The sequence below is a fragment of the Hibiscus syriacus genome, unplaced genomic scaffold, assembly GCF_006381635.1.
Source record: "Hibiscus syriacus cultivar Baekdansim isolate YM2019G1 unplaced genomic scaffold, ASM638163v2 tig00112443_pilon, whole genome shotgun sequence".
Classification (NCBI taxonomy): domain Eukaryota; kingdom Viridiplantae; phylum Streptophyta; class Magnoliopsida; order Malvales; family Malvaceae; genus Hibiscus; species Hibiscus syriacus.
In genome coordinates this window covers 531,907-603,995 of record NW_024063332.1, presented here as the reverse complement: position 1 = coordinate 603,995, position 72,089 = coordinate 531,907, and the positions used below count along the sequence as shown (strand labels likewise).

At 33.3% G+C, this 72,089-nt stretch overlaps 1 protein-coding gene, 1 long non-coding RNA gene and 2 pseudogenes across 2 annotated transcripts; 3 read left to right on the top strand and 1 right to left on the bottom strand.

Annotated features, from left to right (window-relative positions):
* The first annotated feature begins 789 nt into the window (after positions 1–789).
* LOC120179669 lies at positions 790–1,494 on the top strand (annotated as a pseudogene).
* Positions 1,495–41,859: 40,365 nt separating this feature from the next.
* LOC120179682 (5'-nucleotidase SurE-like) lies at positions 41,860–46,543 on the top strand. The gene is made up of 11 exons (XM_039185215.1): positions 41,860–41,912; positions 42,112–42,432; positions 42,792–42,886; positions 43,185–43,252; positions 43,342–43,385; positions 43,616–43,693; positions 43,790–43,943; positions 45,266–45,421; positions 45,502–45,603; positions 46,142–46,207; positions 46,357–46,543. Exons 2-11 carry the CDS (start codon positions 42,134–42,136, stop codon positions 46,453–46,455), a joined length of 1,161 nt encoding a protein of 386 aa, XP_039041146.1. The 5' UTR covers positions 41,860–41,912; positions 42,112–42,133; the 3' UTR covers positions 46,456–46,543.
* Positions 46,544–48,990: 2,447 nt separating this feature from the next.
* Positions 48,991–59,717, bottom strand: LOC120179632 (annotated as a pseudogene).
* A 6,949-nt stretch (positions 59,718–66,666) lies between these two features.
* On the top strand, positions 66,667–67,628 carry LOC120179687. Its single transcript, XR_005521634.1, has 2 exons — positions 66,667–66,974; positions 67,078–67,628. It is a non-coding gene; the product is annotated as an uncharacterized LOC120179687 (long non-coding RNA).
* Positions 67,629–72,089: the final 4,461 nt, after the last annotated feature.

Below are 72,089 nucleotides of genomic sequence, written 5' to 3'. Positions count from 1 at the left end.
CATAAGTCCTAACTTCTAATATTCTTATTTAAAATTATCCAAAATCTAGTGCTAGGCAACAAAATAGCTGATACACTGGCAAAATACGGATGGTCCCTCCTAAGAGGCATGCATGAATTCAAGCAACCCACGTGGTCACTATATGGTCTTGATCTCTTCGATTACAAAATACTAAAGGTGACAAACGAGTTATTTGGATTAGCTTCGATTCAGGTTATTTCAGTTCGAGTTATTTTGGTTTAGACTTAATTCGGGTTAAGTTCGGATCATTTCGGGTTTCGGTTTTATTCGGGTCTATAATAAGTCGAGTCAATATCAGATCGATTGATTTCAGGTCGGATCAAATCAGTTTATTTCTTCTTGGGTCGAATCAATATATGTTAGAAGTTAGTTGTTAAGTATAGTTGAGGTTCAGTTCAGCTAGGTTCGGGTGGTTGAGTTCTTGAGGTGGTTAGTTTGTTACTTAAGGTTGTTAGTGTAGTTAACAGTAGTTAGCTTAACTACTTAGCATTGTAAGCTGTATATAACAGCAGGTGATGAACTCTTGTATTGTGTGTGTTGAATACAATTTCTAAAATTTACAAGTAGTTGATTTCTCAATATGGTATCATTCGCCAAACGATCCTGACTTTATTTTGTTTTCTTCCGCTGTATGGAAGAGGAGGAGAAAATGCCATCGGCAGCGGCAACGGCTGCTAAACCGGTGTCGTTCACTACCAGCTTGGATCCAGCGAATCCCATTGGGTTATTGGAGAAGGTTTTCGATTTCATTGCGAAAGAGAGTGATTTCCCAGCGAAAATGAACGACTCAGATGTATCCAAGCAGATCCAGCAAATGGTGAGCTTCATCCGCCAAGAAGTGGAGGAGAGAGCTAACGAGATCTTTGTTTCAGCTGAAGAAGAATTTAACATTGAGAAGCTTCAGTTGGTAGAGGCAGAGAAGAAGAAGATCAGGCAAGAGTACGAGAAGAAGGAGAAGCAAGTCAAAGTTTGAAAGAAGATTGAGTATTCGATACAACTTAATGCATCTAGGATCAAGGTCCTTCATGCTCAAGATGATGTGGTTAATGAAATGAAAAAATCGACATCCAAGGAACTTCTGAATGTGAGCCGTGATCACCGTGTGTACAAAAATCTTTTGAAAGATGTCATTGTTCAGAGTTTGGTCAGATTGAAAGAACCTGTTGTCTTACTGCATTGTCGCAAAGATGATGTGCACTTAGTGGTGTTTGTACTGGATTCAGCAAAAGGGCAATATGCTTCTAAAGTTAATGTTGATCCACCGGAGATATTCATCGACGATGTCCATCTTCCCCTGCACCTTCTCACCACAATGCTCATGGTCATTTTTTTCTCTAGAGGTGTTGTCCTGGCATCTCAAGATGGAAAGATTGTTTGTGGGAACACCTTGGATGCACGGTTGGATGTTGCATTCAATAAAAAGCTTCCAGAGATACGCAAGTGGCTCTTTGGTCAGGTTGGTGCTTGAAGGGTAGATGTTGAACAAGATCCAGTTTCTATACTGGTGCCAATGGCAAGGCTATCACCGCTATTTCTGCATAGTAGTATAATTCTTTTATGTGTGTAAATAGAAGTTTAATTTTGTATTCATTTTGTTGCTTTTGTTGTTTCTATCTCAAAGTGTCATGGGACTTGAAAGCTTCACAGCTAAGAGTCCATAATTTTTTTTGTCAAGGAACCTTGTAAAAGAGGGTGAAGAAAGAAGAAATGAAGGTGAATAAGAAGAACGAAAGGAAGCATCAGCACTTTCGATTCAAAGTGAACGGAAGGAAGCATCGACACTTTCGATTCAAGAAGAACGAAAGAAAGCATCGACACTTTCGATTCAAAGTGAACGGAATGAAGCATCAACACTTTCGACTCAATTGTTCATCTTTTTGTCAAGAAGGTTGAGAAAGTAGGGAGAATGTTAGAAGTTAGTTGTTAAGTATAGCTAAGGTTCAGTTCAGCTAGGTTCGGTGGTTGAGTTCTTGAGGTGGTTAGTTTGTTACTTAAGGTTGTTAGTGTAGTTAACAGTAGTTAGCTTAACTACTTAGCATTGTAAGCTGTATATAACAGCAGGTGATGAACTCTTGTATTGTGTGTGTTGAATACAATTTCTAAAATTTACAAGTAGTTGATTTCTCAATAATATCTAATCAGTTATTTTCGGTATATGTCAACTTTGAATCTTCATATCAATTCAAGTTGAGTTCGATATAAGTCAAATCAAGTATATATAAAATTATTAATATGTTTTTTGTAAAAAATATGTCATTTTTAAAAAAATCTTATTCGGGATAGATTATTTTCGGATCGGTTGCTTTTGGTTCGGATTGCTTTCGGTTCGGGTTACTTTCGATTCAAGTTACTTTCGATTCAAGTTGCTTTCGGTTTGGCTAAAATTCGGATCGATTTCAATTCGATTAGATTTTTTCAAATTTCAGGTCAAATTTGATTCATCATATTCCGATTTATTTCGGGTATCGGTTGGGATAATTGAGTCCGAGTGAAATTTGTCAGGTTTACTAAATACTATTAAATACACTAAAAGTAGTAGTATTAATTAGCTTGACTCTTAGTATACCTAGTAATATGTATAGAGTCTTATAATGGGACTCTTGGGTCAGGAATGTAAAAGGGCTTATTTTAAAATACCCCTTTTATCATTTTGGGTTTGGTTTTATTGTGGGTAGGTGTCCTAGTTAAGGTAAGGAATCTTATTTTAGAGGTACTGTAAGGACCATTTTCCTTGTGTTGTTTGTGAAAGCAGGAGGAAATGGCACCGGCCAACCTATTAGGTCTTTTTTTCACCTAAGGGATGTTGAGAAGAAGTATTGTTTTGGTTTTGATTAGGTTTTGCTAGCTAATTTGTGAATTTTGCTTCCTATATTCCTTTTTCTATGTCAATGTTACTATTTAAGATTTTTTTAGTTTGGTTTTTTATATTTATATATATAATTAAATTTAATATATCTAACATGTTAACCAACACCACATGAGGTTTTAGTTACAATTCGTTCGCCGAGCTAACGTGGTTTGCACGTAGCTTTTCTATTTTGGCTACTGGCCACTGCACCAATTGTTTGGCATTTTCGGCCAGCCAAACTTTCCTAGGAATTGCCTGCAAAATTAGGTACCATAATGGAGATTTTATTATAGACTTCGCAGTTATTGAAACTTGGAGACTTTCAGCTTTGACACAAGTTTTTATATTTAGGATAAATTGGTTGGTTGCAGGTACGAGGTTCGAATCATAGATTAACGTATTTACTCGAAAGAAATAAGCTCGGAAGAAAAGTCTGCCATGGATACCATTTTCATCAAATTTCATCATTGTTTTGAACAGATAGATCATTCCATAGTGAAGAGCTTTGGTGCAGGTGGAAAAGTTTGCCAGGGATTCAAATCGCGGTCGTATTTTCGGCCATGTCTTGTTTACCGCGATATTATCGGAAGGCAGTGCTACCGCTATTTTGCGGGCACTATCGCGGTCACGGACTGCTATTTAAAACCCTGATCAAGAGTTTATCCCACATTGGCAATTAACAAGGCTGCCCACTTGTATGCTTTCAACAATGGAACTCAAGCCATAAAGATTGAAGAGTTGAATGCTTGGAGCATGAACACAGCTAATATCAGCTGAAAATACATATATTTCCATAATTTTCATCGAAGGATTGCAGACATTTTGATGGATTAAATTATGGTTGTAATAGAAAGAGATTAAAATAATCTGATGTTATTCCAAACCATTGAATCTGAATTCATTTATCAAAACGCTATTTTTCATATTAAACATTAATAGTTTCAACGTCTGTACAATCAACAATAAAACCAGCCCTTCTATAATTCATAGCTTCAATCTGGGTGCAGATGTTTTGACCTATATAATCAGCTTTAATCGAACCTAAACTCCGTAGATCAAAAAAAGCAAGACAACACCGATGCAATATATAAAGATTTCAGCCATGTAATATGCCGATGCTTGGATCTCGAAAGATGGAGTTGTCTATGTTAGCTGAAGGCTCAAAGTTCAGCTGAAAACATGGCGTGGAATGATCAGAGAGCTTTGTCGTTCTGTACGAATAGCTCCCATGTATGAGCCTGTGAAAACTGAAGTTATGACAATGATTTTGCTGCAAAAACTAAAGAAACATAATTCGAAACCACAAACTTCACCAAAATCCTCAAGGTTCTGTAATTAAATCTTATGAGAATTTAACTGCCCTCATTCTTTCTTTTTCTATTAGTCAACAGAAATATGAAAACTTCACGATGATCACCATATACAAGCAACTTTCTTTGAGACCACATCTTTTGAAGCATACTCGTAGGATTAACTCATGCTTAATCTGAAGTTCCGAGTCTAATTCAGAATCTATCTACTCAAACTCTTCAGACATGTTAATAACATTTGATAATATCCCATCAAGAGAATATAAGTCTTTCTGAATTTCTCAAAAGCTGGCAAACTAGAAAACCAACAATCTAGTTCTTCGACACTAGAAAAAATTGTAGTTACACATAGTTGCAATTTAATTGAGACCAACATCTCACATTCAGCATTGTTAAATACTTATGTCCCACATCAAACTTTCAAAAGAAACGAACACTAAACGGTGCTTGGTGATGCTGTCCTCCGGAACAAAGACTTGATTTTAGAATAAAATCGTGCTAGCCAGAGGAGAAGGTGCAGGGTGACAAAGAGACCAACAATTCCAAGCAACAAGAGTCAGGTAAGAAAGGTAGTTGTTGAAAAGATTTTGATATTTCGATATAACAAATTAAGATAAATGAATTTTAAAATTTTCCAAAAAGATTTTCTAAGTATATTCGATATAATTATTCGAATATCAAAATATTACTCCAAATATTTCAAAAGTCATTTTTAATCCTTACTGAAGTGTAAAATTAAGTTTTAATCTTAAAATTATTTCAAAATAATTTTACAAAGTATTTCGAACCGTTTCAAAGCCAAAAATTCCAGAATATCCAGAGGGAACCGATTCCCCCTGAATGGTTTGGCTCCAAAAAAAACATAATGCTCTGAGGGAACCGATTCCCCTAAGGGGTATCGATTCCCCCTGTTCAACGGTCGAAATATTTGAATTTTACACTTAGGGAATCGATTCCCTATGAGGGGGTATTAATTCCCCCCACGCTCCAAGCAGAAATATTAATTGTTTTCATACTTAAACGGCTTCAATAACTTCATTAATGATCCCCAACGTTCAGAAGTGATTCAAGGAGTATTTAAACAAGCTTAGAAGCCTTTGATCAATAACATTTTATCAAGAATCAAGAGAGAATCAAAGAGAAAACATCAAACCTCAAGTTTGAGCAATTCAATCCATTTTTCATTCAATATTCATCTTTGCTTTCAAGAACACTACTTGTACTCAATTGTATTCATCTTTGAGTGTTCTTTTCTTTGTTCTAGAATTGTGCAAACATCTTTCCTTGTAAGTTTGCAAATTTGTAATCTTCTCTTTGAGAAAGAGTGTTCTCAAGAATTGGGGTATATTCTTGAGGGAGTTGTAAGGTTATCTCTTTGGCCTCAAAAGAAAGAACAAATTAGTGAATTTGTTGGAAAATCCTTAGTGTGGATAGCTAAGGTAGTGGACGTAGACTTTGATTGAGAAAGTCGAACCACTCTAAATCGTTGTGCAATTACTTTTAATTTTCTGCAAAAGCTTCCACAAAAATTTTAATTACCAATTCACCACCCTCTTAGCCGATTCCGTCGATCGATTAACTCAACAATTGGCATCAGAGCCTAACTCATTTGAAGGTTTAATCGCCACTTGAGTCGATTCGGGAAGAGTTACATCGATTATCAAGTCATCAATGGCCTCCACTTCAAACTTCGACTCTGGTCTCGATTCAATGCCTGTCAACAAGCCTCATTTCTTCAATGGTGCTAACTATGCCTATTGGAAGAATATGATGATGTATTTTATTCAAGAAAGTGACATGGGAGCATGGAATGTTGTAGAAGACGGATATATCAAACTTCTCACTCATCCAAGATTGTGGAGCGAATGAGAGACGAAAATGTTCCAGCTCAACTCCAAAGCCATCCATATTATATTTTTATGCTCTTGGACCATATGAATATGGAAGAGTTTCATCTTGTACAACCGCAAAAGAAATATGGGATAAACTACAAGTCACTCATGAAGGCACCGACGAGGTAAAAGAATCTAAAATTAGTCTTCTAACACATAGCTATGAAAATTTCAAGATGAAACCAAATGAAGATATCAAAGCTATGACGGATAGATTCTCAATGATTGTCAATGGTCTCAAATCATATGGAGAGATCATTCCAAATGAAAAGCTTGTGAGGAAGTTAGTTTACTCACTTCCAAAATCATGGCAATCCAAGAAGACTGCAATCATCGAGGCTAAGAACCTAAAGTCCTTAACTCTTGAAGAGCTAATTGGTTCCCTCCTCACTCATGAAATGATGCTTGAAGATGAGGTGGACCTCGATAAGATTAAAGAGACACCAAAAGAGAAGGAGAAGAAGAAAAATATTGGAGTTGCTCTCAAATCCAAAAAAGAAAAGAGTGATTCGGATGAAGATGACGAGGAAATGGCATTGTTTTCCAAACAGTTCAGAAAAATGATGAGACCTTACCGAGGAAGAAAATTCAAACGAAATGAAGGTCTCAAAAATGAACCAAAAGAGAAGGACCCGATCATTTGCTATGAATGAAAAAAGCCGGGGCATGTCAAATATGATTGCCCACAATTGAAGAGAAAGGGTCAATCAAAGAATAAGCACAAGGCTCATATGGCTACATGGAGCGATGAAGAAGGTTCTGATGAAGAGGAACAAGAAGTAGCAAACTTGTGCTTGATGGCATTCGGGGAAGATTCTAAGGTAACCTCTAACTCATCTGATGATGATTTATCTTATGATGAGCTATTAGAGGAATATAATGGGTTGGCTTTGGATTATGAGAAATTGTTTTTAAAATATAAAAATGATGTTTCAAAATTGAAAAATAAAAATAAACTCATATCCAAAACCAACAACGATCTAGAAAGTAAAATCAAATATTTGCAAATCAAACTAGAAGAGTTTGAAAAGAAAATTTTGGATTTGCAAAATTTACTTTCAAAGGTCAATGATGATCATCAAAAGAAAATTGATGATCTTAAAGCTTCTTTTAATAAAGTTGGAACAAAACGTTTTGAAAAAGGAGAAAATTCAAAATCCAACTTTGTTAGAAAAAGTTTTAAAAACTACAATCATAGAGGTCCCCGAAGAACCTCTAATGGAAACATCGTTAGAAGTATATGGGTTCCTAAAGTACTCATTACTACTAAAGATAAAGATATCCTACACAAATGGATACCTAAGGGGACTAGGATTTTGGAAACTAATGACTATGGACCTAAAAGAATTTGGGTACCAAAAATTAGAAATTAACCTATGTTTGTAGGAAAAGGAGCATTGCTACAAGGCACGGGAAAAATTTAAATTCATGGTACCTTGATAGTGGATGCTCGATACACATGACCGGGGACAAAAACCGGTTCATTGAGCTTAACGCCAAAAATAGAGGAGAAGTAACTTTTGGTGATAACTCAAAAGGTCACATTGAAGGTATAGGCACTATAGGTAATACCTTTTCCATACAAATTAAGAATATTGTATATGTGAATGGATTAAAGCATAATCTTTTGAGTATTAGTCAATTATGTGATAAAAGATTCAATGTCATGTTTGAAACCAATGGTTGTAAAGTTATTGACATTGCATCTAATCGAATTATGCTTGTTGGTCATAGAATAGGAAACATATACATGGTGCATTTAGACTCTATTGATATGACTAATTTATGCCTAGTTGCTAAGGATGAGCATGATAGTTGGTTATGGCATAGGAGACTAGGACATGCTAGTATGTGTGTTTTGCATCGGTTAATTCAAGGAGACTTAGTAAGAGGGCTGCCTAAACTGAAATTTGATAATGATAAAATCTGTGATGCTTGTGCTAAAGGAAAACAAAAGCGAGTTTCTTTTAAATCCATTAATGACGTATCAACGAGTAGAGTATTACAATTGATCCATATAGATCTTTTTGGGCCAACTAGGACTACTAGCTTGGGTGGAAAACAATATGCATTTTTCTTGGTAGATGACTATTCTAGATATACTTGGATTCTATTCTTAAGTACTAAACATGAAGCACTAGAAAAATTCATCACGTTTTCAAAAGTAATCCAAAACGAAAAAGGTTACTCTATAACTAGTGTTAGGAGTGATCATGGAACTGAATTTGAAAATCTTGGATTTACTGAGTTTTGTAATTCTAATGGTATTAGCCATAATTTTTCATCACCTAGAACCCCTCAACAAAATGGAGTTGTTGAGCGGAAAAATCGAACATTAGAAGAAATGGCTAGAACCATGCTTTGTGAAAACAATTTGCCAAAATACTTTTGGGCGGAAGCTACAAATACCGCTTGTTATGTTATAAATCGAGTAATGACTAGGCATATTTTAAAGAAAACTCCATATGAACTTTTCAAAAATAAAAAACCTAACATTAGTTATTTTCATCCTTTTGTATGTAAGTGTTTTGTTTTAAACAACGGTAAAGACAATCTTGGCAAATTTGATGCTAAAAGTGATGAAGGAATTTTTCTTGGTTATTCCTTAAATTCTAAAGCTTATCGAGTATTTAATAAAAGAACTTTAGTTGTAGAAGAGTCTATACATGTTGTTTTCGATGATAACCTCCTTATGAGGAAGGATTCTTGTGTGAATGATGATGTAGGTGTTATAAATACAAATGACGTTAGACATGACGTTGGAGAACCATCATCAAAGGAAGAAACTAAAAATGAGGAAACTCATGATCCTCTCGAGAATCCAACCATTAAAGAAAGGGAAGTCTCTTACCCAAGGGAATACAACTATGTCAAGGATGGTGAGATTATAGGTGATCCATCCAAAGGGGTAACAACTTGATCTTCTCTTAGAAATATTTGTAATTATGTTGCATTTATCTCATGCATAGAGCCTAAGAATATTAAAGAAGCATTAAATGATGAACATTGGATTATGGCTATGCAAGAAGAGTTAAATCAATTTGAGAGATGTAAAGTTTGGACACTAGTTGAAAGGCCTAGTAATAAATCTATTATAGGTACTAGATGGGTATTTAGGAATAAGCTTGATGAGAGTGGTAATATAGTGAGAAACAAGGCTAGACTTGTTGCTCAAGGTTATAATCAAGAAGAGGGCATAGACTATATGAAACATACGCTCCCGTAGCTAGGATGGAAGCAATTAGAATGTTATTAGCATTTTCATGTTTTCATGAATTTAAATTATATCAAATGGATATTAAAAGTGCATTTTTAAATGGTTTTATTAAAAAAGAAGTGTATGTGGAACAACCTCCAGGTTTTGAAGATTCAAAATTTCCGGATCATGTTTTTAAATTGACAAAAGCACTTTATGGTTTAAAACAAGCTCCTAGAGCTTGGTATGAAAGATTGTCAAACTTTTTAATTGAAAAAGGTTTTTCAAAAGGGAAGGTTGACACTACATTGTTTTTAAAGCATAAAGGTAAAGATTTATTAGTAGTTCAAATTTATGTTGATGATATAATATTTGGTTCTACTAATGATGTTCTTTGCCAAGAATTTTCTAAGCTAATGCAAAGCGAATTCGAGATGAGCATGATGGGGGAGCTCTCATTTTTCTTGGGACTCCAAATCAAGTAAAGAAAAGATGACATCTTCATTAATCAAGCTAAATACGTCAAAGATATGCTCAAAAAGTTTGGACTGAAAAATGGGAAATCTCATGACACTCCAATGAGCTCTTCTACAAAGCTTGACTTGGATGAAGGAGGTAAATGTATGGATGTTAAATTATATAGGTCAATGATTGGTTCTTTGCTCCATCTAACTGCAAGTAGACCGAATATTATGTTTAGTGTTTGCTTATGTGCTAGATTTTAATCATGTCTTAAGGAATCACATTTACTAGCTGTTAAGAGAATCTTTAGATACCTTAAGGACACTCCTAGTTTAGGACTTTGGTATCCTAGAGACTCTAGCTTTAGCTTGCATGCCTTTTCTGATGTGGATTATGGAGAATGCAAATTAGATAGGAAAAGCACCTCCGGTACTTGCCAATTCCTTGGAAATATGCTGATTTCTTGGTTTTCAAAGAAACAAAATTGTGTTGCATTATCTACCACTGAAGCCGAATACATTTCAGCTGGTAGTTGTTGTGCACAAGTTTTATGGATGAAACAACAACTTTTTTATTATGGAATTGAAGTAGGTACCATTCCTATCAAGTGTAACAATACTAGTGCTATTTGTCTCACTAAAAATCCCATCCAACACTAACTAAGCACATTGAAATAAAACATCACTTCATTAGAGACCATGTCACTAAGGAAAATGTACTTCTAGAATTTGTTGATACTTTGCATCAATTAGCGGATATCTTTACAAAACCTTTAGACAAGGAACATTTTTGGATACTTAGGAGAGAATTATGTTTAACTGACCTATCTTCACTTAGTGTTTAAAATAATTCTAGCACTTTTAAGAATAAATGAAAAATACATATAATAATATTTTTGATTGCATTCATTACTTTTAGTTAGGGGGAGTTTATGATTCTTGGTGAAAATTAATTTTATGTTCAAATAAATTTTAATGATAAATTTGATTGATTGAACATGATTAATTTTCAATATATGAGTTGCCAATACCACTAGAGAAAATTAATTTAGCATTTTGAGTGTTTAAAATCAGATTTTATCAGTTTTGGTGTAAAGGGAATCGATACCCCCCTTGAAGGGGAACCGATTCCCCCCACGGGTTCTGTTTTTAAACACCAAAAAACCTTTTTTCTTTACTCTCAAACCCGCTCTTCTCCTCTTCATTGTTCTCATCTTCTCTCTCCCCAAATCATCACTTTGATTCAAAAACAACGGTTCTTAACGAATTACTTCAAATATCATCTCCTAAACCTGTTGGAATCATCAGATTAGTGCAAAAATCATCACATTCTCACAAAATCCGAAAATATTCAAGGTATTTTTTTAAAACTTCTATTTTATCAAATTTTGAACATAGGACTAGTTTTAATTAGTTCTAGATTGAAATAGTGATCGGACATTGATTGTTTAGTATTTAGAAACTAGATTTTACATCTAATTTCATCAAAATCTCACAATGTTTCATTTATTTTTTTTATTTTCGGATTTTTTTAAAAAAAATGATTCTTTCAAATTGTTTTGTTTTGATTATGTTGTTATTTAAAAAAATCTATACGTATATTGACTTTCAAAATCTTATTTTTCAATAGTTTTTCAAAACTTTGCCCATTAGGATTTGTTTAGAGAACCTTGAAATATTGAGGACTCAATTGAGTTTTAGGATTGATTGCATTGCATACATGTGTTTTATAATTGCAGGTTATTCATTCTATTCTGATTTTCTTAAACCATGTTAAATCCTAAACGTGCTAGGTCTTCATCTAGTCGTTCAAATCAACAACCAAATCCACCTCCAAATCCTCCTCCTATTCCTAATCCTGTTGATCCTAATATGACTATCCAAAACTCATACTTCAATCAACTTGATCCTAGAAATCATTGTTTTTGGTATTATCAGTATTTTGACTCTTACAAAATTAGAGAAGAACATATCTCATCTCTTCAAGCTATGATAGATATCAATTTTAGATATCTTCCTTTTTACAAGAGTGAAAATTTGATAAACTTTGTGACCTTGAACCTATAGTTTACCATCAACTTGTTCGTATCTTCTATTCTAATGCCATTTGTATTAAAAAACCGAGCTCAAACCAAAACCATAGGAGTTCGTTCCTATCTCCTAGGACAATTCTTCCATCTTGACTCGGCTTACATAGCCAATGAATTAGGATTAGATAATGATGGTATATCTAATGAAAAACAGATTTTAGGTTCTCGTTATAAAAGAAGGGATAGTGCGAGTGTCTTAGATCTTCATGATCGTTTTCTTCATCTAATGATTTTCTTGGTGGTTTCGACCATCCGAAGGTCATTACTCCACTCTTAGAGCCTTGGATCTTTGGTGGTTACATTGTTTCCAAAACAATATTAAAATAAACCTACCTCGGATTATTTTTGCTGAAATTGTTGAAACCGTAAATCTTGTTCCTAATAAGAAACTCTGTTCATCTCTAGTTTATGGTTGCATTCTGAGTAATCTATTTTCTAAAGTCGGGCTTAGAGTTGGTCTAGATGTCGTCTTTCCTCTCAAAAATCAAATTAATCTTCTTTCCTTAACGAGAGTGGGATGGATAAAGAATAAAGAAACCGGTGAATGGGTTCGATCCTCTGAGGATACTCCGGGAGCTAGTTCTTCACAAGATCCACCAGAAGCTGACGACGATCCCGAGCTTGAATAATTAATACAAGCTATTGACGAAGCCGACGATGAGCCGGAGCAGCACGAGGAACAAGCTCAGCAAGAAGATCAAGTGCCTCCATATTTTCAATCATTTATGGAGACATTTTATTTCCGTTATGCATCCTTGGATTCTCGCTTCACTTTCATAGAATCTCATTTCTCGATTATGGAAGCTCAACAATTGGAAATTCTCCGGGAGATGCGTGCAAACAAATGAAGCAACCAATGCTCATATTAATGCACTCACTCATGAAATGGCAGCTATGCGAGCTCATTTCCCTCCTCCCGATCCTCCTACGGATGCTTGAACTTTGATCTTTGCTTTGCTTGTTTGGATTGAACTTAGATATTTGCATTATTGTTAAAACATTTTGAATGTTTTTGGATTGTTTTTACTTTGGTTGTTTATGAATGTTTGAACCTATACTTGATTTGAATTTTATGTTTCAATTTTATGTTTATCAATTTTTGAATCATTATATATATATGACCAATTTTCATTGCATATTTATTTATGAATATTGATTATGGAACTAATGGCTAATGTTTCTCTTGATTGTGATCTTAGCAGCTTAAGCTATATATATTTATCATCAATTGGCTAAATGATTTCAAAACCTTGTTTAAAATCTTTTAAAAGTCTTTTTGATTTAACAAAAAGGGAGAGAAATGTTAAAGTGTTTTAAAGGGGAGAAGTGTTAGAGTAAGGGGGAGTAATTTCAAAACTTGATTTCAAAATCTTAAAATTACTAAAATGTTTTGTTATATAAAAAAGGGGGAGATTGTTGAAAACATTTTGATATTTCGATATAACAAATTAAGATAAATGAATTTTAAGATTTTCCAAAAATATTTTCTAAGTATATTTGATATAATTATTCGAATATCAAAATATTACTCCAAATCTTTCAAAAGTCATTTTTAATCCTTACTCAAGTGTAAAATTAAGTTTTAATCTTAAAATTATTTCAAAATAATTTTACAAAGTATTTCAAACCGTTTCAAAGCCAAAAATTCTACAATGTCCAGAGGGAACCGATTCCCCCTGAATGGTTTGGCTCCGAGAAAAACAGAATGCTCGGAGGGAACCGATTCCCCTAAGAGGTATCGATTCCCCCTGTTCAACGGTCGAAATATTTGAATTTTACACTTAGGGAATCGATTCCCTATGAGGGGATACCGATTCCCCCCACGTTCCAAGCAGAAATATTAATTGTTTTCATACTTAAACGAGTCCAATAACTTCATTAATGATCACTAACGTTCAGAAGTGATTCAAGGAGTATTTAAACAAGCTTAGAAGCCTTTGATCAATAACATTTTATCAAGAATCAAGAGAGAATCAAAGAGAAAGCATCAAACCTCAAGTTTGAGCAATTCAATCCATTTTTCATTCAATATTCATCTTTGCTTTCAAGAACACTACTTGTACTCAATTGTATTCATCTTTGAGTGTTCTTTTCTTTGTTCTAGAATTGTGCAAACATCTTTCCTTGTAAGTTTGCAAATTTGTAATCTTCTCTTTGAGAAAGAGTGTTCTCAAGAATTGGGGTATATTCTTGAGGGAGTTGTAAGGTTATCTCTTTGGCCTAAAAAAAAGAACAAATTAGTGAATTTGTTGGAAAATCCTTAGTGTGGATAGCTATGGCAGTGGACGTAGACTTTGATTGAGAAAGTCAAACCACTCTAAATCGATGTGCAATTACTTTCAATTTTCTGCAAAAGCTTCCACAAAAATTTTAATTGCCAATTCACCCCCTCTTGGCCGATTCCGTCGATCGATTAACTCAACAGTAGCATTGTTAACTTTGTAGCTCTATGGTACACATGAGTCAAGGTGACAAAATTCATTGAGTGTAGGAACGTAAGAGTCATAAATGTCATGGCAAGAACCATGACTACTGTCATAAGCCAAGTACATAACTTGTTCCTTGGAGTCTTTTGATAACTAAAAAGACCACACTCATCGACGCAAGAAAAGCAGTCGTCGTAAAAACTATGAAATAAAGATATGCACTAGGAGACACATATTCTGCCATAGCCGTTCTAGGAATGCAATATCCTTCGAATCCTCAAAGCATGTGTCTTCCTTCGTGGTATGCAAAATTTGCTGCCAAACACCACCTGGGGGATTGTAAACAACTTGGAAAGAAATGGTTGCGATTAAAGTGGCGACGAGCATCAGTGAACCCTGCATTTCGTCTATTCAATTGCCTTGGTGTATCGTGTGCTTGTTGCAGGCTTGCCATAACCCGACGAGACATGATTTTTTTGTTGCGTTTGTTTCAGTTTCCCTCCCTCCGGCGTTCGGAATCGGTATTAGTCGTCCCGTTTGAGATGGAACAATTTTTTTATTTGGGTGGTGTTCATCTCTGTTAGCTACTGCTCTCAACAGTACATTTTTCTACTTCAAGGGTTTTGGAATCTCTTGGGGAATGGTCTATCAAGTCCAAGGCAGTGAGCCTCACTCGGTTCATTGCATTTATCTCGGTTCTGATTCTGGGTATAAAAATAAGATATCTCACTATTTGTATGCATGCGCACAAGAAACATAAACATGTTTATCATCATCATAACCACAAATTCATAGTCCCCAAACATTATCAGTAACAAATGCTTATTGAGAAGTATAAAAGAAAAGGTGAATAAATTAATTACCTCCAAATGATTGAGAAATGTGGCAAGATGCAGGATGGTGTTACCAGCATCATTCGGGACAGCAACAAATGCTCTGTCACGTTCATTTGAAGCCTCCACCAGCACCATCAGAGCTTCTAATTGATTGTACCTGAAGCACAAGTGTAAACTTGTATCTTCGTAGTACAATCTTTCTTCTATCGCCTCGGGACAATGCCTGATCATTATATTCAAAACATTGATTCTCCCTTTCATGACCGCCAAATGGAGCATCGTTCTTCATCCCGGTCTCGTACTGATCAATAACTTCGATTCACATCGAGTAATTGTTCGACGAGATCCACATGGCCCTCGATGGCGGCCACGTAAACAAGCAAACGGTGAAAAGCGTCGAATTCACCCGACAACTTGGGTCATGGACGAAGGAGCAATGCTACGAAATAAACGTGACCGCGCATGATTGCAATGTGTAGGGGAGTTTCATGGAAACACGTAAGTGAAACTCTATTAAGAATGAGCTTATCTTATTCGAGAAGAGCTTCCATGGCGACTACATTCCCATTTATTGTTGTTTCGTAGGCTCTTTTTTCCATTTTTTGCTTCAACTCTGTAAATCTGAATCTCATACACATTTCTATCAGAATTATGAGGTGTTCATGAAGGTTTATCCCATGGGTGAGAGACAAGTTATGGTGGAGGTGGATAGCTTGGAGGTTGCTCGGATTATTCAAAAGGATAACAGTAATAGTGGCTCATTCACTCTTCTTGATCATATTCTCCATCTGATTAACCGAGATTGGATTGTTAAGGTGGATCATGTCAACAGAATTACTAACCAGGTTGCCAATAAGATAGACAAGATGGCCATAACTGGAGGGCTCGCAAACAAAGTCTTCTTCACGCCACTGTCGGAGATTAGTGCTCTTCTGCAGAAGGACAATACTAATAATCTTCAATGGGTAGGAAGGAATAGGTAAGCAATGCTTAAAGGTAGGTTTGTAAACTAATCAAACGAATACTTAAAGGAAGCTAGTAATATTGTTTGTAACCAATATCAAGAAAGGAATAAACCTATTTCGGAATTGAATTCAAAAACAAGTATTTTTTAAGTTGAAATTAATACAATGAAGTCTGATTATCAGCATGTGAAACTTGTATATTCATAGTGATTTATTGTTCTTTAGAATTACGTGTTTTTCTCTTCGTTGGTCAAATAAGGTATATATATTCTTTGAACCAAAAAGATGGATTGAATTGGTCCTGCGCAGCCAAATTACCTTTTCTAGAGTAGAAAGCTATGTTCTGGTTGAAACGTTTTTTTTTAACAAGATTTTGAAAACAAACACCATTTTTTAATTATTCTATATTGGTTAATTTTTAATTAAAAAATAATGTGATTTTAAAAAAATTTCGTTTCGAAAAATTTGAGAATCCTTTTGAATAAAAACGTATGGTTCAAGGAGTCGCCACCAATCTTTGATTAAGATGTGATTGGGCACCCAAAAATAAATTTGTCATTTTAATAAAATATTAATTTTAATTAAAAAGACAAACTTGAGGTTTGCGTTACCAAAATTTGAGTTCGGGAGTCGGTTACGTGTGGAGAAGGATTAGCACCCCACAACGCCCTAAATCGGTACATATACGATTAATTAATTGTCTTTGCAATGAAATTTACAAATTTGATTTTAATTTGATTTATGATCCCAACAAAACAATAACATATAAATTTTACAATATTCAAAAGCTCCAAAATAGATTAAATTAAAATTACTCAACCTTTTGAAAGATAAAGAATATTCGATTATTTAAAAATATCGAGAGAATATCTTAAATAGTTATAACAACATTTTTTCGATAAATTTAAATAGTCGAACATTTCTTTTTCTTCCATTACCAAATTTTAAAGTGACGAGTCAATTTCTTAGGTGCCACTAATGGGATACACTTTTATTTTAAAATTGTTAAAAGCGGATCTCGAATAAGTTAAGACAACCCACTTAAAAAGATTTTAAATTAAAAGGATATTACCCTTAATTCAATTATGTAATAATGTCGAGATATGCACGTGAGTATAACATACATATTTTAAAAAGATAAATTACGCCTAAATTTATGCGTAAAAATAACATACCGAAATTCAATATACATACATGTATACATATCATAATGATTCGAACATGCGATTATCGTACACTCTCTTTGTCATACATGCATGCATAAATTAACCTTACACCTAAGAAAATTAATATTCATCGCACTTGTACGTATATGGACATCATGAAGGACTAAAACAAAAAAAAAATAGGAAAAAACAGGCAGGTAAAAGTGTGAAGTAACAAATAAATGAAATAGGCCAATTGAAGAACTATAGTACAAGTTACTAGAATTTTTAATACTGTAACCGAAATATAACTAAATGCACAAATGGGATTAAATTAAAAATTACCAAAATTTCAGGCTAAACGAAATACTAAGTAAACTTTAAAATAATTATGCCTAGGGATGAAAACGAAAAGTACAAAAAAATAAAAAGCTGAAATCAGAAATTCCAAAAATAAAGAATCATGGGAAGAATGAAATGAAACAACAACTAGCGGGATTAGTACTGTAAATGGCCCAATTCGTAAAACACAGGCTGATCAACAATGAATCACTTGCATTTTAATTAATTAGTATATATATTAATTTAAATATAAACTAAACCCTATACCCGCCTCTCTCTATTCCTTTCTCTCAAACATCCCCTCTCACTTTTCTCTATCTCTCATGTACCGCCGAAAAGCCCCCAAGGCAAATACCACCATACAGGCCACTGATTTGGTGGCCATCTCACATCCCGACCAGCTATTAAAGGAATCACAGAGACGACCCAAACGATGACAACGCGAACTCCCTCAACTGCCTAACTCGACTGAAAGCCGAAACGCACAACCCCGGGCTCCTCACTCTGGCGAGAAGCTTCAACGGTTCAGGTAAAAAAATTCCTTTCTTCCCTGCTCCTATTTTATTTCAATTCGACATACATCAACACGGAAATAGATAAAAGGTTACCCCAAAAAACTTTCTTTTATTTTTCTGGTTCCAGATGTCTCTAACAAGCGATGTTTGGAACTCCCTACTTTCCAGTGAAGACTCGAAACAGAACCCAGGTAAACGAATCTCTCTTTTCTTTTAAATGAGTTTTTACAAAGAATGAAACATGTATGCTAAAAATGAAGAAAAATAAATAACCTTTGAACATATGCTCCGTTTTCTCGAATGGGATTGCTTCGTTTCATTTAGTTGCAAAATCTTACAAGCACACATGCACCACATCCGATTACAAAGAATTTATTCTTTTCGTTTTTTCGATGGATTTGCACTCCTTTTCTCCTGTTACAATTTTTCCTTTTTTCTCTCCCTATTTTGCCGATCATGACCCAACTCCCCTGTTCGTGAATACCCCTCGCCCTCACGAATGGTTACATGCATCCATTTATAATGGATCTTTGGTGGGTTTTCCACTGAATAGTTGTAGGGTATAATATCAAATTTCTTGATTTGATTTGGTTGAGATTTTGTTTGCTCGTGGGTGACAGCAACACGTGGGAGCTGCAACCGGATCTGGGTCGGGTTGCAGGCAGATCTGGGTCGAATGTAATTGGGTCTTTGAGTTTGGGTCTGATGACCCTTTGTAAATGGGCTCAGTTGGATTTATTGTAAGGCCTGCAAGAAATAAAAATAAACATTATTAATAATATATATGATACTTATTATGATATCCTGAACAAAACGGGTGTCTCTCGAGTTGAGTGTAAATCTCGATAAAATTATTTTATTCCTGGTAACCTATCCCTACGTCTAGTGTAGATGCTTGAGGAATGCTCAAGGCATATGTTGGTCCACAGTTTTTTCTTCGGAAACTCTACCATGGAAAGTTGAGGATGGAAAATATTAAAAAGGGGAAATAATTAAATACATTAAAATAACTTCGCCTTATTTAGGCAATGTGGGTCCCATAATTATTAGATTAAAGGATTTTTTATATGATATAAACTTATTTGTTTTAATTATTTATTATCCAATTTAACAAATAAAATCACAATTAAAAGGGGTGAAAAGAATCGAACACGGGTCTCCATGAGAAGAGAGAACAGACGCCCAGCAACTGGGCCAACTCCCAGATTTGAGCTCTATCTTACACAATATTAAAAGAGCAAAGGGATTTTGATCCTAGGTTATATAACAGAATTAGGAGAACCAAACCACTACGCAAATCTGAAATTTAGTTACTATTTGAATAATTTTTTGTATGTATTTTAAATAATAGTTTATAAGATTCGAAGAAAATATAATATGATTTAAATTGAATCTTTTTAATTTAATTAATAATTTTTATTAAAAAATAAAATAAATTTAATAATTTATTTCAGTTATTTTTTAATTAGATTGTATAATTCAAATTATATAATTTAAAGTCAATTTTAAATAATGTTCAATTTTAATCATGTTAATGTAATTTAAGTTAAAGTCGATTTGAACTACCCAATCTAATGAAAATTAACTAAAATATAAAAAGTTCATACATTTTATTTTCTAATAAAAACTAAAAATATTAATTAATTTTAAAAAATCGATTCAAATCATAAAAAAGCATATAAATCTTAATTATATTTTTTTCTTTTAAGCTTATATAAACTAGTGTTTAAAATTTATTTAAATTATATTCAATTATACCTTCATTGGTTCTGTTATCCTAACTTTCTTATGTTGCCTAGATTCGATTCCCTTTGTTCTTATACATTTCACTTGCGTGGGTGCCTACTTTTCACCCATTTACCTTTTACACATATAATATAATATATATATTAATATTATTAAACTTAAACCTAGGGCATAAACGAGTCGAGTTCGAGTATTTCTAAACTCGACTCAATTCGAAAACTTTAACATGAAGTTTGACTCAACTCGAAAACTCACGGGATTAAATTTTTCAAATTCGATTCGAACTCGAAATCATGATTTGAATCTCATAAAAGCTCGAAAAGGCTCAAAATAAAAAAAAATCTTAAACTTAACTCGATTGAAGACTCAAAATCAAACTTGAACATGAACCTTAAATACATGAAAATATTATACTGCATTTTTTTAAAAAAACCAACACATAAATGTTAATATTATTCATAATTTTTTTAAATTTAATATATTATATTTTTGAGTTGCTCACGAACTTTTGAATCGCTCACGAGCTTTTTGAATCGAGTATCAAATAGCCGTTAACATTTAACGGAGATGGTGATGTGGTAGTTAAAACAGTTGGCATAATTACATATCTAACCACTGCATATTATTTTAATTTGTTCATAATTTTAATAAATTAAAATAAATTTTAATTATTGAATCAAATGAAGCCTTGTGTCATCATTCAATTGAAGGAATAATTATATTTTAATTTATTTTTAATTCAATATACTTTCAATCAATCATAGGGTGACATGTGTCATCCGAGGTGGAAAGAAAATAAAGCACATCAAATGTAAGCAAAAGGGTTCAAACTTATAATTACACGTCTAATCACTGACACTTATATATTATTTTAATTTGTTCATAATTTTAATAAATTAAAATAAATTTAATCATCGAATCAGATGAAGTCATGTGTCCTCATCCAATTGAAGGAATAATTATATTTTAATTTATTTTTAATTTGATATACTTTCAACCAATCATAGGGTGACATGTGTCACCCTAAGGTGGAAAGAAAATAAAACACATCAAATGTAAGCAAATGGGTTCGAACCTATAATTACACATCTAATCACTGACATTTACATATTATTTTAACTTGGTCATAATTTTAACAAATTTAAATAAATTTTATCATCAAATTAGATGAAATCATGTGTCATCATCGAATTGAAGGAATAATTATATTTTAATTTATTTTTTAATTCAATACACTTTTAACCAATCATATGTCACCCTGTGGTGGAAAAAAAATAAGTACATCAAATATAAGCAAATGGGTTCAAACTTGGAAACCTTTAGACAAGCATAAGTCTGCTCAACCACTGAGCTATCTTGTTTTGTGATCTAAGGTATACAATATAAATAAATATGTATCAATATGTAAATTTTTAATATTTAAATTTAAATTCACATACTAAATTAAATCTACATCTTAACATTTAAAAAATATATTTTATTTTTATCTTAACTTATTAAATATATTTTATTTTTATTTTAGCTTAAAAATATATTTTAATCTTATTTTAGCTTAAAAGTATTTTACTTTTATCTTAACTTATAAAATATATTTTACTTTTATTTTAATTTAAGATATTTTTATAAGTTAAGATAAAAATATATACTTTTTAATGTTAAGATGTGAATTTAGTTTTGTATATGAATTTAAACTAAATATATAAAATATTAAGAATTTACACAGTGATATAATATATATATATATATATATATATATATGAAAGTACAATAGATGAATAGTCATTCGATGAAAAATCAACTAAATATTTTATTTCCTATCAGAATACGCATACTAGATACAATCACTAGGGTTATTAACGAACAATGAGTGAATGTTGAAGGAAACAATTCTCTTTTGTGAGAACCTGGAGTAGCAGTTCATTATATATGATAGAGCTCTTTTTTCTTTTCAATTAGAAATATCAATTTTCAATTCGAAATAGTGATTTCCCCATGTTGTGTAAAATTCGCACTGAAAAAATTGAAAAAATAAATTTTTCTCCCATCAAGACCCTTTTTCGTAAAATATCTACTACTAATACAATACAATATTTCGTAAAATCTCGTCTACTAATACAATAGAATAAGTTTCTATTCCAACACGGAACGAAAAGGACAACATATAGGATGGGTAGAAGTTGTGATATATATATATATATATATATATATATTGTGTAACTTGGACTAAAAATGCATTTTGGCTTAGCGGTTGAGCTCTCCCACCCCGTCCCATGTTTCCAAGTTCAAACCCCTTTGCTTGCTATTGTTGTGCTCTTTATTTTCTTTCCACCATGTGTAATACATGACTGGTGGAAAGTATATTGAATTAAAAATAAATTAAAGTATAATTAATGTCCAAATTGGATGACACATGATTTTATTTGATTCGATGATTAGATTTATTTTAATTTATTAAATTAAGATTAAATTAATATAATATGTAAGTATCAATTATTAGATGTGTATTAAAATTAGGATTAAATTAATATATATGTAAGTATCAATGATTAGATGTGTAATTATACTAAATATTCTAATTGTTTGTCACCATGTCCATTAAATGTTAACGGCTATTGGTCTGATTGAATATAACTAAATAATTAGGTGATTTGATTAACAAAACTGAAAGATCTATGGTAAAAGTAAAAGAGCCAAATAATTGAGTGATCAATGGTAAATTTACCTCAAAAAATTCAACAATTGTCTTTAAAAATTCAAACTAAACCGAATTCGATCTTTTTATATGAAAAATGCTTCAACTCTGTAAAATTAAATCAAATTAAAATTTACCGAATTCAATCTCTTTATATAGAAAAAACTTCAACTCTCTAAAATTAAATCAAATCAAAATTTAATAAATATGAATCCCATATACATTCTAAAGTAAACATTAAAGGAGGACTAATTACAAGGTCGCCAACTGGGGAAGGGGCAGGAAGGAATGGGAAAGCAATCTTAAAGGTAGGTTTATAACAAATGCACCATCGTGTGCACCGACGTCTGACCTGTAGGTCACATGTACCAAGCTCTCATCAGCAGCCTGCAAGAAAAAACAAATGCAATTGGGTTATAAAAAAACCCCAATAGCACATTTGTAAAGGGGGCTCTCGAAAAAATCACATTTGTAGCAGAGGGCTCTCCCGATTCAATTTCAAAGAGGCAATACAACTTCATTTCCAGCATCTATTTTTCTTCAATTTATTTTATTTGCATTCCATTCGAAAACTAACCAAAAATTACAAAGAAACCAAACACCTTCTTTCATCCTCGTATCCATTCGAACCAAGTAAAAACAAGTGTAAAGGAATGAAAATAATCGAAGAGAGAGAGAGGAGGGGTCTCTACCTCTCGGTTGGATGCTTCGTCGGCGTTCGGGAGGTCCGTTGGTCGATCTAACCGTTGATAAGGGAGAGAAGACACCAGCGAACCACATACTAAAAAATCATCTCAATCTAACAGCGTCCGAAGGCGAATCAGAGCCTTGAAAGTCAAAGGGTTTCGACTTATTTAACGGCGGAGGAGGTCGAATCTCTTGAAACGGACATCGGATCCATGCTCCCCATATCGAGACAAAGCTCCCTTGAATGTTTGGTGGCCAACGACCACAGGCGAAGGCGGCCAGTGCGGTGGCTGACGGGTGGCACTCCCAGTTAGAGAGAAGGCAGAGATACGGGAATGAGGAGAGAAAGAGAGAGTTCTATGCAAAATGAAAAAGAAAATCAGCCAATTTATAGGTATTACAAAACGATGCCGTTTTGGCACCTAGCTAAACAACGTCATTTTGCACCCCTCCCCGATGCTGTGCGTTTTGGGGGGCTAATTACGCCCGCAGCCCCCTCGGTTTCCCCCGTGTTCATTTTGGTCACCTTTTTTTTATTATTTCATTTTTTATTCTATTTTTTGTCCTTATTCGGCTATTTTCCTTTTCTAACACTAATTTTTGGTTTAGTTTCTTTCAGGTCCTCTTTTCATAATTCGGAGGTCTCTTACGGAAGCTGCTCTCAACTTGGTATTGGGGGTAGCCTACTATCTTACCTCCCCTTACCCATACATATGGGAAAAAGGGACAACCATTTTTTTTCTAATTATTTAATTTCATGCTAAATTTTTATATTTATTTCAATTTAGTCACATGTTTTATTTATTTAATTAATTATTATTTAACCCCTAAATATCCTATAATTTTGTAATTTAGTTCCTAATTTAGAATTAATTTATTTTAATTATAATTTTATCCCTAAGTTGTTCTATTTTTCAATTTTAGCCCTCTAGGATTATATTTTTCACACTTAGGTCCCTAGACTTTAATTTTTTACATATAGGCCCTAGACTTTAGTTTTTTACACTTAGGTCCCTAGACTTTAGAGTTCTCACATTTTAGTCATTCGACTTTTGATTAGAATTTTAAATTAACATAATCGATTAAGGTAACAATTAGAGCTTGCACCTTAGGTTTAATTTCATCTTAGTCCTTTACTTAGGGGATGATTCGATTTGAGTTCTCGCAAGAAAATGCCCGATTGCTCAAATCAATTATCCAATCCAATAATTGGTTAATAAAATCAGCTATGGTTAATATTAGAGACTCATTTCAAGTTTAGTGCTCTAGGATCCTTAATTTCATAATTTAATACTTTAGATCAGGAGAAACCTTAATGAATTCACCTATTATAATTAGGATTATTTTAACTGGTTGATCGACTGCATTCGTTTTTTTCAGACACAAGGCAATGTTCACTTATTAGGGAGTCAATAGTATATCTCCCGCAAGTATGCTCAAGGGGCGACTACTGGTGATTCCCGAAGTAGGTCGACATCCTTATCGAAAACTTTGTCATGTTTCCAAAATTCCAAGGCAATGTTCGATTATTGGGCATAATAATTGATCTCCCACATTCATGCTAGGGGCGAATATTATTGGCTTAAATAATCAAACATCCTTTTCAACTCTGCATCCATAATGGATTTTTTATTAAATAAAGTTCGAACACAAAATTTCTAAATTTCAAAATAGGGTAATCAACTAGGTACCAATTTCTGGGTGTTGTGGGGGTGCTAACTCTTCCCCATGCATAACTGACTCCCGAGCCTTATTTCTAGATTTTTACAGACCCCAAAACTCGATATTTTGGTAAAATAAAATATTTTATTAAAATCACTCGATTTTTATGGTGTTCTATTCGCACCTTAAATGGTTGGTGATGACTCCTCACATTTCAAAATCTTTTCAAAGAAAAACCTCTAAGTCGTACTAGTTTTTTTCCCACCCAGGCGAAAAACGGTGACTACAATTAAGAAATTTAACTTGTTTGTGTTCATTTATATTTATTTGTTAAAATGATAAACAAACGCATATAAACTAGCATAAAATTAATTGGGCTTATATTTGAGAAGAGTTTTTTTCTTTCCAAATAATTTTAAGATTTATTTTTTGTAAGATTTGTGTACTTTTATTTGGGTTTAAAATTAATTTGGATTTTAAAATAATAAAGGGTTTAATTACAATTTATTACGTCTTAATATTTCAAAGGAGTCTAGAGACTGGATCGAATATAAACAAGTGAACATAAATAAACTAACATAAATTAAAATTAATGAACGAACATAAAATAAATTACCAAACGTTTACGAACATAAATGAACGACGAGTCATTTATTCTTGTTGGTTCATTTAATTAAACGAACATAAAATCTAATTCATTTTTAAGTTCAATAAATAAATGAACATAAATAAATTTCTCGATTCAAAAACAATTCGTTGAACTTCAGTTCTTTACGGGCCTACTTAAAGGAAGCTGTGAGTACTTAATATTTGAGGTGATGCCCGTACGATGTGTGTTGTGTAGTAAACATTTAGCCTAACATTCACATTTAATAATGCCAAAATCAGTGGCAACTAGCTACCATACCATTACACCTATGGGTTAATTTTAATTTAATACGGTTACTCCATATATTTAAATATATATATATATATATGAAATTAATTTTTAATTTTATTATCTTTTACTTATAACATTAAATCGCCTATCTTCTTTAAGTATTTATAACATAGGATGTTTCCCATCCCTCTTGCTCTATAGATGGATAGAAATGGAATATTCAGCACATGTAGCTATAGTGACTTAGTGGCTTAAGTGCAACTCTATTTGTTTTTATTAGAGCTATAATTTTCAATTATTTGATTAACGAATAAATATTGCAGGTACAATCCATTTAATCATGAAATGATTATGAGTTTGAAGGCTAACCTATGAGCTTGTTAGGACCACTAGGCTAAATAGTTGAATTAAAATGCTTCTAATTACCTCTTCTTACCTTCCTCTTAGTTGTTGTGTCTTAAGACGTAAGAAATGAGCAAACCCTAGTATTTTTGGGCCAATCCAGCGGTGGGTTAAGCTCATCCTATCCTCCTATTCTCCAAACGTCTCGGGTTCAAACAATTGTATCTATAGTGTATATACATTATAAATGATTAAGAAAAATTATGAACATATTCTATCTTACGGTCATCTCAGACTATTAAAAACAAAAAGCCTCACAACCTCTACCTCTCCATTGCTTATATGATTCTGACTGAAAATTATTCCACTCGAGTATCACCTTCTGATACCTTAACCTCCAAGCTTCCAAGAGCCCATACAATGCTCCTTAAACCCTAAATTCTAAAGTTTGAAACCATAATTTTCTATTAATAATATAAGATCATAGATCCAAACCCTCCTCTGGTTTTTGTTGTCTTATTCCTGCCTTGGAAATTAAAATTTGGTTTCTCCATTATACAAATATAATATTAATTACTTGATGATAATTAAAGAGCACAGATGAAAAATTGCAATATATGATTTCAAATCTAGTATACCTACTAATTTCTACTTTACACTAATATAATATTAATTACTTGGTGAAGGGAATGTTGTTGCACTTCTAAATATAGGTGGAATTGGAAACATTTGTTTTTGTATAGTTAGGGACTCTATCTTTGTTTAAAGTCTAAATTTAACACAAACAAAACAATTAAGGATTGATTTTGAAATAACAACCAACACAATAATTTTTTTTTATTAGATGATATTGTAACCCCTAGGCCCAGCCTATGAGCTACATTTAGTGGTATCAGAGCAAGGTTTAAATTCTCGGATTGTGTAATACACTACGATTCTAAAAATTATTTCAAATAATTTTGTAAATTATTTTTAGAGATGAAAATTATCCTTCAAAAAAATCATTCCATAAAATTTTTAAAATATTTTCTGAAACTCTCGAGACTCCGATATTATTCTAGATAGTTACTACTTCTCTGTAGTTTTAAAGTGATACTTGATATACATATTCAAAGGATTGATATGAATATATGATATTGTTTAGACACCATGTTTGATTACTTCAGTTATAAGATATGGACTTTAGTGAATGATTGTTAGTTAATTAACGATTGTCATTTAAAACTATGAAATTTTCTAAAGTCGATTTAAACAAATCGAACCGATAATTATAACTCTGATTGATGTGATCTGTAATGTCTTAGGCCAATCATTCCGTTCTCAAAAGTGTGTGTATATATATTTCTGATTTCCTATTAGCACTAATTCTTCCTTCTCGAATAAACTTTATCTGGAATTTTGAAATTTTCTTGATTTTCTCTTAAAAAGAAAATTTAATAATGTCTTTTTTCATCATTATATTCAATTTTATCTGAAAAATGCTGACTAAAATCTCTTGGTATGTTATGAAATCTTCTCTAAGAAGTAACCATAAATATCATATATGCCTTGTAATTCTTACGTTAAATATGGTTTTGTTTGAAATCTCATTTAGTCACATCGTGACTCTCTCTGAAAATCAATGATTTTGACCAGTATAACTGTAACCCTTGAGCCACTAAAGATTTATATAAAGTTTTATATTCTAGAATGGAATATTATTTGATCTGAACTATTTTGATTTCTTCAAAATCCTCTATAAATTAATTCCCATATTTACTACTAGCTTCCTCATTTGGTTATAAATATAATATATTTACCATTCAAATTCAGTATGATTTGGGGAAGTGCCTCAACTCTATCATACCTTTTCCTCGAAAATTGTTAACTATGTATTTGATGTCCGTTATGCTAAAACATAAGTTTTGAATTATTCTGAATAAGACCGAATATAAGAATTTTCCATGTATTGTATATATTCTGAAAACCAAGAGGATATAATATCTAAATTACTCGGGTTCAGACAATCTCAAGGGAAAATAGTCAATTTCGGTGTTACTTTGAAAGTAAGAAAACTGGAATTCTATTTCTTCATAGTCTATTTCAACCCATACATAGTTCATAATGAACTTGAGAATGAGTAACTGTAAACTCTTTCAGTGTATTACCTTTGACTTTATCCACGTAAGATTTAATCAGTGTTCTATCGATCATCTCGACAAGTCCGTTTACTTCGTTCTGGTTCGAACTGGTTACATTCTTGATAACTAACTAGATTGCTTACTTCTGAGATTGTTCATCTTGGTGAGATTTCCTTATCTATAATGACTGACCTAAATCTGATATTTATGTCACGGTTCTAAAATACTCTTCTTAAGGTTCTGTGTCCGCGATTAAAACTTCAGTACAACTCATTAACCTCAATTTGGTGGGTTGTTTGAATGGATTTTACAGATTCTGAAAGATAGGTTGAAAGCTTACATCATAGGGTTCTGGAATAGTTTGGTAGATTGTATATTGTTAGTTGGGCTTGTCTATAAAATAGTTGCTAGACCGGTATTCAGATGACACTGTTCGAGGCCTGGTATAGTCCTAATTGTTATGTTCTGCTCTGCTTATTATAATATCTGTCGGTTGGAGTTACTGTTAGTGATTGGGCATATCACGTTGTCTTTTACGACTCATTATTGAGGTATACTGTAATGACGCACCCTATAGATTATTTCGTATGAGGATCGAGTTTTGGGAAACAAGTAGCTTGTGAGAGCCTTTAGAGGAATTCAGGAGTTTGTGAGGATAATGTTGCCTCATCCTTTCCTGTCAGTTAAAATTTCGAGTTGAAATTTCTTAAGATGGAGAGAGTTGTAATACCCAAAAACTTGGGCCAAATTATAAGCATTTAAAATTCTGCATAGCTTGTTAAATTCCCTAAAAGTTTGGGGACTTGTAGTGTAATTTACCCAAAAATTGTGTTAACTCCCTTTCAACCTTTTCTTTTAGTTTTCTATTTTTTTCATTTGAAAAGAAAAATTATCGCCGTTCACTCTCTCTCTCAACTACCCTTTATTTTGATTTTTATTTGATTCATCGCTAAACCTTTAGTGGTGCTTTAGTGGTGTATGACACCTCTAGCGCATTGCGTTTGTCTCGTTGACCCCGTCGTCTGGTGCCCTTAGATTTTCGTCCACCGTCGTCGTTTGTAACCTGTGAAATTTTGAATATTTAGGTTTTGCTAAAAAACCTATCTCTATCGATCTTTTATGAAACCGACACTTGTAAGTGACTCCCGGGATTTGTCTGGCAGTTTGGACCGGCTGAATGGTTACCCTTGAGTGGACTGGCTGGTCCAATCACCTATATGTTAACCCGGTGACTGTTGATTTTGACCTTTGACTTTGAGCGTTGACTTTTTCCAAACACATCTATCTTTATGTTTTTTTACGTCTTGAGTTCGTTTCTGTAGTCCATTTTACGAAATCCTAGCCCAAAATTCATGTTTTACGTTATTTATTGCTTTAAGTAATAGTTTTTGCTAAGTGAATTAGGAGATTTTGGACTCACTTTCTGATATTGATTTTCTGAAAGTGATCACGATTCTCAGTATCATTCACCAGTTTACCCTGACCGTTCTCACTCAGCTCAGCTCGATTCTGTTTGTTTGTCTCGAGATAGCGAAAGTATTATTTAGTGACTTTACAGTCTTTTTTCATTTAGAATATGGATTCTATGTTCATAGAGTGGTATTGTTTTAGGTTCCCATTCCGCATGACTTAGTACTACTGATCGTCGGAAATGTAAGGCTTAACTGTTACTGGTTATCTTCTTTAGATGTGTCCCTTTGACCCATATAACTCATTTGGCACATATGATATATTGAATTGATGATGTTATATATGCACATTTATATTCTGATTACAATTAGCTGGGTTATTATTGATTTTGATTGGCATTACATCATTGTTATCTGCAAATTGAGATAGTTCTGCCATTCTGCATAGGACTTTGTTTCCCATTCTGATTTTGTATGGGACTTTTTTCCCATCCTGATTCTGCATGAGATTTTTTCCCTGTCCTGATTCTTCATCAATATTTTCCCTTCTCTGTTCTGTACGAGATTTGTTCCGCTCTGTTCTGTACAAGATTTGTTCCCCACTCTGTTATGTATGGGATTCGTTCCTCGATCTATTCTGACTTGGGTTCCTCTTCGAAGGGTAACGTCCTCATTATGTTTATATGCGGTGAAATGTATAGTTGCATATTATTGATATGGTATTCTTATGGTTAAATCTTAATGTTTCTTTATACATATTTGGGTTATATATTTAATGATATCCGATTAATATAGAGGACACATTGAGCTTTGTAGCTCACTCTGTTTCCGTTTTCCCTTTTCAAAAATTCAGGTACAAAACTAGTTTGGCTATCGGATGTGTGGCCTCAATTGTATACAATATGAGTTTAAAACTTATTTTCAACATCTTAAATGTGGCATGATTTTATTTTCGATTTTTAATTAGTAAATATTTTTAAAAGGGGTTTATTAAACTGATTTCGCTCATAAATTGTTTCTATGATCAACGAGGTTATCTTGTTTAGTCGTAGCTCTTAGGCTAGGCCTAGGGGATTACAAATATAAATTTATTCCTAAAAAAATTAAAGACGATAAATCAATTAATTGATCGAATGACTAAGGGTATATTCATATTATTTCACTTTATATGGATTTGAATCCTAATATTTATTGTAATAATATAAATATCTCTCGGATGTTCGTCGGAAAAGATATCATCTATTACCATCTCAAAAAACCGGCACCACTTCGTACAAGTATAAATAACAAATTCATATAAATTATTTAAAACTTAAATAAATTTATATATAAATATTTTATTACTTAATTTATAATTATTTATTACCTATATCAAAAGTGATAAAATTACCAATAAGTTGATCTGGGACGAGACACTAAATGATTCTTAAGTAAGATGAAGAGTTTGAATCATAGAATTTACGAATGAAGTAAATTAATATAATGTTATAATAATGTAAATGTTTATTTATTTTATTTTAAAACTAATTTATTTATTTATTGTCAACAAAAAAATATAAATAAAAATAATTTTGCTCATATTCATGAAAGGTACCCCACCATTGGAAAGAGAAGAGTGCAGCCCCATTACCCCATATCTTTCTCAATGTGTTTGGTCATGCATGTAACTCTCCCCCACGTCCCCAGTTAAAGCTATAAATAATAATTCAATAAAAAAACATTGTCCCATTATTTATTGACAAGCATTATTTATTATTTGCATAAAAAGCTGGTGTTTTATAGATGTAATAAATTAACAATTAATGTAACACGAAGTTTAGGTGTGGTTCGATTAATTCAAAGTACTAAAAGACATCCTTACTTTAATCTTTGTTTTATATATTGAAAAATCCCAAGATTTTACTGTAATTGGTGTGATTAAATTTCTCCATGTACCTTTTAAAGAAATGCATCATGTGGTGGTCTTGCAAATCAATTAAGGTATCATATATATCAAATACAGATGTACTGAAAGGATGTTGAAATACAATTGTATTTTTTTATAAATTTTAAATTGTTATTAAATATAGATATTTTATTTATATTTTATGATTTATTTTTATATTTTAAAATTTTATATTTTGTGTCTTTAAAATTAGATAAATTATAAATTTTATCACTCAATTTTCTTCTCACTTCTATATTGTTTTACTAAAATTTAAACATTTTTAATTTATTCATTAAACTTTTGATTTACTCTTATTTTGGTCATTCAAACATAAAATAATAAATGGAAGGGTGACATGATAGTTATGTGTGCTGCTGTGAACTGTTCTTTATTGACATATAATCCATGTGTCATCCACATTATTACTTTTTTTCCCTTTTTTTTATATCAATTCTTTCTCCAAAGATGAAAGTTTATAATTTTATGTGTCATGCCATTGGTGCAATTACCATTTTTCGACGTCATATCCCAACCATTCTAGATATCAATGAACTTTTATCATTGTCCTATTACTCTGTCAATTTTGACTTTATCTAAATCACTTTAGAAAACCTAATCCTAAATCCTAAACTCACATAATCTCAAACCAATAGGGTCTATAATGTCAATTAGTTTATCAATGTAGAATAAAGATATACAACTCACTTCCTCTTTCTTCACCTTCCATCTATTGAAATTTAGAAGATGTTTTATCATCGAAAAATTAACAGAATTCAAGAGTAAACTAAAAGTTTAGTGAATTGATTTTTTTTTAAATTTTAAGGAAATAATATATAAATTTTAAACTTACTCTTAAATTTTATATTTTTTATTCAATTTGTATTTTTAAAAATAATTAAAAATATAGTAAAATAAATTTAAAATATTTTTAAAATTAAATCTAAACCGGACTGGATCCAACTACAAACAAGCCCACTTCCGAGGATCAATGTAATGGGCAAAATTGGCCCAATAGGTCTTTCGGTTTAATTATTTATCACAATAGGGCAACCTAAAATTTAAGTTGAGATCTACGTCATTTATTATAGTATCGGGTGAACTCGTCACTTCGAGGTGACGAGTTCCATGAAAAATAATTATTTAATGGGCCCAGACGGGTGGATCCCACGTGGGCCATTAAATTATTGATTTTATTGGGACTCGTCACCTCCATGTGACGAGTCTATTAAAAATTATTTTTTTATTTTTTTAAACAAAATTAATTTAGAAAAATTATAGGGGACTTGTCACCTCGAGGTGACGAGTTCCCTTGAATTAAAAAAATAGCGGTTGGAATTCAACGGGCAAATGCAATGATCGTCTTTAACGGTCGCATGGAACTCGTCACATCGACTGACTAAAAATTAAAAAAATAAATAAGAAAAAATTTAAAATTTGTATTAATATAAAATTGTTTACAAAGTAAAAAATTATTTACAATCTAATAAATTTTATTTATGTTTCCTAAGTTATAGTCGATGACGAGGAGTTGTCGAATGATAATATCGTAGGACTCATGGAGTACGTCGTGGTTGTCTGCCATGATCATCATCATTATCGTCTTCATCGGTTGCATCTTGGGTTGATTGCTAAAAAAATTGAGGTGTACTCAATCTAGTCTCAGATGCACCTTCGAAATTCGGGGATGGGTTTATTGTGTTTGATGTCATCATAGTCGTTACTGATTTGACTTGGCTACTTTGTTGAATATATACGATATGATCCCATTCACCCTGACATGTATTTTCATCTACCATAGATGCTTGAGTCGGTTGGATTGCATCCCATTAATGATAGGGAAGCGGTGGCGGATTGGTGAACGTTGTTCTTGTTGAAGAATCAAACCTAGAAAAGATCTAGACTCGATGAAGAACAATAAGGGATGAATGGGGAAGGTGTCGGCAATAGATAAGGTTCTTTAGGGTTTCTTTTTGGTGTTGAAAACAAGATTAAAAATAAGATTAAAAAAAGATAAAAATTTGCAAATAAAATAAGATAACCAATAAATCAAAATATCTCCCTTATGAAGGTGAACGGTAAAGATGATTGATGACGTGGATGGATATGTGGAAAATCGATGGATAATGTCCTATCGAGCCCTCCTAGTCGCAATGAAAAGGCAAACACGATAATATGGCTCTAACCAACCCTCCTAGTCACGATGAAAAGGCAAATTGGAGTGTGAAGATTAATCTCCCTCACAAGAACTTGAAAGAACTCAAGGAGAAGAAGCTTCGAAGGCACAAGGCAATCATCATTTGCAAAAACGAACTCTCGTTGTATTATTAATCAAATAAATCTTGAATTACAAAGTTTAATGAAGCCTTCTTTATATAGGAGCTGAGTTCTAAAGGTCCTAAATAACTAATGAATAAAATAATAATAAACTAAACATATCTTAACTCTAATTCCTAATAAAATAATAATAACTAAAGATAATATTTTTAACACAACTTTAATTCCTAATAAAATAATAAATCTAATCCTAAAAGATAATGCATCATCCTATATTAAGTTATATTACAAATAATCAATAAAAATATTGAAAATTCTTAATATTTACAATATCCCGTATTAATCCCGTATAGGATTTTCTGCATGCACCATCTTCAGTAAAATAGTCATATCTTGAGTTCCCGATATCGGATTGATGCGATTCAAGAACCGTTGGAAATATAAGAGACATACGATTGTATCTCCAGAAGACATCTTGACTAAATAAGATCAGGATCCCATTCAAAAAGTCGTCGTAATTCTGCTTCTGTTCTGATCTTCTTTTCCAATGCTTGGACGAGTGGATCATTTGGAAGAGTTATTACTTCTTCCTTTGATGTGAGCCTTGTGATGCATGTATCATCCTCCCTTTCTTAAAAAAGATTCAACCTCGAATCTGAAACATTAAAGGGAGCAACATTAGAATCGTTTAATGATTCATTCACATTATACTTACTGAATAGATATGCTTTGAATCTTCGAGACTTTGTTCTTCTAATAGGTTCGAGTAGAAATATTAGTCCAAAGAAGCATGTATTATGGACTCTGGTGCATGTATCATTCCCCCACTCCTCAAAAGGATTCATCATCGAATCTGAAAATCCAAAAGAAAGAGATTTAGATGTGTTGAAAGAAAAACTTGTGAAATATTTACCAGGATCAATGTGATGTGTCTTTATGTGTTTTAGTCGAGGTTTCTTCTTTGTAGGAACTAATTTCTTGAAGCTTGAAATCCTCTTTTGCATACAAGTCTTGTAATCTGATGTTTTGGTTGAAATTCAACATGGCGTCGGCCACTGTTGGCTTTATGTATGATTATTTTGGATAATTTCTCCATGGTTTTATTTGTGTGTGGCGAGAATGAGTGTTTAAAAACCATGTCAACTGGTTTGTTAAAGTAATCTCTTAAGTCTCCTAAGTGGGGTTCATGAATTAATGATTCCCAGGAGGAGCTTTGTGGAATGTAGAACCTGTTTAGTTGGCAAGGAAACTCATATACAAGATAAAGCTCATTAAAAACACTTTTAAAAGTATGGGTAGAAATATCAAAAATATCCGAGTTATCGTGATATAAATCTTTGATATGTTCAATTCTCGGAATAGTAGTATGAGTTTGATAGGTAAGAGTATACCTTCGTGGTAGTGTATCGTCTACTGTGTTTTGCTTACCTCGGTATTTACGCACTTAAAGGAGTTGTGTTTAGTATGGATGACAACTTCACGAGCCTTACCTTTGGAATCTCGTAAATCATGACTCTTCATTGATATAGCATAGTGATTAGGGCTTTCAGGTGGTAACCCGTAAGGAGGGTCACCTAGCACTATTCGACAACTCTTGGCGATAGAAGATGGTGTGGGCCAGTCTCGTGTTGCTTTACTTTCTCATCATTTACATAGATTCCCTGTGCATGAACTATAAAGCATGTGGAGTTGTTCAAGTCATGTTTCGTCATTAAGATGACGTTACGACTAAGGCTTTCATGGATGTAGCCTTTTTGTAACAAATGTAACTCTTTGGTTTCTTCGAGATTGTATGTTTAACGAGGTATGATGGAACCTTGAATTAGATTGGTTTGGTGTTGTTTTCCTTTTTCTAGTGGTAATCCGTCAGGTGGATCACCTAATTCTTCTTGAAAATCCTGTAACAAAGATGAAAACACACTAGGCAAATCCTTGTTAATGTTAGAAATCGAAACAATTGATTCTCTAAAGCGAACAAGGATGAAAGGATGTTTGTAAAGAAGGTTCTCTCTCAATTCTTTTGTGCTCACACATAGATTTTGAGTCACTCTTTTCTTCTCACAATTAGGTTCACTCACCTCCCATGGGTCATTATTCTTTTGGCCTTTTGTAACTAGTGACCTCTTTTTCTTTTGCCTCTTTCTCATTTTTTTCTTTTTTTTTGCTTTCCCTACCTCCTCACAAATTATCATTTGATCTTTAGGGGCTGGAAGTGTGTCATTCTTTGCTGGTCGTTCTTTCTCCTTGTCAGGTTTGTCATCTCTTGGTTTTTTCAGAGAAGATGGAGCAGAAGACGATGAAGGATTTGAAGGATTACCTTGGTAAGAGGATGAAGTACCTTGGTAATGTTCTCGGAATCTCCTTTGGATTTGTACTTCGATTGTCATTGCTTTCTTTTAGTGTATCTTCAAGGTTTTCGTACCCATGGAGGTCAAGAAGATCAGTGATGTTTGAGTTCAAGCAGATGACGAATCTTGACACGGTGACCTCTTCTTTTTCGGTTTTCTACCTTTTTTTTTTTGTTTTTTTGTGTTTTTTTTTTAAAAAAAATAGCAAACTAACAAGAAGGATTTGAATCTAAATTAAAATTAAATAAAAAGAGCCTGAAACGATGAATCTTCTCTGGACTAGCTCCGTTGGGGTACCTTGACGGTTTTGTGTGCAAGAACAAGCAAGATTGCTTGCTTCTTTCCAAGAATTGGCCCAACTCTGATACCAATTGATAGGGAAGCGGTGGCGGATTGATGAATGTTGCTCTTATTGAAGAATCAAACCTAGAAAAGATCTAGACTCGATGAAGAACAATAAGGGATGAATGGGGAAGGTGGCGGCAATAGATAGGGTTTTTTAGGGTTTCTTTTTGGTGCTGGAAACAAGATTAAAAAAAGATAAAGAAAAGATAAAGGAATTGCAAATAAAATAAGATAACCAAGAAATCAAAAGATCTCCCTTATGAAGGTGAACGGTAAAGATGATTGATGAAATGGATGGATATGTGGCAAATCGATGGATAATGTCCTATTGAGCCCTCCTAGTCGCAATAAAAAGGCAAACACGATAATATGGCTCTAACCAACCCTCCCAGTTGCGATGAAAAGGCAAATTGGAGTGTGAAGATTAATCTCCCTCACAAGAACTTGAAAGAACTCAAGGAGAAGAAGCTTCGAAGGCACAAGGCAATCAACACTTGCAAAAATGAACTCTCGTTGTATTATTAATCAAAGAAATCTTGAATTACAAAGTTTAATGAAGCCTCCTTTATATAGGGGCTGAGTTCTAAAGGTCCTAAATAACTAATGAATAAAATAATAATAAACTAAACATATCTTAACTCTAATTCCTAATAAAATAATAATAACTAAAGATAATATTTTTAACCCAACCTTAATTCCTAATAAAATAATAAATCTAATCCTAAAAGATAATGGATCATCCTATATTAAGTTATATTACAAATAATCAATAAAAATATTGAAAATTCGTAATATTTACAATATCCCGTATAGGATTTTCTGCATGCACCGTCTTCAGTAAAATAGTCATATCTTGAGTTCCCGATATCGGATTGATGCGATTCAAGAACCGTTGGAAAGATAAGAGACAGACGGTCGTATCTCCAGAAGACATCTTGACTAAATAAGATCAGGATCCCATTCAAAAAGTCATCGTAAATCTGCTTCTGTTCTGATCTTCTTTTCCTATGCTTGGACGAGTGGATCATTTGGAAGAGTTATTACTTCTTCCTTTGATGTGAGTCTTGTGATGCATGTATCATCCTCCCTTTCTTAAAAAAGATTTGACCTCGAATCTAAAACATTAAAGGGAGCAACATTAGAATCGTTTAATGATTCTTTCATATTATACTTACCGAATAGATATGCTTTGAATCTTCGAGACTTTGTTCTTCTAATAGGTTCGAGTAGAAACATTAGTCCAAAGAAGCATGTATTATGGACTCTGGTGCATGTATCAATTAAGGTCCAACCCAAGTCGGCTAAGTCGCGATTGAAGTAAGATATGAGGTATGAATACCGAATTTAGCGTGAGATGCATGATAGTAATCTTCAGTGGTAGATGTTGAAGAGGATGAAGACGCCGATGATTTCTTTTTGGACTTTGACCTGGACCTGGCCTGATGTTGTTCCCATTTTCAACTCTTTTCTACTGTCATGAGATATGGTTTTCCATTTGCTTCATAATTTATGAGATAGAGAGAATGGTCGAAATCAAGGTACAACGACGTAATCTCGTAATACGAGGGAGCGATAGGTGACGTTGATTCCAATGCTCAATGTAGAAAGCGTACCGCGTTGACCAATCTTCCAAATGTTTCCCACACATATCGATTCTATGGTGTGCATCCATTTCAACTATATACATATGAATTGATTGATGCAATGCAAACTGTCGTAACACTCTATTAGCGACGTGCCACTACATAATAGCAAAATGTAGTAACAACGTCATAACACACCATAACTCAAACCCTAAAAAAATCCAACGACGATAACCTGTGGATCTCGTCATCAATATACGGAAGCAATAAAAACTGTAAATATTAAATATCAAAGTTAATATATATAAAGTTAATTTTTTTTTAAAATAATAAAAGAATTTGTATATCGCATATCGACCGGCGATGTCGATCTTCATCCGTACATCTTTTGTTGTGGCACCTGACAACTTCATCTCGGTTATTTTATGGCGTCATCTAAAATATTTAAAAATAAAAAAATTAAAACTAGAGTAAAAATATTAATTAATTTTATCAAATTTAAAATATAATGTTATAAATTTACCTTCCGGCAAGAGAAAACTCGACAGAGGCTATTGTAATCAGCGTAAAAAATGAGAACCGGTACCACACTCACGATTGTAGCAGTATAAAACAACATGCTACGTAGACTTTTCAACCATGCTCGACAATAGATGCCTTACAAATCTCCCGGTATAGAAATGCTAAAATCGTAGAGCCCCAACTGGTTCTGCGACACTTACCGAAGTCACCTAATATTTGTAAATATTATGTTTGTGCCAAATTATCGGATTTACCCGAAAATAATATCCCTCCTATCAGCTGGAGAAGATATGCCCGCAATATAAAAATAACATCACTTTTTTATAGAGTCCCTCGTTATTTCGAATTCGGACTCTAACCACATCATTCTTACCTGATAGCCCTCCATGAAATTGGATGGCGACCACTTTCCTAAAACTTGATACACCAATGCTGAGAAGTCGTACATGTTCTGCTTCACCACCAAGTCTCCATTGATAGGAACACCGAGTTGGTAAGCAAAGTCTTTCAAGGTAATCATTGCTTCACCATTCGAGAAATGGAAAATATCTGTCTCGGGCCGTCAACATTCAATTAGAGCCTCGATCAACGTCGGATACACCTTGTAGCCACATAAAAATATGTTTGGATAAAGATCGAATTGTTGAAGATATATCGACATCCGTTTATGCGGATCTTTCGAAGTCATGCCGCGCTGACAAACACTATCTTCTCCTTCTGGTAAGACTTTAATCGAAGAAACATGGACGTTGTCGAGGCACAACATCTCTGCTCGGGAAGCTTTTTTTTTTTTTTGGATTTTGCATAGAAAATCAATTTTCCTCAATTGTTTTCAAATTTAAGGTTTGATGAGAAATCAAAACCTCAAACCCCTATTTATACTCAAATTCTAACGACTAGGGATTTTTTAGTCGAGGTGATGAGTCCCTTTTTTGTTTTTCTAAATTAATTTTTTAATTTAAAATTTTTTTAATGGACTCGTCATGTTGAGGTGTCGAGTCTTAATAAAACCAATAATTTAATGGCCTAAGTGGGACCCACCCATCTGGGCCCATTAAATAATTATTTTTCATGAAACACGCCAACTCGAGGTGACGATATCACCCGACACTATAGTAAATGACGTAGATCCCAAATTAAATTTTGAGTTGCCTTTTTGGGCCAAATAATTAAACCGAAAGTCCTATTGAGCCGATTTTTCCCAATAGTGGGGCGAGGGTGAAAACCCCGTTTCGTCATTAAAATGAAGGCTTAAACATCAAAAATGTGCCTAAAGTATGCATATTTTTCCAATTTAGTGTCTAACATTTTTTCGGTCCAATTTGGGACAAACGTTTTATTCCGTAACTCATTTTGGGTATACATGTGACATACCATTAATTTCGGTCGTTAAATGCCACGTGACATATTTTTTAGGGTAAAATATACAAATAATCCCAAACTTCTAATAGTCTTTCATTTTGGTCACACTGTTCTTCTTCCCCAAATATTTTTGACAGGTCATCGAAGAATTCAATAGAAATGTCGTGTCTTCATCTTCCTCAACTCAAATCCCAAATCATTATTTACATTTATACTCCATTTCTTTAAAATATGATTTGGTGGAACCAAGTGAATTTTATAACATAGATCCCTTCTTCTTCAACCCAAATCTTTTGACAGGACATCAAAGAATTCAATAGAAATGCTATGTTTTCTTCTTCTTCTTCTTCTTTGCACTTGAATTTGTTCTTGTTTTGGAATCATCAAACATCTCAGAATTCAATGGAGTACTTATTAACTTGTTCAAACCATCCTCTCCTGGTTCAGAATCACAAGCATCGAACACACCATCTTTGTAAAAACTAGATTTTTTTGACCCTAAACCAGTTAATTCCAATCCTTCCATTAAATCCTGCCCTGGTTCAACCTCATTGTACCCCAATTTCATCACTTCACCAGGAATTCCTCCATCGATCTCTGTTTCGCAATATTCAAACCGAGATTCATCATTCGTAGAACTAGAGGCGTATGAATCAAAGTTATCTCCGTAACCAAAATGGCTCTACAAAATTTCTTTATTGTCACAAGACTCCCAAAAACAATTGAATTCGGACAGATTCTTGACACCCTTACACAACATCATCAAACACAAAGCAACTTCTTCAACCTCTTGATCAATTTCGAGTAAACCAGAAGATTCATTTCGACCATTGTTATTGTACCTAAATCTTTGCGATCTCTTTCTCCTCACCGTTAAGCCATTCAAAGGATGCAATCTCATATGAACAGTGAGAGCCTTCAAAGACTTAAACTTTTTGCCACATTATTGACAATTAACATGTTTCATTTCTTTTGCAGAATGATGCCTCATATGACCGAATAGAGCTTTCATTGACTCGAATTGCTTGGTGCAAGCTTTGCACTAGAACTTAAGGGTCGAGCTAATAGTTGCATTATCGTCAACCTTAGAGCCCAAAGATTTCTAAGATTTCTTAGGGTTATCCCTCAAGCCATAACCTTGAAAACCCACTCTCATTAGCCTTTCTTTTACCATACTTATTTTCTATTGAAACGAAACTCAACTCAAAGAGAGGAACCCAGATAAAAAAAAAGCTTCTTTTAGGGAAAAGGGATGAGAAATCCTAGAGCTCACATCAACTAAAGAAGAAAAAGAACGGGGTGACCAAAATGCAAGACTATTAGAAGTTTTAGGATTATTTGTATATTTTACCCTAAAAAATATGCCACGTGGCATTTAACGGTCGAAATTAACGGCCCATCACGGGAAGGCACCAAGCTGAGTTACAGAATGAAACGTTTGTCCCAAATTGGACCGAAAAAAACGTTAGGAACCAAACTGAGAAAGAGGCATACATTGGGCTCCTTTTTGACGTTTAAGCCTAAACTGAAAACACAATCAATTAAGTATTAAAAACAAGGGTAAACTATGTATTTAATATTTAAACTATCAATATTTGTTCATTTTAGTATATAAACTTCTAATTTTTTCAAAATCATACCTAACATTTAGTTTTTGTTTCATTTTAGTAACTAGTCATTAAAATCTTAACGCATTTAATACTTATAAATCATTTTTTGTCCTTTTCAGTACCTAAACTTTTAATTTTTTTCAAAATATAACATTAAATTTTGAATGTGTGTACTAAAATTAAATAAAAACAAAACTTTAGATATAATTTTAAAAAAGTTAAAAGTTTAGATACTAAAACGTATAAAACTGATGGTTTAAATACTAAATGCGTAATTTACCCTAAGAAAAACAACAGTCTCCTTTTAAGCAAAACACTGTTCTTTATTTCCAGTTCCCACAATTCTCAATTATTATAATTAATCATCTCTCTCTGACTTTCAATCCCAAAAGCCATTTGATTTCCTCTTTAAAATCCTTTTCTCTCTCTATTTTCCTCAGTCTCTCCGTTAGACCCGACCCATCTGTCCATCTTGTTTATCCACCCATCTTCCATCTTCTTTTTGAACCAAATCTGTTTGTGTAGTCCTCTCTTTTTAGGGTTTTGATTCAATCATTATTGTTTAATTCGAAACAAAATGACGACCACGAGAAAAAACATGTTACCTCATGGTCTGGTTAACAATCTCCAGGAAGTTCTTCTCAGCAGAAAAGGAGGGAACTCCGACCACGACAAAAACGACGAGCGACAGAAAAAATCTGAGGTTATTGCTGATTCTGCCGAGACATCTACTTCCGCTAGTGATGAAAACGACAGCTCGAAGCCTGTCGTTTTGGTTACCAATGGGGAAGGGATCGATTCCCTTGGCCTTGTTTATCTCGTTCAAGCTTTGGTCGGCTCGGGCTTCTACAATGTCCATGTTTGCGCCCCTCAATTGTGGGTTTTATTTCTTTCATCTGAAAATTCGCAAATTTTACTGATTTCTGGTTTATTTTGGCTTAATTTTTGCATTTTCTGATCTGGGTCCTCACTAAATTTTGATTTTTTTGCTTTATTACTGGAATAGGCAACTATGCAAACTTTATTTCTTTCGTATTAACTCTTTTGTTTTGTGTGCCTCTTCATGTATATTTGGAAATGTCGGTTATATCAAGCTTTACTTGTTCTGTTTTTTTTTTTTTTTTTAAATTTAGTGATCTGGATGTGTAGTCCGAATATATTTAATTTTACCTTTTTTGGGCTATTTAATTTAGTAATTTGCTGTGATTTATTAGTTTTTGAATGGATTGCTTTAGGGATAAATCTGTTTCGGGTCATTCGGTGACAGTCCGAGAAACGATTACTGTTGCTCCATCAGAAATTGAAGGTGCCACTGCTTATGAAGTTTCAGGTGTGATTGGATTTTGTATTTGTGCTAATTTAATTGCCAACCAAATTTTAAGTATCTCAGTTTGCTTTGAATTATGATGTGAAATTGAAACCATATAATTATAGTGATTCAAAATGCAAATATAGTGCGTCAGAACCATTGTTTATATGATGAAATTTGGCTTCAAGGATGAACATAGGACCTTAATTTGTTACCTTTTTTCTCAAATATGTTTTCAATCTTGTGTTTGTGTAGATTTAATGTTAGTTTGAGTTAATTTTGATAATAGTCGGCTTTAATGATGGTTCTTTCCTTCCAGGAACTACTGTAGATTGTGTATCCTTAGCATTGTCTGGGGCGTTGTTCTCATCATCAAAGCCTCTTCTGGTAAGGCTTTCATCTTTTTGTCAATGATTTGAAGTGTTGATTTTGTTTAAAACATCGATTGACTACTAAATTTTCTGTAATATATCCAGGTAATTAGTGGAATTAACCGAGGATCGAGCTGTGGTCATCACATGTAATTCTTTTTTACACGCTTGCACAATATTACTATTTGCTTTGATTTTATCAGGTGGTGCTACTACCCTCTTGATTGATTATTAGAAAATGATGCATTCAAGTTTATCTTTGAATTTTCATCTCCTGATGTCAAATTTATGCATGTCTTATTGTAATTTTATCTTGTTAGTTTGCTATTAATCCTTTTTGGTTCATGTTTGGATGCTAAGTGTACTTATAACATACCAGGTTTTACTCAAGTGTCGTGGCTGGAGCTAGAGAAGCATTAATTTGTGGTGTACCATCTTTGTCGATATCATTGAATTGGTGACTTACAATCTTTGGTTATGGGGATCTGGTTTCTACTATTTTATTTCTCACTTCATAATTGAATGTTCTTTCAACTGCTGGACACTATTGCAGGAAGAGGGAAGAAAGCCAAGAAAGTGATTTTAAGGATGCAGTTTCTGTTTGTTTACCTTTAATAACTGCTGCCATTAGAGACATTGAAAAGGCCGATTTCCCCAAAAGTTGCTTTCTAAATATAGAAATTCCTACGTCGCCTTCAACGAGCAAGGTTTGTATTCCTCAGTTTAGGGCCATAAATAAATGTGATTTTCACAACGATGATATGTATATGGATGCCTATCATGTTTAAAATGGGATATAATACAGATTTTGTTCTATAAGTTATAGTAACACTCTAAGTTGAATGTGGATATCATTGCTTCCTTGACATGTCCTTATAAAATCTTGTTTATATTAAACTTTTGAGGCTAATTGCATTGTGCTAGATCGAAGGCGGGTGTTGAGAGAGTTCCTGTTTCTTGACTGACTGCTGTCCTTCTAAGGTTAGGAGAGATGAGACTTTTAGGGTTAGTATCATAGAAAACAATCCTTTTTTAGAGCTAATGAAGAGCATATTCTGTTATTCCTTAGAAGAATAGATATGTTTCATCTATTCGTATTCATTTGTGTTTATATTTCATATTGGGTTCAAATTTATTGGGGGAAATCTTGGAACTGTTTATATAATGTTCAGTTTGGAAGCTCTCTATCCCTTTAATTTCTTAGATTTTGAGACTCAAGTAACAGAGTGGTTTACTTCCTAAATTATAATGGAGCAGTGAAATAACCGGATTAATTATAAATTTAATCCGATTACTTCATATAATAATTTTTTAAAAATATATGAATTTATAATTAAGATTTTAATATTCAAACATTAAATCGCGTCTTGTTTATTTGGAAGAAGGATTTATAGCATAGGATGTTTCCCCTCCCTCTTAGCTTTTAGACAGTTTAACATTACTTGTACACGAATTTTGCTGGTAGGAACTTGTGCTTAGTTGACTTCACAATACATTCCAGATGGATGGTACTTCACACACGATCAATATTCTGTTTTGCCGTTATTTATGAACTTACAATAATTATATTGCTAATATTTACCCGCTTGTGTTCTAGTGGGATAACTCTATCTGATGACTGCATCAATCAATTCGTTCATCTTTTTCTTTTTCTTAACTTAGTTTTTGCTAATATTTCCTCTAAAAAAAAATTAACTTAGTTTTTGTTCTACGGGCTGATCTAGTTAGGACCTCTTAGTTTGATGCAAACAACTCTTTTTCTTTTTGGAGTTTTGTATTCAGTCTGTTCACATAAGCTGCATGCTCCCTTTCCCTCTTTCACCTTTATGTATCAATATTGTTTTCATCTTTTTGGTGATGTTTGCTGTGCATTAGATGAGGGTCAATATGCCTATCCTCCCGGAGCTTGAGTTTTGGATTTATTGGTATTAGAAAACAATATGTATCACTATATTTGTTTCTCTTTGGTTTGTGATTTTTCTGGTCTCATCCTTCATACCTTCTTTGCCGATTCGTTCACATGTGACAGGGTTTTAAATTGACCAAGCAAAGCATGTGGAGATCTGCACCGAACTGGCTTGCTGTTTCAGCTAACCGGCATCCTGCTTCTGCTGCACATTTCATGTCTAATCAACAAAGCCTAGGACTCCAACTTGCACAGCTTAGCCGCGATGCATCTGCTGCTGTTAGTCTACTCCTCCCTTATTTTAGAGTATATTTTTTACTGTTCACTCACAATAATGAATGCATATATATCTTCTTTAGGGTGCTGCTCGACGAATTACCACACAACGGCAAAATGTGGAGTTAGAATCGGTTGGGGCTGTTAAATCTGGTAATAAAGTGAAAAAGTACTTTCGACTGGAGGTATGTAAAATTCCAACTAAGAAATCTTGAAGTTCTTATCTTCCATACAACTGAATTTATTGCTCTCATAAGCCATAACTGCCAAGCCGAGGATGAGAAATCCTTTAATATCTGATTTCAGTTATATAATTGAACATTTCCGTTAATCATGGTTTGCTTTTTTAGGATTCTCTTAAAAGGAAAAAGTCGTTTATCTCAAACTAGTTTGCATATAAATATCTTAAAGGCTATGCTGTTTATACTACTTTTGCTTGTTCTTTTGTTAATCTTTTTTCCTTATCCGTGAAGGCTTATTTCAATGCTGCTTCATTTTTTTTAAGATACCAGTGTCCCAACACTTGTATAATTTGACCTATATACGGACATGGGTATCAGGATATGAGCCTTGAAATATATTGAATAACTTACAAAAAATTAAACATACCTATTTCAGACACATGCCCGTATTAGCTAGTCATACATAACTTAGCATGAGTAACATAGCTTTTCTTTGTTACAAATTAACCATAGTTGATATGATTATATATGTACTTTACAGTTTATAAATAAAGAACATGAAGATGCGGACGAGGATTTGGATTTCAAGGCCCTTGACAACGGATTCGTAAGTAAAAACCCTATTGTTTTCCTGAAAGTTGAAGGATCGATTTGCATTTATCGACCTATAAAATACAAAATGATTCCTACATGTTCATGAGTGATTGATTCAATCCTTTCATTTTCCTTTCTTTGCTTGAAATCATAAAATTACAGGTCACCGTAACCCCTATACTGCTTTGTCCACAAATTGAGTCGGACATTCAAACCGCCGCATCAGATTGGATCTCCAGTGTGCTTAAGGAGGAGCAATAGAAATCTTTTAATCACTCAAAATTTGTATACAACTGCGGGAGGCATTACATTAAGTCATCAATTGAATCTGTGTTTGATTTTGTATTTTTTTCAAGGGGTTTCCAAATCTCTTGTCTGTCTTGTGTTGTGTTCTTGTTATAACTGTTTGTTAATACAAGGAGATAGCTTGGTCTAAATTATACGACCTTCTACTTTCCACAAATTGTTTTGTTCTTTTTCCATGTAATTTTGTCTTTTATTACATAGGTGGTGTTGAACTCTTCAAAACATAAATGTTTTTTTTTTCAAGGGGTTTCCAAATCTCATGTCTGTCTTGTGTTGTGTTCTTGTTATAGCTGTTTGTTAATACAAGGAGATAGCTCGGTCTAAATCATACGACCTACTTTCCACAAATTGTTGTGTTCTTTTTCCATGTAATTTTGTCTTTTATTTCTTAGGTGGTGTTGAACTCTTCAAAATCATGTTATTTTCCCATAACTACAAGAATATTGTTGTTTCTTCACATAAATGTTGTTCAAACCCTTTATTTGTTTAATGTACTTGTGGTAAGCATCTAGGTTTTCTTCACATAGATGTGTTTGTTTAAATTTTTAGTATTTCTTTGTTTTTCCTTTTTTTAAAAGTGTTTATGTTTGATTTGTTTAGAGTTTAATGAAGATGTTTGTTTATATAATTTTCAACATGGTCGTTAATATGTTCATTCTTTTTGGTACAAAGGTTGAAGCGATCACGTTTATTGAACTACCATCTTAGAAAGGAAATTTGCAATACCCTAAACCGATTCGACACAATTAACCTATTAGGATGTTACACGGGATCACCGGAGCGGCAACCCAAAAATTTCCTTTGAAAACATCTGTGAAATAATGTTCGAACATTTTCAAGTCATAAAACCATACAACAAATTTATAGTGTGGTATTAGGGAGCTCTCAAAATAAATATATAAATCAGTACATACGAGTATTCAAAATAAGTTACGACTTAAGTACAAGAAGGTCTATGAATAATACATGCCGCATAAACAAAGACTCAAGACGTACTGTAAAAGCTCGGCTGTCTGGAATGTTTGCAACACGATCGACTCCTCGAGTGCTCCATCTAAGGACCTGTGAACGGAAACACAATTCCAAATGCTAGTTAACTAGCCCAGTGCAACACTAACAACAAAGTTATACTAAGAGGGTTCATAAATGCTCATGCTATCGTAAAAGCAACTAAAGTGAGTGCATTATCATGCTATACTTGGGTAGACATCATTGTACGGTTAAGGGATCATTGCATCTCGGAGCTTGTGTACCCCTCTAGTCTAGGGGGGATGTTAACCCGAGATTTCTACATCAGATTCAACACCAAACTAACCCACCCTTTGCTAGTATTGAGGCCTTGTGCCATGGTTAGTCTCAAGGGCCTTGTGTCCTACCTAACGGTATCCATATAATTTTAAACTTCGTAACTATCATTACCAGGTAGAGTAACTCGGGTGTCCGTGGCGTCTCTCGAGCGTCAACCAAGGCCAATATTAGTTGGTCCTATTTGAGAGTGTTGCTAGGTGTACTTGATCATAATTAATATTCTCACTTGTAGTATTGTTCATAATTATTACAGAGTCCTGAGGTCCCTTAACTATCCCTTCAAAAACATTTAGACATTTTGTACTAAAATGTCTATGAGTACCGATACTGATAGGCAAGTACTGATACTCTAGTCTTGGGTATCGATACTGTTTGGGAGTATCGATACCAATTTTTGCTTCAATGTTTTGGAAATTACCTTAGTACCGATACCCTTATTGGGAGTATGGATACTATACCTCTGGTATGAGTATCGATACCAAAATAGCCTACTGTAATCTGTTAAGGCTGCTCAGTATCGATACTACCCTGTGAGTATCGATACCAAGCCATCGATATCAATACCCTACGAAGGGGTATCAATACTTCTCCTCCCAAAAACCTCTTTGTTGTTCCAATACCGATACTCATGCCCAAAAATACCTTATTTAGGCACGAATTTGGCCCTCTAAACTACTCTATAAGTCCTATTGAGGTACCCAAGTGATATTTAAGTCTTATGTGAGTTATAAGGTCATAAAGAAGGCTTGTAACATGCTAAACCAACAAAACATGGAATCTTTTGGTCTAAATGAGAGGCTACTCTAGCCTTAGAACCGGCTACTAATCTGGTTGTTCATCTATTGTGCTGTCTGGAAGCATAACTCCCTCCTCTAGTAGATCTTCGTCCCCTCGGGGCTGTTTGGATAGATCTCTTGGTCCTTTCTACGGCCTCACTCTAGGCCTCTGTGCAGTCTTGAATAAAGTGATTCATCGCACCACAACCAATACTTCCCCTGGTCCTGACATGACACGTCCCAATGTGCCTCTTCCCATAAGTCTAGCATGTCGGATATGGTGTCCTTACAGATCCACTGACACTCGCCACAGAAGTTGATGACAAAGGCCTCCGATAACCTCCTGATTTGCCCTACGGTCTGCACTTTGAGTTGATCTCCTAGTCTGACTAGCGGAGGTCCTCCATCATCCTTGAGAGTCTCTGGACCTCTTGGCTTGTGACTGACCGGGTCTAGAAGACTCAGCCACCCTCTTATTCTTCCCTGAGGTAGCAACAAGAGATTTGGCCCTTATCTCGATAACTCTCTCAAGCGTTTCGCCTAGCGACTCAGATCGAAAAAGATCTTGGGTGGGTCTGCAGCTAGGTGAGTGAAGATGTCTAAGTGGAGGACCTTCCTGGACCTTTTGCAGCAGTGATAATCTATCACAACTAGCTCCGGCGTATACCAACTTAACCGGAGGAACTCTTTCTCCTACTCCATCAGTGATCGATCCTCCTACTTTAGATGGAGGAACTTGTCTCTCAAGTCATCCGTGTAGGCCTCCCCAATATACTTCTCTCTAAACTCAGATAAAAAGAGCTCTCACGTCAACTTCTCGGGCTCCAAGTACATCTTGACGGTCTCTAACCAATCTATCGCATCACCTTTCAACTGGGCGGTGACGAAATAAAGGTTACCCTCGAGGGTAAGGTGTAGCTAACAGAGTGTCCTCAAGGTCTCCCCCAACCACTGGTCAGCTTCTATTGGATCATCATCACCAGACTCAAAGAAATCGTTCGTACGATATCTACGTAGTCGCTCGACTGGAGAATCCTGATTAGTCACTGGAGAGGCTGACTGTGTGGACGAAGGGGGTGGAACAGTATATGTCATAGGAATAACCCATACTATATGTCAGAGGGTCGTGGTCAGGTCCCTAAAAAAGGTCACCTAGTACACACTGACGTTCGCATGACTCCCAATCTCAGTATCAGGGACAAACTCATTCCCCGTATCGTCTGATACAGATGCCACACTCTCTACTCTACCCTTATAACTTGGGTATACAATATCATCCATGGATGTGTCCTGAAATTAAGGAAAAATCGATGAGTCATTATCACTATTCCAAACATAGGCGTACTCTTAACTTAAAAGGGCCATGTATACTTATAGACTATTACTGACTCAACCCATAGGTCCTATAACCGATAAAACATGGAAGTTCTGATACCACTAAATATAACACCATAAACCGATTCGACAAATATTTGACCGATTAGGACGTTACATGGGACTAACGGAGCAACAACCCAAAATTTTCCTTTGAAAACATCCATGAAATAATAACGTCCAACCATTTTTCAAGTCATAAAACCATACATCAAATTTATAGTTTGTAGTACTAGGGAACACCCAAAATAAATATATAAATCAATATAGACGAGTATTCAAATAAGTTACAACTTATGTACAATAAGATCTATGAATAATACATGCTCCCTAAATAAAGACTCAAGATGTACTATAAAAGCTCGACTGTTTGGAATGTCTACAACACGATCGACTTTTCGAGTGCTCCACATAAAGACTTGTGAACGAAAATACAATTCCGAACGCTGAGCTAACTAGCACAGTGCCACACTAACAACAAGGCATACTAAGAGTGTTCATAAATGCTCATGCTATCGTAAAAGCAACTGAAGTGAGTATGCATGCATGCTCATGCTATACTAGGGTAGATATCATGATACAACTGAGGGATTACCGTGTCTTGAAGCTCGCGTACCCTTCTAGTTTTCGGGGGATGTTAACTCAAGATTTCTATATCGGATTCAACACTCAACTAATCTACCCCTTGCGAGTGTTGAGGCCTTGTGCCATGGTTAGTCTCAAGGGCCTTGTGCCCTACCTAAGGGTATTCAGACAATTCTAAACTTCGTAACTATCATTATCAAGTAGAGTAACTCGGGTGTCCATGACGTTTCCCGAGCGTCAACCAAGGCCAATATTATTTGGTCTTATTTGAGAGTGTTGCTAGGTGTATTTGATCATAATTAATGTTCTCACTTGTAGTCTTGTTCATAATTATTACAGAGTCCTTGGGTCCCTCAACTATCCATTCAAAAACATTTATACATTTTGTCCAAAAATGTTTGTGAGTATCGATACTGCTAGGTAAGTACCAATACTCTATTCTTTGGTATTGATACCGATTTTTGCTTCGATTTTTTGGAAATGACCTTAGTACAAATACCCTTATGGGGAGTATTATTCTACCTCTGGTATTGATACTCTTTTGAGTATCGGTACCAAAATAGCCTACTGTAATCTATCAAGTCTACTCAGTATCGATACTACCTTGTGAGTATCGATACCAAGCCATCAATATGGATACCCTACGAAGGGGTATCGATACTTTTCATCCCAAAAACCTCTTCGTTCTATAGGGTGGATGAACAATATCGGTATTATTTTTTTAGTATCGATACCCAGGCCTAAAAATGCCTTATTTAGGCACAAATTTGGCCTTCTAAACTACTCTATAAGCCCTATTGAGGTCCCCAAGTGTTATTGAAGTCTTATATGTGTTATAAGAGTCATTAAGAAGACTTGTAACATGCTAAAAAATAAAAACGTGGAATCTACCATGAATGTTCATACAAGCTTCAAAACTCAACCTAGAAAATATAATGCATTTCTAATGACCACTAATGGTATATAAGAGTTGTAAATGTGTTACCTTGGTTTCCTAGCTGTCGGAAACTCCCTCAAGTCACCAAGGTGCAACATTTCTTTCCCTTTAACCATAGAGGCTTCTCCCACCTCTTGAGCTAATCAACATGAATTTAATAAGTTACTAACTTATTCTAGAAGCTCGGATTAAAATTATAAACACTTTCTAATACTTAAATCTACAAGAAACGAGTTGGAAAGCTTGATTAAAAAAATCCCACTAAACCCACTTTTGGTTTCTATGGCTAAACCTTACACTTAGGGGCTCAATTTGAAGCTTGGAAGATAGGGGTTATGATTCTTACCTTGGAATCTCTAAGCTATGTCTAACATCCTAAAAATCGGGATATTGAATAAATTATAAGATTTTAAAACTTCGTGTCTAATTTTGAAAAATTAAAAAATTCAAGGATCTAATTAGAATATCATTGTGTAGGATTGAATAACAAAAAAGGATGGATGGAAGGTCATAATGGTCATTAGATAAGGGAATAATTAAAAATTCATTGTTTGGTGTTATATATATCCACGTGGAAAAAGAAAAGAAATGGTAAAGAAAAAACTGGAGACTTTAGTTCAACTATCTTCTTCTTTTCCTGTGACTCCATTGGTAAGGTGAGTTGGTCTCAAGTTAATGCTTCCTTTCATTTTTAAGTTGGTTTTGATTCTTGAAGTGTTAGGAAAGCTTAATGAAGTTTAAAGAGAAGTAAAATCTAAAAGAAGAAGAAGTTCCGAGTGATTGAATAAAATGGGTTTTTGAGTGAATTTATGAGTAAGAGTTTGTAAATGGATTTTGAAGTCATATTTGACTTGTCATCAGTCAGAATAAGCGGCTTAAGAGGTTAGAGAGGATTAATAACAAAGTTGAATATTTGGTAAGATTTTTAGTTTTAAGTGTTCTAGTTAGATATTGGATGTTAAGATGTATTAAAGTGATATAAGTTTATTTGGATAAGTGATATAAGTTTAGATATCGGGTTAAACGAATAAGTTCTGGGCAAGAGGTATCGGTACTAGATGAACAATACCGATAATTCAAAGCAAAAATAGGTGATTAATGGGTTTGAGTATCGATATTGGATGAACAATATCAATACCATAAGTTAAAAGTTGATAAATCCTTCAAAGAGTATCGATACTGGAGTAGTAACATCTGTACCAGGGGTATCAATACCAATGTTTAAGTATCGATACCATTTTTTTAGAAACGAATTCCAGAATGTAGAAAGGGTATTGATACTGAATGATAGTATCGATACCATAATAAGGAATCATCGGTACAGAACCTTGGGTACCGATACTATTCAAGGTGAAATGGTGAATTAAGTACTTCATTTAGCTTATGTTATTAAGAATTTATTATAGTAATACAAATTCTAATTTATACCAATCGTATTATTATGTAGATATCAAACGAAATCCAATTCCGGACGAATCAAAGATATAAGATTGAGCAAGAGAGAGATAAAAAGTTATAAGTGTTGCTTTGACTAAGTGAGGCCAATATGAGTGCATGCTATTATGAAATATGATCATATGGAAAGAAGACTTGCGATGAGTCTATTTCCAATGTTTGATTGCATGATTTCATGAATACAAGTATATTATTGATATGATTTCTATGTGTACATGAGGACAAGCATATGTTTATATGTTACATGCACTGTTATACATGAGATATGTGTTACATGTTATCCTATGTGTTACATGTTATCCTATGTGTTACATGATCTATGTGGATATATGAGAAAATGATATAAGCTATGTAACCAGGAGCTATGTGAATACATTCTATTTGATAACCTATGTGAACTGGTATAATTGATAAAGCCCAAAAGTATATGATATGAGAGCTAAAGGTGTAATTGGCATGCCAAGAGTTGAGGGTTCTATGCGGTCATTCGGGAGAATTCTACGTGGTCATTCGGGACATTTTTATGCGGTCCTTCGGGATAATATTATGTGGTCCTTCGAGACATTTCTATGTGGTCATTCGGGACATTTCTATGTGGCACTACGGTGCAATTTCTACGCGGTACTTCGGTGCAATTTTTACGAGCTGTGGTGACAACATTTGTGCACATCCTAAATGCACTCACACACTTTAAGTTCTCAAGAGTGTACCATGGGCAATTAAAAGAAATAACATGAATAAACAATGCATGATATTACATGTTCTTATTTAGTGAAGTGTATGATAGTTACTGTACTTATTATGTTCATAAAAGTTAATCATGTGACTACATGTTTTAAATGTTCTATTTATGCATTATATGTCTCACTAAGTCAAAGACTTAGCGTGTGAGTGTTTCACACGTAGGTTAAAAGAAGACAAAAGACCAAAGATAAGTCAAGACAACATATCTTTACCAGGGATCAGATCAGAAGCGATTTAAACAATATGTTCTTTTGTTGTATTAAATATTATTGACATGTAATTAAATGTTTGAATCGTATATGCTCTGATCGTTTTCGTAAACATACACTACTATATTTATGTAAATTAGTGAGTTTTTAATTTCAATATAAGTTGAATTCTGTTTATTTACTTTTGATCGGAGGTTCCACAATTTTATTTCAAATGTATGTTTAAATTTCAATTATCTTTTAAAAAGTAAATGTTTTGAAATGTCAATGTGACACCTCGAATTCGTATTTGGGTCGGATACGGGTTGGGAGTGTTACACTATGCTTCGAAAGCTTCAAAGTTGCAACCTTTCTTAAGCTCTTAGAAAGGAAAGAAAGGATAAAGGAAGAGAAAAAAGACAAAGAGGAAGGGTGAAAAATATAAAAGTTTCAGATGTGATATCATATTGTAATTAAAGGAATTCAACTTTTAATTCAAACTAGGGCTAATTGCTCTTTTGGTCCTTCCACTTTCTTTTTAAGGTTAAAAACATCTTTTTTATCTCATGTTAGGCTTGAACCAAGCCCAAAACCACTAAATTTCGGGCTAAGGCTTCCTATAAGCTAGCTTGTTTAATCAAAGGCCTTAACTGTTTGGACCAAAATTACTAACCTAAAATTTGGGGCGTTACAAAATTTCTCTTCTATCAGATTGAAGAATCGCATCAATTTCGTTAATATGTTTATTTATATATTTGAAAAATGGCAAAATTTTACCACTGATCTATAAGTTCATTAGGCTTCACAAATTGAACTCTAAAGTTCATTATGTATTTAATTTAGTCCCTATCTTCACTAATATTTAAAATATAAAAACAAGAAGAAAATGAGAACAAAAAATGAGCTTATTAATGAGTTGATAAGCGAGCTTTCAAGCAAGCTTCTTTACGAACATAAATGAACGAATATATTTTTGTTCTTGTTTGTTCATTTATTAAATAAACATAAAATTTGTTTATAATCATTTATTTAATTTAATAAATGAATGTTATAGGAACAATTTTTTAAAACTCAATTCATTATACCCTTAAATATAGAGATATGATTAAATGCGTGTCATACATTCATACTAGAGTGTTCAAAAAAGAATTTATTATATTGATGGAATCTTTATTCGAATTTATTTGAATATCTGAATCAAACTAATATTACTTTTGTAAATCGAATATATATATATGGAAGGATCCAATTAATGAGTTAATCTGAGTTATCTATTCTCACTCACTAAATATTACTTTTAGATTTAGACAGATTTAGAATTGTTGGACGAGTGAAAATAGATTTCCCAGATTAACAGTAGGATATGTGAAGATATTCACTTGATAAAAAAATAAGAAGTCAATTGAACCATCTATTTTCACTCATCCAACAGTCCTAAATCTATGTAAAATTAAAAAGTTTTAACATTATATAAGTGGATCCTAACCCCTCTCTCTCTCTATATATATATATAGAGAGAGAGAGGTTAGGATACACTTATATAATATAAAACTTTTTAGTTTTACACAAATATCCCACATGATGATTCTGTTTCTCTATGAATTATTTCGAAAACTAGGGGCAGAAAAAAAGGGTTTAAAGGCCAAAAATGATGGAGCCCTAATAGGTGTCGGTAAAGTTGTAGTTTACTACCTTTGCCAAGCATTCCACCACTGATGACACGAATCATGTTGGCCCTCTTTTAAGATTTCCTATAATAATCTCAACCCTTGTACCTATTTCATTTAATTATATTGGACACCATGTCTTTATTTCTCAACGAAGGAGTGACTAGTGTTTATTTTATGTTACTTTTCGTGCTTAAATTTTATTTGTTTATCCATGTTTACTACTGAATTGGATGTTTTTTACATGTTTTTTGTGCAGGACGATCTGCTGAAAAATGTAATTTTTGTTATGGAATCAAGTCTGGAAAAGTGGACATAAAATTGAGCATGAAATGTTGACTCACTGCCACATCAACAGTTTCTAGAAGTGCCCAGTCAACAGGCTTCTAGAAGATGTGTAGACGACTGAGCATTTCAAGCACATTTCAAATTCAAGATTTAGGAATTATATTTTATTTTAGATTTAATTCAAACAATTATCTTTTGTATTTTTAGGAATTATCTTTGATAATTATCTTTTAATTATCCCTTATCTTTGAGAACTCTCTTAAGATTTCCTATAATAATCTCAACCCTTGTACCTATTTCATTTAATTATATTGGACACCATGTCTTTATTTCTCAACGAAGGAGTGACTAGTGTTTATTTTATGCTACTTTTTGTGCTTAAATTTTATTTGTTTATCCATGTTTACTACTGAATTGGATGTTTTTTATATGTTTTTTGTGCAGGACGATTTGCTGAAAAATGTAATTTTTATTCTGGAACTAAGTCTGGAACAATGGACATAAAATTGAGCATGAAATGTTGACTCACTGTCACATCAACAGTTTCTAGAAGTGCCCAGTCAGCAGGCTTCTAGAAGATGTGCAGACGACTGAGCATTCCAAGAACATTTCAAATTCAAGATTTAGGAATTATCTTTTATTTTAGATTTAATTCAAACAATTATCTTTTGCATTTTTAGGAATTTTCTTTGATAATTATCTTTTAATTATCCCTTATCTTTTGTATTTATTGAATTATCTTTAGCATTTCTAGGGTTTTAGAAGGCTATAAATACCCACTTCGGGTAAGCCATTAGGATTCATTCAGTATCGAACTATCTTGTTCTTCTCTTTTTACTTTTATAAATTTCTTTCTTTTACTTTCCTTGTTATTTTTACTTTCAAGCTTTACTTTTAAAATGCTAAGTATAACTTTTGTCATGCTTATCTAATTTCTCTTTTAAGTCACAGATAAAAGCGATGATTCAATTCTGACAAGAGAATTGAATAGCAATTCAATAACTTCGGAATTTTTCTCTCATTCTCTGCGCTTATTTTTATAAAATCAAAACAAATTTTCAAAACTAAAGATTGACTTCGGTATTGATTATTGTTGCGATTATATATGTGGGAAGAATGATCGACTCGAAGCACATTCGACTTCCTAGGAACACAATTTAACAAGATTGCCTTGTTAAGTGAGAATTGAGATCGAAATGACGATTATTGAAATAACCAATCCGAGTTGGTAGTGACGGATATTGATCATCAAGATTGCTTTGATTGGATTAATTCCCTATGTCGGAATCAAAATTGACTTGGGTATAAGGTATACAACTCTAGTTGCATGGATTGCCCATGCATACCAAATAACCGATTTAAATCCCGAAGGGTAAATCTGTTTCGATGATCCTAAGAATTTGAGTCAAAGCTATTATACAAGGTTGCTTTAAATCAATCAATTTTTTAGGTTTATTTTCTTTAATTTACCTTCTTTATTTGCTTTAATTATTTTTCTTCTTTAATTTCTTTACAATCTTTCTTTCAATTTTATTTTTAATTCTCAAATCAATCAAAAACTCAATTTTATTTCTTTCACTTAAATTCACGCCAAAGGTATGAATCATAAGCAAAGAATTTCATCATTCTCCTTAGTCCATGTGAGATCGACTTTACTTCTCCTATACTATTCTATTTAATTTCTTTTATTTATTTTTATTTTTATTCAAGAAGAAAATAAATTATTTGACGTGAATATGACGCACATCAAGGAGTTTCTAAACTATTTGTATATTACTCATTTGTTAAATTAAAAAAATAATATAAAAATTATATTTGTTTGTTAAATTAACATGATTAAATAAAGATATACGATTTATTTATATTTATGAATATATTCATTTTCAATTCATTTATTATCTTTTTTTTGTTTAATTATTTAAATTTGATCATCTTATAATATACCCATTAATATTTACGTCTGATCATCTTATATCTAAACTAGAAGAATAACTTTCATTTATAATTTTTTTTGTTATTCATAAATATATATTTTTAATAGTCTAGGATCATTACAATATAGTATATATTTGGAAATTTTTCTTAATTATTGACAGCACATACACATTCAAGACACAACTGCTTGAATCCAAGATCTCTAGAGGAAATAACACTCTCTTTAACCACCAAATACATTTGATGAATTCTTCAATAATAGATCTTAATTGTTCGTAAGCATACTCAATATGTTCATTAATGTTTGTGAAATTGTTTATTTACTGCTAACAAACACTAAACGAATGAAAATGAACACATAATTTTTTAATAAACGAACATGATTTAAAATTCTTAATAAATACGAAGTTATCATGAGAATACTTTAAACTAAGTGAATAAATATGAAAATATATTTGTTCGGTTCGTTTAATTTATTTACAATCTTTTATGTTTTATGTTTACAGCTGTTTTTTTGCTTTTATGTTTTTTAGGACCAGGTTGGTTTTGTTTCTGTAGGCCCACATATGTTGGATTGTTACTATGCGTTTGGTTTTTTTTCATGCTAGTTGGCTTTTCGAGTTAAAAAAATTATTTATAATCTTACATGTCCCCTCCACCTACAGATCATGATATAAAGGAAAGCTAACACTATATATATGTGTGAAATTAATAACCTACATATTTATTTATGGAATATCATCAAGATACCATTATCCTCATTGAATATCTGAATCGGTAACATTAGGGTTTCAGTTATCTCTCAAACATTGGATCCTGCACTTTACATATATATATATATATAATATTATGAAATGATTGCTTTTATAGAGAAAATACCTAGAAGATCATACTGTAAGACACGGATGAATCCGCCATGTGCCTAAGGCTCCCAGGTGGATAAAGGAAGATTAGGGTTTGTCAAATACTGCCCACCTGAATCTCGTGTGCATAGTTTGAACCGGGAACACCAGGCATAGGGAAACAAGTCGAGAGCCTCGAGACGAGTGGATCGATATTGTTCTCTAATGAAACAGACGTGTGTGGGATGTTGCAGATCATGTTCCCTTCGAGGATTTCACATAATTTGGGCACGGTCGGAGAAGGAGCCATTAAGGTGTTGTCGTTAACGAACACATCGTCTTGATTTTGATGATCGTGGAGATCGTGTTGGGGTACCGCAAACGGCAATGTACACGAAAGGGTTGAAGGATGGCGGGGACGGAAGCGGTGGCAGGAGCATCGGTGTCAATTGGAAATGATGGTGAAACAAATTCGCGTCCAAGCTACTCGAGTTCGACTTGAAATCGAGACCTTGATGATGAGCAAAGCTTTGCAGCAATGGTGCAGCTGGGGAAGAAAGAAAGAGCTGATCTTGTTGAGCACCAAGAATCAAATTAGGGTTTGAGTTATGAACATCGGAAGCAAAAGAGGCCAAAGCCGGAACATGTTCATGGGAGATAAGCTTTTTCTTGATACTCAAATTCCAAAAGTTCTTCACTTCATTATCAGTTCTTCCCGGTAAATGCTTTGCTATTTGCGCCCATCTGTTAAAAACGATGATCAAAATGATGAAAAAAATAATAATCAAATCTACATAAACGTAATGATTGAAGAACCTGCTTCCCAGAATGCTATGAAGCTCAATGCTGAGAGCAGCTTCCTGTGGAGAGAAACTCCCACGTTTTAAATCAGGTCTTAGATAATTTATCCATCTTAATCTGCAACTCTTTACACATCTTTGCAGGCCTGCATCAATGAAATCAACAAAAGAACAAGATCAAATGCAGTGGTTGGTATTTGTAGTTATACAGTCTGCAAAAATGAACCTGCAAGTTTAGGGACCGAGTTTTTCATCTTCTTCAGGTGACCATAATCCTCTCTTCACCTTCTGCTTGTTACAACATGATTGGAGACCCATTTTTTCTTCCTAAACCATGAAAATGGACCAGAGAGCTACGCCCTAGAAGAAAAATCAAAGCTTTGAACCAAGAGGAATCTCATAAAGAAGAGTACAGCGGAGCAGTACCAATGGTGGCCCGGTTTAGGGTTTGCGGGTAGGAGTGTAAGTAACTCATTCGATTGTAAAAAATTAAATATTTCAATTTAATTTGATGTCAAAAATTTTGATTCGAATCAACTCAAATCTTTTTAAATAAATTTAAGTTATACATATTACATATGAAAAAATATACATGTATATCATATATCATTATAGAAAGTGTTTAAATTAAAACCAATTATTACTATAACATTATAAATATTTATAATTAAATTTAAATAAAAACTTGAATAATTAAATTCAAATCAAAATTTATATATACGACTCAACTCAAAAAAACTTTTAAATAAAATTTAAATTATAAAATAAGAATTATTAATGCCATTAATTTGAAAAGAATTTGCTCGACCAGACTTGATTGAATGTTGGTCCCTATTTCTCGGCAAAAGGCTAAAGTCTGCAGTGTCAACATGTGGATTGTTATAGTGGAATTCCACCTCCCTTGATCAGGGCTAACTAAGTACACGTGGCACGCATGCAGTGCTCTGGGACCCATTGGGGTCCCACTTTGGACTTATCGACTTAATGGTGTGTATCGAAGCTTGTTGAAATATGTATACATTTGGGTGATGAAAAATATTCTTGACTTTTTCTTTTTCAAACCCGTAGTTTGGTTTCACTAATGATAATGAGGCCAGATGATCCGACGGTTGTGATTGCATTAATGATCTGGTCTTTTTGATGTGATATTTTCTGTGAGACAGACCATTGGATCAGTGAAACAGTAAACAAAAAACTGTCCCACCATGGATGCTTAGTTATTCTCTGCTAAATGTGGTTTTTTACTGTTGGAAAAGTGGGTTATCATCTACATATATTCAACTACTTGTTATTATTTATTATTAAAAAAATCACTTGTATGTAAATTCTTATATAAATTTTAATTGAATTTTATGTATATTTTGATCTTGAACTGAGAAAACCATCTTTAAACTAAACTTTTGTAAACAAAAAAAAAAACACTTGTTATTATTACCATTGATGTCCTCTCTTAAGATATATTTATTTGATTATCTTATTAATTTATTTATGATCTTATTGGTGATTATAATCATCTAGATAATCATGCATGAGTTGTGATGAGAACTTTTATTTTTATGTTATTATGCATAGTGTTTATTTTTCATTGTCAACAGTATTGTTTGTTCAGTCAACGAGTATTGGTACAAGATGTTGATATTCAAGAATTTGAGCTTGTAAAGTCAAGTTTGAATCCTACCACCATCACTCTTGGTAGGCAATATGTAAATACTAATGTAAATCCCAATTGAGTCTTAGGTATGATTTGATTATGGACTAAAAGAATTACCCTGACTTAAACTTTTGTTTACAAAAAAAATGATAGTGTTTGTTCGTATTTTCTATTTCTTTAAATTGTTTGATTGAATTTTTAACAAGTCCTATATATGATTAGGTAGGTCGAACACCTAAAAATGTATTTTAAACAATTTTAAGAAAAATCATTTTTAAGATAAAAAAACTGGTATGCGCTTATCAAATATTCATTTTAGGTTCAGGGGTCGATTACGTATGGAGAAGGATAAGCACCCCCACTGCGTCCAAAATTGGTATATGGCCGCTTATATGTTGTATTAATAGTGGAAATTGTAGATTTGATTCGAAATTAAAGTATGATTCATTTTATTAAACATTGAATAATTTGTTTCGAATAAATTACTATGGAACATTTCTTAATTTGAGAAGAAATCATAGGATTTGCACATCCTCCAATGGGAAAGCTATCACATCTACTTCTCCTCTATACAAGTAATGTCCCTCCTCAATGTCATCAAAAATCAATAAACGAATAAAAAAAAAATTATACCTGTAATTACATAAAATAATTTACTATTTAGAGAAGCATATATTGCAAATGTTTAAGTTAGAATTAAAGAAATAAAAAATTAATATTATTTTCCATAAAATATAGTTGATTTACTTTGAGTTCCTGTACCCCCTCAGACTGATGCGGGTAACCCGATCTGATCTGGGTTGTCACATTAGGGCCATTAGAGCGACCCACCATAAAAATAGCGAAAAATTTAAAACTTTTTTTATCAAACATGTAAACTCATAAAATCATTTATCATTATTAAAAAATAAAACAGATTTTCAGACTCATTTATATAAAACAAAATACAATTACATGCCCCCTAATCACATGTACATACTCTGATAACAACGCCGGAAGAACTCCCTTACTGAAGTCGATAGTTGTACTAGTACAATTCTTTTAACCTGCAAAGGTGTGTAACAGAGTGAGCTTTGGAAAACTCAGTAATACAGAACTACCAGATGATGCTAAAGAATGTGCAGATACAGATACATATAAACATATATTTCCTTATTGGTTCAGATATCTACAGATTTTTTAGCTGAGCTGAGGTCCCATTGATATCTCAGGTAGTAACAATAGTATTCAGTTCAGATGGAAATATTTCGGATGTCTAGGTTCATAAGATCAGAATAGATTATTTAGCGTGTTCCCTCAAAACTAGTGAAAATATACAAATCTTTTTAAAAACATATTTTTATTTATCAAAAACCATAGTAATCCCTTCAACCGAACACAACATAATGTGTAGGTTCCCCAGAACCATACAACCCCTGCACAACAGTAAGGCCCTGAGCACAAAGCCGAGGAGCCTTCATATATACTTCCTCCAACAATACCCCCAAATAAAACATTTTTTCGTCAATAAACGGAGATATCAGAAATCAAAACAGTATTCATATCATATATCAGAACAGAATCCAGATCATAAATCACAAAATTCAGATAAGAAATCAGAATAGAATTTAAATCAGAAATCAGATAAAACATTCATGTAATTAGGGAAAACACTAGTGTTTACAGATATTATTAGAGATATGGATAATCTTATTGGGCAGATAAACACATATCTTCAGTTTACCGATAGAATGTCGGAAGTTAGAATCACTGTTGGAAGAGTTTATTAGCTGACAGAACCATCAATTATTCAAAATATGATTTATCAGGATCATATCTTATTCGAACATTTTTCAGAAGCTCAACGTAATCATAAGGGTATTCAGAATCCTTTACATATGAGTTACTTGTGTATTCATATATGCCCAGAGTATTTTGAGTTGATAAGGGAGAACGAAGATTCAGAACCTTTACAATTCATGTCGATTGATTGGATTATCAAACAACTCCAGATGAATAACTCCCAGAACTAATGCTTGTCGACTGGTCAATTCATTGTTCTTCCAGGTATTTATTTTTTAATACAAAAAATTCTTATCCATAGATCATATTTGGAATCATCGATGAATAGATCTTAAGGAAACTAACAGATATTTCAATGCTCTTTATTTCATTTTCACGCTTCCACAATATCATGAAATATTGACGTGCTTGATTTGTAGTTCATGACCCATAAGAACATTACATCAAGTATGTCCATTAATGTTTCCAGACTCATCCAAATCACTTATTTTATCCTCAGTCATTGAGGTTACTTATTTCATCTAACAGTCAAGTCTATCTCGATTACTTCAGAGTTTTCCAGAGTAATTCGAACGTTTTCTGAATTTCGGATACATATTGTACTTCAGTTCAGTTCAGTTTGGTATTCATGGTTGATTTGTCAAACAAATATCAAATTCTTAGTACTGAATGCGATCTAGAGTTGAGCTGAATACTTCCAAAATTAACATCGAGCCAAACTTAAGAAGACGTACACACATTCAAGTAATATCTATGCCATTCAGGTACTGACATATCATTAAGGTTGATCGCCTCACTTAAGTTGTTTTCCATAACTTTTTAAGGGTAGTACAACACCCATATTTACTTGAATTCCTTAATTAATCCAAAACATCTACTTAGTCTAGGCCATAAGGGTATTTTGGTTATTCTGGAGCTAAATTTTATTCCATTAATTTCAAGCTCGAGGATATCCAATCATTCCTGAGTTTGGTGATATTCTTGATCATTTCCATTCCATGGATATTTTGGTCATTTTATAGATCCAATGTATTACAATAATTCATTCCATCCGATCTTATTATTAAAATCAAACTTATCATTATGCCAGTTCCTTCGAACTATTCTGACAAAATATCACCCTCGATAAATTATTATTCATAACCCATAGATTTTTGGGTCAAGTGCCTTATCAGATGTTACAACAGGTTATCATTAATTTTCTATACAAAGACAGGATCTTAATAATGAATTATGTAATTTAAATAGTTAAGTACGAATCCTCAAAGTACTTTCTCGTTCATGGTCAATTCAGACTATTTTTACCTCTCAAGGGCATTTTCGTAATTTTCTAACCATATAATTTCAATATTAAAACTCTTAACAAGGATAATTATAATTTAAAGATTTTAGGGTTAATCATTTTCCCGAATAATCTCTAAACTTTAAATTATTCCTTAACAAAACTTCTAGTATCTTGTATAAGACATCTTGGATTTAGAAATCGGTTATCTAGATTTCCTAAGCAAAACTAGTATTTTCTATACACATCAATAGTTTCATAATATCAATATGTCTTTAAAATTTCTTATCCAACTTCCAAAGTCAATTCCTGTCCTTATTACAACATAAGGGTATTTTCGTAATTTATCATCCAAGTACCTTTAATGAGATAAATTATAATTTATATATTTAGGACTGATTCCTTTATCACTTAATCACATGACTTGTAATTCAATAGAATATTAACTAATTTATCACTTAAACCGTATTCGGTTCGAATCCATCCATAATCAAACAGGCATAATAGACCAATCATATACATTCATGCATTTATCCATTATCAACATGTTTCATAAAGCATAAAAGAGGTAGTAATGTATTACCTCGATTTTCCATTCCATACTGATCGACCATTTAAATTCCATTCAAACATCCATATCTTGAAATCATCTTCCAATAATTCCTCAAATACATAACAATACAAATTTAATCAAAAACGGAGCTTAATTGTGAAAAACGGATCGAATCAAGTGATTAATAAGTCAAAAACAGCTTACCAGGTTTGAATTTGACGAAACAGACTTCAGATTCAGATCTAGGACATCGAAACACATAAAATATGACTTTTCAAAATTTTTGACTTCCCAGTCAAAGTCAACAGGTTTGACTGACAATTTTGAGGCTTTCGGGTCCGAATTTGACAAAACGGACTGCGGAATCGAACTCAAGACATCAAAAAATATAAAATATGACTTTTCAAATTTTTTAACTTTTTGGTCAAAGTCAACGTCAACGTTGATCCGTTCGAAGTCAACGGTTAACAGGTTGACTCGATCAAAGTCAACGAGTTGACCCAGTGAGTGACTCAGTCGAGTTAACTCAGCACAGGTTGACTCAGTCGGCTCGACTCGACAACTCGGCTCAACTGTTCACCAAGGTGCCAAACGAAGCCTACTCTCAGGTGGTGGCGCGTGGGGCGCGTGAACAGTGTTCCAGTGTCCGAAAAATTCCCAAAAAAATTTGAAAATTATTTTAAGGCATTTTAAGAAACTTACCAAGCTCGATTCACATTTTTGAACGGTGGTGAGCTCGATTCCGAAACGTTGGAAACTTTGACTTTCTTACCCCTCCACACGCTGGCGACGAAAGACACGGAGGACATCGGTGGACTCGGAACGATACAAGGAACACGATGGTGCGGAAGTTGTCGAAAACGGATGACCGAAAATGACCTGAATCGACAGAAAGCCAACATAAATTAAGTTAAAACCGATGATACTTTCGATTGAAATTAACGACGAACGACGTCGATTTACAACGAGAGGTTTGAGGAGTTTTGTTCATCGGTCGACAATGAACACGATATTAGTTTCGGTTCGTCAAACGGTGATCATACGGTGAGTAGATCGGAGTGGAAAAGAGGGTCAACGGAGTGGAAATGGGATAATTTTGCAGAAACATACAAGAATGGGGAGTTATAATTCTCTCCAAAATAAAAATGATTAAACTATGAGTTTAGTCACTGAATTTCTTGTACTTCCTAAAATGGTCTGTCAACTTTAAAATTTTACAATTTAATCCTCATTTTCTTCCAAAATACCAATTAAATCCAATACTTTATAATTTCTTAATTTTTAGCCCCTAAATTAGGTGTACCGTTCCCATTTCATTTGAATGGCATCTTGAATCACACTTCTTCTATAAAGTAGTGCTTTCGACGCCCATTCTACGACAAAGGTTTTCGAAAGTGATTTTGAGTATATAAAAAATAGATTATCAATATTGAACAAATAAGTGTTTGTAGATTTAGCGACTACATCATAAACTAATCAAAGTTTGCGATAATATTAAAATATCTATTAAATAAATATGTGCGTACATGTTACATAGTAACATGCTATAATAAACACAAAGATCTTAAAAACCAGAATATTACAGAGATCAAAACAATCAATATGTAAGTTAAAATAAGGTTTAAATCAAACCTAATAGAGATAACAAGATCCAAACATGCAAATAAATTAAACTAAATCTAAACAATGACTAAAATTGCATACAAGGCCAGCCTTAAGTACCTGGAGCATAAATAACCATTTGTACATACAGTAGGGTAAAAGGCTAAAATAGAATGCAATGAAAAAAGATAGACATGATTAAACATTTAACTTAAAACAAAGATAATGACCAAAACATAAACATAACAAAATTCAAAACTTAGAACGAAATATGTAAAAATTACATTTAGTGATCAAATTGCAAATTTATAAACTTGGAAGGATTTGGTGAGCTATTAACCCAAGCGCTCTGACCCCCTTTCCAAATGGTGTCATTTCGTGGATCACATATATGCACGAAACAAGGCCAAAAACCGTCCCTCATCCCTCATTTTCTTCTTTTCTTTTGGCCTAAGAGAGAGATAGCAAAATCTCTCAACCCTCTCGACGCGGCCACCGCCGAAGAAGGCGCCGGTCGACACCGATCACCGTTCATCGGCGAAGAGAAGGAGAAAGAAAACCACCAAATAAAGTATTCTCATATACTGAATAAGGATTCAGGCTCCGATTAGCCCAAAAGTGCCTCAAACGCCGTAAATCTAAGGGGATCTCTTCGGTTTCTTTGACCCCGACAACCCTTGAGATAACCGGCGAGCGTCGAGGTAGGTGAGTTCTCCTCTCCCTCTCAGTTTTCTGTTTTTTTGGCCGAAAATGGTCTCTGTTTTTAGGTTAATGGTTACTTTTTTTTGTTGATGATGTTTGTTATCAGTTCCCTTTTTTTGTTGATATATGGTGATTTGGTTAGTTGACGAGGAGAGGGGAACTATGGTGATAGGGCATGGTGAGTTCAGGATGGCGATATGGGCACGGGTAAGGACTTGGCAGGGATTTGGTGGCAGCAGGGTATGTTGTGGTGGCAGGACGACTGGGGGCCTCAGGGAAACCGACCTGGCATGCGCATGGGAGTTGGAAGGACACGTGACGGCGACGAGCTCGTGACAGCAAGGGAAGCCCTAATTCGGGTTGCATCCATCCGTTAGATGGGGAGTGGCTGCGAAGAGAAGGGTTTAAAAACCCTAATCATTGGTTGATCTATGTCGTTAGATCATCCCCATATCTAACATCTCATGTTTGTACGACGCTAGGCAAAAAACCCTAGCGGGTTTGGGCTCTCAAACAGACTTCACTCCTACTGAGCTAGCTGATCTGACGAGTCTGGGCCCAAACCGAACATGCTGCTCCAATTGCCCTGGTATCCTAGGCTTTGTACATTTGATCTGTAAAATAATAAATAAATAAAATAAAAGTATTTTATTAATGTATTAATTATGCACTTAATCATTTAGCCAAACCGGAACTTAAAATAAATATATATATGTATGTACATATAATAATTATAACCCTTAATTATTAATAATTATAATATTCACCATACTATATTCATTGCAACAAAACCCCAATGTAATATTAATTTTGATTAATAATGTGGTGAAATTAACTATATCCTGCTTAGCTATAATAATGACAATAAAACAAAATAACAGTAGGGGAAAATAAAAATAAAAATATTCTGGATAAAATTCAGTGTCTACAATTATACTTTCATTATTTAGTAACTAGTGAGTTTGTGCTCTTTGATGTTTTTTTTTAAATAATTGGTTAATAAAATTAGTCTACTTTAATTTTATAAGTTTTTTTTCAAATTATAATTTATAGTATTTTCTATTTATTTATTTAATGAAATTAATTGTCTTTATTAATTTAAAAAATAGTTTTTAAAAATATCATATATATATATATATATACACTACTATTTGTCGCACTAGCCTCGAATCCCGTTATGCTAACATTGCCAATTGAACTAGTACAATAATACCTATTAATTATGGTAAAAACAAAAAAAACTATTAAATATGGAGCGAACAGGATAATATATATAAATAGATGAAAATAATACATTACGTGCTAAATATATACTATCATTGATTCATAATTATCATTCCTCTTATAGGAAAATCCTAACCACATCACACAACTTTCTTGGGCAAGGTTTATTCTTTTATCAAGTTGTATTTTTTTTCTTCAATTTTCTTCTCCTAATACAAATTTGCAATCCTTTATACCAACATTTGAGCCACTAGATAATGAAGAGGGTATAATTATACTAAATTTGTTGCCATCTTCCGAATGATTAGCATAATCTAACTTTACGAATTTGGCTACTATTACACTACGCCCACAATCTTAATTACATTTTAGTTCATAATTAGTATTTGTCGGCGTTGATATACAATATGCTGAGATGTCAATAATTTGGCTAATTATAATGAATCATTAGTGAAAGTAACACCTTATCCGACATTAATTAATCAGGATGAGTCTATACATGTTTCACAAGAAGAAACACACATTCCTCGTAATAATGTCATTTTTAAGGTTCAAATATGAGATTTCTTATTAACAGTTTATATCGATCGTATCATTATATAGCGATAAATATTTGCTTATGAAAGAAAAATAGAAGGAATTAAGAATGGAATGCTTGTGATGGAAATGTCGACACCGTTTTTCGTCCGGACGAGGAAAAATCTGTACAACTTAGGAGGTTTTTATTTGAGAAGGTTTTGAAAAGTGAGGAGTCGTCATCAATCATTTTAAGGTGCGATTGGGGCAACATAAAAATCGGGTGATTTTAATAAAACATTTTATTTTTATCAAAATACCAAGTTTGGGGTCTATAAAAACAAAAAATAGGTTCGGGAGTCGGTTACGCATGGAGAAGGATTAGCACCCCCACAACGTCAAAAAATTGGTACCTAATTGATTACCCTATATTAGAATAAAAAATTTTGAGTTCGAAACTTTATCTAATTTAAAAATCATTAGGGATGCAAAGTTGAAAAGTGTATTCATTTATTAAAGCCAATAGCATTCCCCTTAGCATGAATGCAGGAGATCAGCTATTGTGCCCAATAACCGGACATTGCCTCGATATTTTAGAAATCATGATACGTCTTGAAAAGAATGTCGACCTATTTCGGGAATCACTAATAGTCACCCCCTGAGCATACTTGCGGGAGATATACCATTGATACCTTGGTAAATCAACATTGCATTAGTGGTGAAAAATGCAATCAAATAATCAATTATGTCTACCTAATTATGCTAGGTAATTAATTAAGGCTTCCTCTAACATAAAGTGTCAAATTATGAAGCTTATGAGAGCCTATAGGTTTAGACCTAAAAATGGAGGCTCTAATATTAACCCTAATTGATTTTTACCAATTATTTAGTAGAATAATTGAACTGATCTTTCGAGCATATTAAATGCGGATGTCAATATAGATTTTTTCCTAATTTAAAGACTAAGTGTGGCTCTATCTAAAATGGAGGCTCTTATTAAAAATCCTAATTAATTATGATCAACCAATAATTAGAAGTTCAAGGACTATAGTTTGAAAAGACTAAGGTTAAAACTCTAATTATTAAGCTAATTACCTTTTTTTTAATCGAATAATCGAAATGAGCCCTCGAGCATCTAAAAGCGAGAACTAAAATCGAATTATTCCCTAATTCAGAGTCTAGGTGTGGGAGATCTAAATCTAAGGTCTGATTTCAAAATTTAATAAATTAAAAATTTAAATTTAAATAGTATAAACTAAAAGCATCAAAATAAATTAAAAAAGAAATTAAAAAGTATACATAATAAAAAAAATTAAATGCACTAAAATTAACAATACAAATTAATAAAAACTAATGAATAACTAAAAAAAATTGAATTTAATTTAATAAACCAAATTACTATTAAATTAATCATCAAAAATTGATCTAGGGGATAAATTAAAACATGCAGAATAATTCATGGACTAAGTTAAAAATAACCCTACAAGTTCAGAAAAGAGACAAACTAAAATAATTTAAAATTAAGCATGCAATTTCAAAAATAAAGCAGTGACCTAAAGATAAAAATGAGGGTAAACTAAGGGGATCTAAGAGCAATTTTCCATTTTTTATAAGTCCAATATGCACTAATAAACACAAATGCAAAAATTACAGATCAAACTAGTAGGATTAAAATAAAATTAAAACAATCACTGCAGGTGACCAAAATACAAAAACACAAGTAAAGTAGAGGGATTAAAGTGCAATTCTTCCTTTTGTAGCCATAATACACTCAATAAAATTAAAAATGGCGAAATAGCACTATTAGGAAATTAAAATCAAAATAAAATAAACAAGCATGAAATTAGTGACCATAATGTAAATTAACGAATAAAGTAGGGGGATCTCAACATAAATAACCCATAAATTTAAACCAGCATAATTAATTAATGCATAAATGTAAAATTACAACCTAAGTACATGCATTTAAACAGAATAATAAAAAAGGACGAACATGTGACTATTTTGTAAAAACACGGTAAATGTAGGGGGATCTAAGTGCAAATAACCCTAAACTTATACTATAAAAGCCACTTTTCTATTTTTTTTGTTCATTTGTAACCTATCCCCCAAAAAAATCTCCATTTTCTCTCAACTCTCCTCTTTTTCCTAACCGACCATTTCGCTAAACCCTCAGCCTCCGCCTTGACCGCTGCTCCGGCCACCACACACAGTGGTTGGAGCTCCTAAACCTAACCCAAGAGACCCCACTTGCTTCAATCTACTCCCCTAAAACCATATCTAAAGTCTAAATAACCAAATATAACTTCTATAGACCCCAAAAAATCCCTAGATGCTTCGGTTTCCTTAGCTCCGGCCGTCGTGGAGATGAACCGACCCTTCGGTTTCTCCTCTCAGGTAACTAATCAATTTCCTCCCATTTTTCGTAAATATATATGCATATTTTTGTATTCAAAACTGAGAAAAAAAGAAAGCTTTTTTACCTTAAAAATTTGGTTTTGTATTGCTTCGAAAATGAAGGGAGCCATATCCTCTTACATGATGATTCTCTTGGTTCTTATACCCGATTTTACATAGATAAAAAAATTAAAAAAATCAACCTAATCTACTGCCATCACTGTGTGTGATGATTTTAATCCTTTTAATGCCCCAAAATTTTTAGGGTTTTATTGGATTTGATATGATTTACTTTTTGTTGTGTTGCTAAGATGATGATGATGGAACAGTGAAAATGGCCGGCACTATAGATGACGGGCAGCGACTTCGGCTGCGGCAGCTGAAGAGGCATTCTTAGGGTTAGGATTAGATTAGGCTAGTGTTTAATTTAGGCTCAGGTTTGTATTATTTGGGTAATGAGCTCGGTTTTTTTTGTACGGTTTGGGTAGTGTAAATGAGTTTGTAATAAATAAATAAATAATAGTAGTAGCAATATTTATTTGTAATAACAATAATAATAATAATATGTAATATAATAATAATAATAATATACATGAGAGTTGAAAAATGGTGATTACAATTGCTCCTTTTTTCATTGCAGTGGAACTGGAATAGAGCAAAGACATAAAACACAATTTTCAATGTGATCACTGCTTGTCAAACTGCAAACTCTTTGTTGGGGATGTAAATCACCTCCTTCTGTGATGGATAAGAAGTGATTGAACAAGTTATTCTCATTATGAACTTATTCTCTCAGAAACGTTGACCTAACTCCTTCTGCGATGGTAGACCTGAGATGATATTGACCCAATTTCTTATGTGATGGACGAGCAAAGTGTTGAAAAAAATTCTTCTCATTATGAACTTATTATCTCGAAAACGTTGATCCAACTCCTTATGTAATGGAATCAATCATAGGGTTGGTGCCGATCCAACTCCTTA

What these genes read in the sequence shown, in the direction of transcription:
- LOC120179682 (XM_039185215.1), top strand. Translation starts at nt 42,134, where the DNA reads ATGACGACCACGAGAAAAAACATGTTACCTCATGGTCTGGTTAACAAT. An exon ending in GCCGCGATGCATCTGCTGCT is followed by an intron (nt 45,422 to 45,501) that starts GTTAGTCTACTC and finishes TATCTTCTTTAG; the next exon opens with GGTGCTGCTCGACGAATTAC. An exon ending in AGGCCCTTGACAACGGATTC is followed by an intron (nt 46,208 to 46,356) that starts GTAAGTAAAAAC and finishes ATAAAATTACAG; the next exon opens with GTCACCGTAACCCCTATACT.